Source organism: Malus domestica, chromosome 02 (genome assembly GCF_042453785.1).
Source record: "Malus domestica chromosome 02, GDT2T_hap1".
In the NCBI taxonomy this organism is placed as follows: Eukaryota; Viridiplantae; Streptophyta; class Magnoliopsida; order Rosales; family Rosaceae; genus Malus; species Malus domestica.
In genome coordinates, this window is record NC_091662.1 from 21,754,114 (window position 1) to 21,826,202 (window position 72,089).

The following is a 72,089-nucleotide window of genomic DNA, read 5'->3' on the forward strand; positions in this document are numbered from 1 at the left end:
CTTAATTTTCCAAAACTCGTAGTTCTCACCAGAGAAAATTGGAGTTCTCACTTCCGAGCCTCTAGATCTAGACATCGTCGGTTTGAATGAACTGATTTCTCTTCTCAGATGATAATGGAACTCCGGGAACCTTCACCGAGCGTCGAGTGAGCTTCGATTGAGCTCATTGACTTCACATATTTACGCTCAGGCTCAAATGATTAAACCTGGCTCTGAGGCCAAGTTGGTGTAAATTGATAGATGGGCATGAATTCGAAAGAAGAGATGAATGAACACTGAAAGAAAAATATGATGAGAAAATGGCTGCTATTCTCTCTCTACATATCACAGAGGAATTTTGACCCGGGGATGAGTTAGTCGAGTCCCTTCATGTAAGTATTCTTCAATTTTAATTATTATTTTATGCATTCAAGTTTCATGGTTATTATATGAATGTTATAATTAATATTTGATGTTATATTACATAGGCGACGATGATGGAGAAAAGGCAATTAGTTCTTCAGGAGTTCGCCTTCCAGCTTCCTCCCAAGACTCCACCTGAGTCTGTGGATCCCCCGTAGGATGTGGGGTTTCAGATCCTTATAGAGCCCTTGGATTAGACTCTTGGGCGGAGGCCGAGGACATATTGTAAGGGGATGGGGAGTGCCCAGTGGCCATAAGACTGATCTCGCCTCGTATAGGAGCCAGATGTCATTGCTCAGTCAGTCCGGCATTTGTCTCCTGGATCTTCGTCCCCCATCAACCTCCGAGCCATTCCAACCCAAGCATGGCCATACCTCTGCCCCTTCGACCTTTGCCCCTTCGACATCTGAGCCTGTCAACAACCTCGAGACCTTCCAGCCACCTCTGTAAGATGACCACGTAGATTACGCCACATTATTTTCTTAGTTTTTTACTTCCTTACTTTTTAAACATTTTTCTTGTACATAGTACATACATTTAGATTAATTTAAATATATTAATTTTCTCTTCATTACATTTTTTTAATTGCAATTTAATTTTATTACAAAAAAAAATGCAATTTATTTTTATTACAAAAAAAAAAAACAAAACGTAAAATTAAATTTTAAAAAAATATATTTTTATTTTTGCGCCACGAAAACCTTTGTCTCGCAAAACTTAAGCGACAAACTAGGGTTTGTCGCGCAATAATAAATTGTAGTCACACAAAGTTTATAGAGACAAATAATAGTCATCCCACGTATGTATCCTGGTATTTTGTGCGACGAAAACATTCGTTCCCAAAAATTTTGTGCGACGAAGGGTAAACCATCGCTCGCGCAGTATTTTTGTAACCAATGATGTTTTTCATCGCACAAAGTCTTTCTTCACGGATTCTGCGCGACGAAGTTTCGATCGCACTGAAGTTTGTGCGACGGAAATACACTTTGCGCGACCAACTTTGGTTCATCGTGCAAATAGTAAAATGTAGTAGTGTTTAGGTTAGGTTTTCCTAATCCATATTCTTCTCTTGATATTCAAGTAAGAACGTATATCTAACAGGCAAATTGTCTGTGATATTCAAATCAAATATGAACATGCAATGAAAACTCTTTGAAAAATCATGCAACCCCTAAGAGTGAAATTACAATTATTAACAACAAGAAGCAATACTCAATCCTTTGGTGATATTCCAACCGAATTACATCCAATTACTTATCTAAACATCCTAATGGTCGTGAATCACTAAGACATAGAGACAGTTTAAGTACAGTGATTAATAATCCAAAGTATGCACGCATGATATCACAAGCAATTGAATAAAGACTACATATTCATGCTAAGGCTCATGGCTTCACCCTAACAAAAGATATTAGTTATGCATATTCATAATTAAAATAAAAAAGAATTTTATTGAAACAAAAAAATATCGAAAACACCTTGAATGAAAATTATAAAATCTCGAAACTTGGCCAAATTCCTCTTTCAAATATCACACAGAGAAGAAGAACTAGGCTGGCCACATTGGCTTATTTATACTATTATAATTAAATCCTACATAGAAAATGTCTTGCAATAAAACTAGGAAACCAAATCAATTAAAATAAATTAGGAAACATAATACTAAATTGACTAGTAAAATTCGCCTAGAATTTGTCCAGCCCATTTTGGACCCATATCTCCTCCAAATCCTGCCAATGATAGCTCATTTTGAAGCTTGGAATAATCCGAACACTTCTCTAGAAGGCCACGAACCCAACATAGGTCATCTTGGGGGTCCAAAAATCGCAATTAAGCCCAAAAAATCACTTTCTAGCAACTCGCACTGCTCTTTTATTTAATTGCCAGAAAATAACCACTTGGTTGTCCTTTTGCCTTACTACTCTTTTATTTATTCATCCGTTTGATCACGTTTCGCTCCAGAGAAATTCAAATGTCTTATATTGAAAATATAAAACAAAGTATCAAAATTATACCAAAAAAATTATCAAAACATACTAATTTGCTTATTAAACATATATAATATGAAATCAACTCATCAACATCATCAATTAAAATTAATTTCAGTTATTGTGAGAAATGTATCAAGTTTTACATTTGCTTATTATGAAATTCTTGGAAATGAGATGATTTTCATTTTAGATTTTCATTCATGACAGTTCAATATAGGCCCTCCTTTAAAAATGTTTCTATTGTTGTGTGTGTGTGTGTGTGTGTGTGTATTTTTTCTCTCTTTCATAATATATAGCAATTGTTAAAATACAAAATAAATAAATAAAATTAGAAGCTTACCCAAAAACAATGAATTCAGAATACTTATATTGCATGCCCTGTAATCATGTCAATATGAATTTGATGAGAAATGAATAACACATTGCAAGTGCACTAGTTGCATCTGTCACCTCCACCCTTGCATCCAATGGTGAAGTGTCACAACCCGTCCCGAAATATTCAGTTTCGACGGTGTGAAATGACTTTTTTGCCCTCGGACGTTTTGTGTGATTGTGTGATTTAAGTTTGGAAGTGAAATAATACCTTAAGTCCCTGATATTTGGCACCAATTAGGATTTAAAGTTGTTATGGTTTTGTGGTTGTTTGGAAGTCAAACAATTTTGGACCACACACACACACTCCAACTCTGTCTCTTTCTCTCTCTCTTTCCCGTGCACTCTCTCTCTCCTCCCTCTCGGATTTCCTCCATTGTCCGTACAACTGTACGGACAATCCCTCAAACTACATCAAAACCTCAAGGATCAAACCATCTAAGATCACCACTTTGTTCCTTGTGTTCTCATGAGTCAAGTGATACCTTTGTTTTTAAGAAAGGAAGTCAAGAACCCTGAGTTCCATAAGCTCCGACAAGGTAAATAGTGACTCGATCATGATCGTGGGTAATCTAGTAAGTTTGAGGACTCAAAAAGGTATTGTCCTAACTTCCTTGACATTTTGGAGTAGTTTTAACGACGGGATTATGAAAAACCAGAGAGCCCTGATTTAGAGCACTGTTCACATGGTCATATTTATGGATGTTTTCAGGAGATTTGAAGCTTATAGGAATCTTTAGAACATCCTTATGAAGCTCAGAGAAAAAACTAAGTAATTTGGACGTCGGGAACTGGAGATTGGCGAGTTTTAAGTTTGGCCGATTATCGTGGATTTTCAGACGAGATCTTGTGAGTTTTAGGTCCTAAAACTGGTAAGGTTTTGTTCTACTTGTCTTAAGCTTCATTTTGGTATATAATTTCTGAAAATTGGTCAAAAAATGAAAAAGATATAAGGATTTTAAGTTTTTCCAGTTTCCAACGACGGCGACGGTCGTAGGAGTTTGAAGGTAGGGGATGACGGAATATTCCTAACGGTGTTGGTTAGTTTTAATGGTTTCTGTTACTTTTAACGGAATATTCCTAACGGGGTTAAGGGATTCCGTTAGGGTCCCTGCGCTTGTTGCCGTGCCCTTGTCGGTGCATGGGACGTCGGAAAATTTTTCTAAAAATATGGGGATGTTCGTGAGGTTGTGTAAATCACGTTTGTATATTCAAACATCCCATTTGAGCAATTTATGAGAAGTTATTAGCTAGTATTGGTTATGTGCTTTAAATTAACATTTTTATAGTTGTTTCGCATATATGGGAGACTTATCCCGAGGACGAGCGTAGTCAAGGGCGACTTGGGGGCTACAACCCTTCGACATACAATTGAGTGGGCTTTTGGTTTTCAGTATATATTTATATGCTTGATATTTTCCCAGAAAATGCGTTTAATTGAAAGTATGCTTTGAAATGCCATGCATATAAATTTATATTTAGAATATGAAATAGTATATGATGCATAATATATAATTGTGGTGCTGTGGACGCTCAAGTAAGCCCAGGTGAGTTTATGAATTGTGAATGTGAATAACGGTTGTGATTATTTTAGAAGCATAAAGCTCATAAACCTGCACCTCGAGTGATTGTGATTTAGCCAGAGAGATAGTACAAGCCTGTTTATGATGTCACCTCCCGCACCATATGCTTACATTGGATCCAATTTAGGTGCACAATCTTGTCATACATACCATTATAGGTGGTTCCGACTCGTAAGTGACTAGCGATTTATCGCACAACTATAATGAGAATGTAGTAATGAGCATAATTATATTACACCCAGTCTTGTCGTATAGACCTTTTAGTGGTTCCGACTTGTGCGCAGAGTAGTGCCATATAGGTCAATTGGAGTGACTCCGGCTAGATTGACTAATGAGCTATGAATACAGCCGTACAGACTTCTGTAGGGATTTCGGCTAATGTGTTATTTCCCATGAATTTATTTTCACCTGAGTTACTTATCATGTTTCTATCTTGGCATGGCATACTTATGATTATGATTATGTGTAACATGATTTGAATGGATATATATATATATATATATATATATATATATATATATATATATATATATATATGTATATGTTAATATTCTATTTCTGGAAAAAAGTATACATGTTTTACGGCGAGGGGTTAGAGCTTTTTAAAGTTAAATGTGTTCTCAAAACATTTGTTTTTACCCACTCACATTTTCTGTTTTGTGCCCCTCCAGTTTTTAGGTAGACTTGTTGTCGGTGGCATTGAGGATCTCGGCGGTTCTGACAGAATAAAAATTAGTAGGACATCTTCTGGTACTGTATAACTAGTACTCGTCCTACTGGACTGCACCTAGACTTTCTATGCTCTAATTAGAAGTATTTACTCTTGTATCTCACTCCTAGCACTTTCTAGTTATTAGTATACATTAGTAGCTTTCGGTTTTTATTTATTCGTATATTTCTTATCCTTACCGCACTGTGCACATGGCTATGTCATCCTCACGTGACGGCCAGCATGCCTCGATCTCGGTCGGGGTGTGTCATGAAGTCATAGACAAAATTGAGAAATTTTCGAAGATTGATTACAAATAATTTCATCCACAATTGTCAGATTATCATACTTGTGCATATATGTTTTATATTCAGTTCCCTATATACAATGTGAGGCTAATGCATTCTAAGAAGATGTTGTTGGTACTTCAACTCTCTAAGCAAAATATGCATTTCATATGTTATTGGCTTGCATTCCCTTCTTGGGGATGAACTCAATCTCTCATTGCGAATAACGTATCTTGACCACAAAAATTTCATAATCGGAGATCATGAAATATATTAAACAAATCAACGGTGTAAGTATCAAGTAACATATTCATAATAAACCATCCATTTATTTGATTCGTTTGGATGATTAAACGATCTCCACTTCAAATAATTTTTTGTAGGATTGATCTTCAAATGAAGATCTGATTGTTTGCATCTCAAATTGTAAGTGCACTGGTTGATTTGATGAGAGCTTTTGGTTCCTCAACCAGTGCACAATCAATGTGAGGAATTGATCAGCCCCATAGTTAATGAGTTGCCATAATCATAGAAGTTGATTGGCTTTTGTGAAACATAAATGAAAAATGGATGAGTAATGCGTACATTTATAAAATAATAGCACCCGACCCGAGAGCTTGGACTCCCAACTATGGACAATCCCCTTCCTCAACTACGTAGCCTCCAAACATGGACCAAATCAGCTCTTTCTATGCATAGGTCCATCCAAGTGACCACTCGGGAGTTCGATATGTTTATATAGCTAGTTGGAAAGTGTACAATGTGACAAGAGCTTGTGTATGAAAATTAAAATGTTGATTAGTACTAGGAAAACAAGAAAAATAGTAAATCTAATGATCGAACATGTGCTTGTTACTGCTGAAAGCATAACAAGTATATATGTGCGTAGTTAAAGATGTACAACAGGCGGGTTGGCCCAAATTCAATACCATGAGATTGGTCAATAGCTTTTATTTTTAGACAGGATACGGCTTCGCAATAGACTATTAGAGACCGGGACGACCCGAGCATCAAGTTCTCATTAAAAGGTTGTGCTTCCATCCTCATTAAGTCCATTATATGTGCTCTTATATATTCAAAATGTCCTTGGTTGTTAAAAAAAAGAAAAAGATAATGACTTAAAGGATTTCATTTAACTTTATAATATTTTCACTTGTGATTTCCATCATCATTGTGATTTACATGAGATATTTTGATATATGTATCAAACTGCATTTAACATGTAAAAAAAAAGACTCTTGATAAGTAAGGAGTCAAGTAAACTATATACAAAAAGATTGATGTTATAACTGTTTTATGCAATTATACAGCTGTTGGGGACCTTTTGATCAAGCAAAAGTTGGGCTTTGTGACGCAACTCTCCTAGTTTGTTTCTGGTACTAGGCCCCGAAATACCTTGAAAGCAAAGTGTGTCTTAGGAGATAACCCAGGTAATTCAACAACTTTATTAGCAATGATTGAACAAAAAATTATGACTTACCTAAGTGTGCATGGTGTTGGAGCTAAAAGTCCACTAGTTTGGCACGAGAGAGATATCATTGATGGTTGCTGTTTTTCAAGTGTCTAATTAGGTCTATGATGGGTCGGTAATTTTAAAGGACAGATGAGGCTTATGGTAAATATCAGAATGAAGGAAAGGCTAAGGCTCATGAATTAGGGTTTTTCAACAATGAGAGATCGCTTCCTCTGTTTGGTGCGTTCCCTTTTTTCTAAGCATGTTGATGGCTTGAATTTATAGGCGCATGAGTTCCTCAAAATACCAGCTAGAGAATTCCTGGTTTTCTCTCCATCATGCCTCCTTAGGTTAGTACTGTAGAGAGTTGGTAGCCTCGTGAAGGCTAGGTTGAACATTCTGGCCAGAACCCCTCCATTTATGCACCAAATCCCATAGCAAAGCTACATCTCTGCCTACACTCTACTCCGTTTTCTCCTTTGGTTTCATATGTGAGCTAAAATGGTAAGGTTCTTCCTACACAATAAAATACTATGAACAACTCAAGATTAGACTCTATCAATGCAAGGATCTAGGCAAAGTAGATTTTGAATATGGTTGGATTTGAAGTATTTGAGTCGGTTTTTACGGAAAAAGGTAGGGAATCATCTCTCATTGCCTTCCCACGTGAGATTAAAGCTGCAAGCTCAGATTTTGGTGCTCCCAAGTAGCTCAAAATCTCCGTAAGCTTTAATTCCACGTAAGCCCAATGGACTTTCGTAACCGTCCACACCACAACCCACTCGACAAGCTTTGTTATATGGCTTAGGCCCACTTAAGCATGTCGGGTGAAGAGTAGCTTGGCATGATTCAAATTGAAATGTTAATGTATTAATATTATTACTTTGTTTCACTATAGCCTAACACGATGGATGCGCATGGGTATTACTTGTTGTTTGGAGGTAAAATGTGCAGCATTTTTTATGGTCTTTCATTGAAATGTCTTGTGATTAAAGTAGAAATGAAGAGGAATAGATGCTACCCTTTGGCACTATTACCTAATGATCATGTTGCTCTGAAAACAAGTTTGTCTCACTCTACCTTGACTTGGCACAAAAGCCTAGGCCATTTGCATCTAAAGGGACTAAGACAACTCGAAGACAAGGCGATGGTACATGGACTTCCATATTTAGAAGAGGTTGATGATGTCTGTGAAGGATGTCAGCTTGGAAAGCAACATAGAGAGTGGTTCCCAAAGAATCTGGCATAGAGAGCAAGCAATCCTCTAGAGTTAATTCATTAAGACTTATGTGGGCCTAAGCAAAATGAGTCCATTGCTGGTAACAACTACTTTATGCTTCTTGTAGATGACTGCACAAGAATGATGTGGGTTTATTTTCTCAGATACAAGTCAGATGCATTATATTATTTTAGAAAATTCAAATCTATGGTAAAGCTACATCGCAGTTTTAAATTGAAATGTTTGAGAAGTGATAGAGGCGATGAATTCACATCTTGTGAGTTTAACAAACTCTGTGGGGAGGAAGGAATTCAAAGACAACTATCTATGGCTTATACTCCATAGCAAAATGGAGTGGGGGAAAGAAAGAATAGGATAGTGGTTGAAATGGCAAAAGCCATGTTGCATAACAAGGGTCTTCCATACTATTTGTGGGCTAAGGCTGTGCATACAACAGTCTATATACTAAATAGATGCCCAACAAATGCTCTAGGAAATGTAACTCCATTTGAAGCCTACAGTGGTAGAAAGCCAGGAGTTGCTTACCTTAAAGTCTTTGGTTCTCTGTGTTATGTACATATACCAAGTGAACTAAGGCAAAAGCTTGATGTGAAAAGTACCAAGGGTATATTTGTAGGGTATGCAACCTGTGAAAAGGGGTACAGGGCGTATGATCCTATCACTAAGAGGCTTCTGCTCTCAAGAGATGTTGTATTTGATGAAACTACAGCTTGGGATTGGAAGGAGATTACTGAGACATATGTAACTTTGACTAATCATGAAGAGTTGTCTAAGCAGTCTCAAGTTACATCACCTAGGACAACTCTTGGAAGTCATGACTATACTCAGTCACCAAGATTGTCATCTTCTTATGAATCAACAGATGATACTGGTCTCAAGTTACATCACCTAGGACAACTCTTGGAAGTCATGACTATACTCAGTCATCAAGATTGTCATCTTCTCATAAATCAACAGATGATATTGTTGAGTGCATAAAATTATACTTTTACACCCTCTTTTACTTAGGTTTTTGACTTAAAATCTCTATGCATCACAAAGTATTTTGTTGTTTATTTTATTTCAGGATGAAAGTGAGGGCTTGAAGAAATCATCTTATTTTGAATATTTTAAGAGCCTATAATGGATAGTTTGAAACCCAACTCGCCTAAGACCAGACCATAGCCCACAAATGACCCAATATCCGCCAGAAAAGGCCCTTACAGAACAGCAACTTGCGAGCTTTGCCTAGAAGTGTTCATAACGAATTAGAAAATGGGCCATATATGGTTGGAAAGCCCTCGAAGTCTTCTTTCCGATGGTCTTTACATCTTGTGATTTGGAGATTTCAATAAGAAGTTATGACAGAATAAAGAGAAGTTGTTCAGTTACAAATTCTGATAACAGTTAGTATTCAGTTACTCCAATACTAAAAGCTAGTTGTTATGAGCTATAAATGAGAGTCAAATCAATTTTTAAATGTGTCAGATGTTAGATAAGTCCTAAGCCTTTTAATAGGAGACAAATACTCAACAGAAGGAAGAGAATCTGGAGAGAGAACATGAGTCTTCAACCTTGAGCAGTTTCTAGATTCTAGCTTTCCAGACTTTTTATGTATTTTATTTTATGGATACTTAAGGTTGCTTTGAAGACCTAGACATGATTGAATTAATGTTAGATGCAGTTTTAGTTTATCAATTTCATTTGCAAGCTAGAATCAGTTTTCTGTTTCAATCATTTCAAGCGCATATTTTCAAGCTTAGCTACCTTCTTTATGTTTTCTTTCTGTTGAGAATGATAATGATGACTAACATATCTTCTTTTATTCATTAGTAACATGTGGTTAGGTTCATAACTAATCATGTAAACTAATTCCATAACGTTCTAGGATAAATGCCATGTTCTAGGGTTCATGTGATGTTCATAATCCTCTTCATTCTAGGTGCACCTACAAATATAAGTTTTATGTATATGCCATGCATCTAACATGCAAAGTAAGAGATGATTCATACAATCTAGTTATATGCCATGCTAAATATGTGAACATCTTAGTTGTGCATTTGAAAGGGATAAGTTAAAAGATCATATCACTAATTCAGGAATGTTTAGGGGAAGGCCTTTGTTTATTTGAAGTCAAATTTATGTTCTAAAAATGTTTCTAACCTATTCCATGTCTTAGGCTTGTTTTTAGATAGTTCTAATTTTCACTTTTCTTTCTGTCTTTATTTCTTTTCTAAAATTACTCAAATCCCCCATTTTAAATCATAGGAGTCTTTAACTAATGCTAATTTGTAAGAGTCAAAGGTTTTACTAAGTTATTTCTCAGTCTTTGTGGTTTGACACCTTTACTTGTGTCGTTATACTATCCTTATATTTGCAACTGAAAGGAACTTCAACAAAATGGCGTTGTTGCCGGGGACTGCGCTTAAACAAATTTGTAATTCCTTTTAGTTTGGCTTACTAACTTAATTTATTTTGTTTTCAGTTGTATGTCTTTCAATCCATTCAAGCAGCCCATTGATTTAGAGCAGCTACAAAGTGTGTGGTATTGAATTTTTAGTCTTTTTGAGTCATGATTAGAGATATTTGAAATTAAATAATGGGAATGTATATGTTTAACTTACTCTTGCAATCATAAATTTGGCTATGCTTTGAAAGTTGTTGTATCTACTATATAATACCACTGCTCTCAGTTCTAAGAATTCTTGTGAAAAGTTTCAAGCTTTAGAATAAGGATAGTGGAGACTGCCTTTTGCGAAATTTTGAGCTTATTTGCTTCTTTTAGAGGGATTAAACTGTTTCTACTCTTATTGTTTTCTTTCAAATTCATTTCAAATGAACTCATTATTCATTTTTGATTGAATACTAAGAGTTATTCTCTTTTGTGGATACTTGTGCTTATTATCACCCATGAATGAATTCATTGAGACGATGTTAGGCTGTGCATGTTTTAACTAGTAAATGGCCTAATTCACTACCTTTGTTGTGTGAGACATTTTCCATTTTGAAGCCAGACACAGCCATATCTTTCATCACCCACACTAAAATTTACCCATTTCCCCCATAATAGCCACTCCCTATAACTTGGGGAATACCAAAGTGATGAAGACAAATATAATGCTCGATCTTTAAGCTAAGAAATTGGCGTGTACCGAGGTAACATGGGCTGGAATAGCAAAATAAAAAATAAAAAAAACAACAGAAAACATTTATTAAGAAAAAAGAAGAAGAAGAAGAAGAAGAAGAAGATGCAATTTCTAAATCCATGGGTCCTGGACGCCGAGAACAAGTAAAGAAGATCAATTCAAGAGGAAAACATGTTGGTTTTGCAAGGAAGACACTTTGGTATATCTCAAGTTCTAGTAATCTTTATACATCCTTTCATAGCGCCTGCCCTAAAAACCTTACATTACAACTTTATGAAAGACCTAGCTGATCTTTGAGGATGTATTCATGGATGTTAGTAAGTGTGTGTGTGTTATCCTATTCTTAGTATTTGATTCCTTTCATGAGATCTGTCCAGAAATTTCTTTTGTTTCTAATTGAATTATGTGTGAGAATATCTTGCTTTCCATTACAAAACCTCACTCACATTTACTTGTTCAGAGCAAGCCCTAGGAATCAAGTGAAAAAATGAATCTGTGAGAATAGAGTTGAGACGAATCTTATCTTCCTTGAGCTTGTAACTTAGTAACAGGTTGAGTTTGAGCTAGAGCACCTCACTAACATGCAGATTTGATTGCTGGAAAGGTAAAGTCAAAGTTAGGAATGTAAGGCATAGTTGAGCTTTGATTCTTATTATCTTATTTCAAAAGTGCTCTAATCGTTGTTTTGTAGGTTGTTTAGGAAGTTTATGGGTACCGTCACTGTTAAACCCTTAGGAGACACAACTCCTCCTACTAGGGATGCCTAGAGGTTTAAAAGTTTAATGCATAAGTTGAATGCATTCATCTCACCAATGGAATTGGTCTTAGATTAACTTATATTTATCTTTTGTGTTTGTTTCTATTAGCTTGGGCTTGCTCAAGCACTAGCAAAATCTAAGTTTGGGGTATTTTTTGAGTGCATAAAGTTATACTTTTACACCCGCTTTTACTTAGGTTTTTTATTTAAAATCTCTATGCATCACAAGGTATTTTGTTGTTTATATTGTATTTCAGGATGAAAGTGAGGATTTGAAGAAATCATCTTATTTTTAATATTTTAAGAGCCTAGAATAGATAGTTTGAAGCCCAGCTCGCCCAAGTCCAAACCATAGCCCACAAATGACGCAAGATCCGCCATAAAAGGCCCTTGCAGAATAGCCAACTTGCGAGCTTTGCCCCGAAGTGCTCCAAACGAATTCGAAAATGGCCCATTTATCCAAAGTCCTGGAAGTCTTCTTTCTGATGGTCTTTATAGCTTGTGATTTAGAGGTTTCAACAAGAAGATATGACAGAATAAATAGGAGTTATTTAGTTACAAATTCTGATAACAGCTAGTTTTCAGTTACTCCAATACTAAAAGCTGGTTGTTATAAGCTATAAATGAGAATCAATTCAAGGATATAAATGTGTCATATGTTAGCTAAGTCATAAGCCTTTTAATAGGAGACAAAAACTCAATAGAAGGAAGAGAATCTGAAGAGAGAGCAGGAGTCTTCAACCTTGAGTAGTTTCTAGGTTCTAGTTTTCCTGACTTTTTATGTATTTTGTTTTTATGGATACTTAGGGCTACTTTGAAGCCCTAAACATGATTGAATTAATGTTATGATGCAGTTTTAGTTTATCAATTTCATTTGCAAGCTAGAATCAGTTTTCTGTTTCAATCATTTCAAGCACATATTTTCAAGCTTAGCTACCTTCTTTATGTTTGCTTTATGTTGAGAATGATAAGGATGACTGACATATCTTCTTTCATTCATTAGCAACATGTGGTTAGGTTCAGAACTAATCATGTAAATTGATTCCATGATGTTCTAAGATAAATACCATATTCTAGGGTTCATGTGATGTTCATAATCCTCTTCATTCTTAATGAGTTTCTAGGTGCTCAATCTAAGTATATGCCTTGCTAGGTTGCACCTACAATATATGCCATGCATCTAACAGGCAAAGTAAGAGAGGATTCATACAATCTAGTTATATGCCATGCTAGATATGTGAACATCTTAATTGTGCATTTGAAATGGATAAGTTAAAAGATCATATCATTGATTTAGGAATTTTTAGAGGAAGGCCTTTATTTATTTGAAGTCAGATTTATGTCCTAAAAACGTTTCTAACCTATTTCATGTCTTAGGTTTGTTTTTAGATAGTTCTAATTTTCACTTTTCTTTCTGTCTTTATTTCTTTTCCAAAATTACTCAAACCCCCCATTTTAAGTCATATGAGTCTTTAACTAATGCTAATTTGTAAGAGTCAAAGGTTTTACTAAGTTATTTCTCAGTCCCTGTGGTTCGACACCCTTACTTGTGCCGTTGTTATATTATCCTTATATTTTCACTCGAAAAAAACTTCAACAGATATAAGTAGCAGCATGAGAAAGTCTTGGGCCTTTGATCACACTCCACTGAAATGGAGAAACTTGGATGATGTTCTAGCACAATGCAATCTCTACATTATTGAACCTGAGAAGTTTGAAGAAGCAGCTCAAGATGAATTGTGGATGAAGGCTATGAAAGATGAATTGTCAATGATTGAAAAGAATACAACATGGGAATTGGTAGATAGACCAACTAACAAGCCTATAATTGGTGTGAAGTGGGTGTTTAAGACCAAACTCAACCTTGATGGAACTGTGCAAAAGAACAAGGCAAGGCTTGTTGTAAAGGGATATGCTCATAAACCAGGAATAAACTACAGGGTAAACAGCAAAAATGGTCCCTAAGATTTGCATAACTCATCACTTTGGTCCCTAACATTTCAAATCAATCAAAGTGGTCCCTAAGATTGTCCACCATCCATCATTTTGATCCTTCCATTAAAAACTCCGTTAAGTGTCCAAGAGCTCTTGGCCGGAAGTTTGGGCAATTTTCAAAGCTTTATAACTCAATCGTTTCTTAACCAAATTCGACCCATAATATATCAAAATGAAGATAGGAAAGTGTAGAATAAGATTATACCTATTAGGAAGCCCAATAGTTTCCGAAGATATCCGGAAAATAGCCTCAAAGTTGACTGGTCCGAGGGAAAACTGGAAAACTCGCCGGAAACTAGGTAAACTTTAAACGTTCATAACTTCTTCAATACTAAATGAAATCAAGTGATTCAAATAATAAAATCATACTTCTTGATGAGATGAAGAGAATGGTACCTTTTTCAATGGCTAAATCACCGTAGTTTGGCCGAAAAATGGCTCGAAAGTGGCCATGGACAGCCACTTCCGAGCCGTTTTCCGGCCAAACCACTGCGAGTTAGCCATCGAAAAAGATATCATTCTCTTTGTCTCATTGAGAAGTATGATTTTTTTTTTTGAATCACTTGATTTCGTTGAGTATTGAAAAAGTTATGAACGTTTAAAGTTTACCCAGTTTTCAGCGAGTTTTCCAGTTTTCTCTCGGACCATTGAACTTTGAGGCTATGTTCCGGCCATTTCTGGCAACCATTGGGCTTCCAAATAGGTATAACATTATTCTACACATTCCTATCTTCATTTTGATATATTATGGGTCGAATTTGATTAAGAAACAATTGAGTTATGAAACTTTGAAAATTGCCCAAACTTCCGGGACACTTAACAGAGTTTTTAACGGAATGACCAAAATGATGGATGGTAGACAATCTCAGGGACCACTTTGATTGATTTGAAATGTTAGAGACCAAAGTGATGAGTTATGCAAATCTCAGGGACCATTTTGGCTATTTACCCATAAACTATAATGAGACATTTGCCCCGGTTGCTAGATTGGATACAATTAGAACTCTTATTGCTTTGGCTGCACAAAAAAGTTGGAAACTCTATCAATTAGATGTCAAGTCTGCTTTTCTAAATGTAGTACTAGAAGAGAAGGTCTATGTAGAGCAGCCAGATAGTTTTGTGATCAAGGGGAGTGAAGACAAGGTGTACAAGCTTCATAAAGCTTTGTATGGCCTAAAACAAGCACCAAGGGCCTGGTATAGTGAAATTGATTCTTACTTTGCTCAATGTGGATTTGTGAAAAGCCAAAGTGAGGCTACTCATTAGATCAAAGCAAGAGGAGAAGAAATTCTAATTGTTTCAATCTATGTGGATGACATAGTGTATACTGGAAATAGCAATGAGTTGTTGAAGGAATTCAAGGAGGGCATGATGATCAAATATGAAATGACAGAATTGGGACTCTTGCATTAGTTTCTAGGAATGGGAGTCATTCAAACTCATTCAAGTATTTTTATTCATCAAAGAAAGTATGATGCATCTTTGTTGAGTAAATTTGGCTTGAGTGAGTGCAAATCTGTGTTCACACCTTTTGTTTCATCAGATAAACTATGCAAGGATGATGTTAGTGGTTCAGCAAGTGAGGAACAATATAGAAGGATTGTGGGAAGCTTGTTATACCTCACTGCTACTCAACCAAATATAATGTATGATGCAAGTCTCCTAACTAGATTTATGCACTGTCCTACAAACAAACATCTTGGAATAGCCAAAAGGGTGCTCAAATACATCAAAGGCACTTTGGATTATGGTTTGGAGTATGTGAAGGGAAAGAATGCAATGTTAATCGGATTCTGTGACAGTGATTGGGGAGGATCATTGATGACAGCAAAAGCACTTTTGGTTATGCGTTTTCCTTTGGCAGTGGAGTATTCTCATGGGCCTCTATGAAGCAAAATTGTGTAGCCCTTTCCACTGCAGAAGCAGAATACATCAGTGCTTCTAAGGCAACTGCAAAAGCCATTTGGCTTAGATTCGTACTTGAAGACTTTGGTGAGTTACAAACTGAAGCAACTCCAATGCACTGTGACAATACAGCTGCAATTGCAATTACTAAAAATCCAATGTTTCACCAGAAAACCAAGCACATGAACAGAAGGTACCATTTCATCAAGGATGCACTAGAAGAAGGGATCATTGACTTAGTGTATTGTCCAACAAACGAGCAGGTGGCAGACATATTCACTAAGGCTCTAACCAAGGATCGATTCAACTATCTCAGCGACATGCTTGGTGTAAAATCAGCTCAAACCTTAAAAGGGAGTGTTGAATTATAAGCCATGAGCTAATTAGTATTAATGAATAATCTTGTACTTAATTGTGTATCCACTTGCCAAGTGTAAGACTAAAATATGTGAGGCCATGAGTGCCATGTGTAATGATCCTAGCTATTAGCTAGACGAGTGGCTGAGATCAGTTTCTAGAAGGAATGATCCAGCTAAGCTTTGTTAACGGTATTATACCTCTTGCACGCTTTGTGTGAAGAGAGAGAGAAATGCAATCAATGAAAAACAATGAAATTCCTCTGTGATTTGCAGAGAGAGAATAGCAGCCATTTTCTCTTCATAGTTTTCTGTCAGTGTTCATTCATCTCTTCTTTCGAATTCATACCCAGCTATCGATTTACACTAACATTAGCTTCACGAGCTTATTCAAATCCTTGTACGACAAGAACTTGTCGCACCAACCCGGCAACGTCCCAAGCATTTGCTGCTTCAATCTGTTCCCAAACTTCATTAGCTAGGCTTACAAACCTGGTGTTGGGTTACAAAGATTTCGTGGGATGGGATTGTCAGGAGGAGAGAATAGGGGGAGGTTTTTATTTGGAGGAAGGAAGAGCGGTAGAATACTACGGAGCATATGCTTGGCGTGATGAAGTAGCTGTTGGAAAAGGTATAAATTGAGTCGTCCAAGTAAAAGAAATGCTTTGGCATATTCAGTTACCATGTTTGGTCATAGTTATAGAGTTAGTATTATGACCACTGGACATTGACCGACTCTATTATATATAAAGGCAATGCGCATGCATATGCCTTGATTAATGGCACAACCAGCAAACCTTTTTCAATGTCGTTGTCGTCAAATGGTTTTCTAATTAATGCGTTTTTGTAATAGTATGGATCAACTTCATGAATTTAGAGTGTAATATTAATAAATGAATACTCATTATAATATAGGAGTAAATTAGAAAGGCAGCACGATGGTGTCATGATCCCATAATAAACGTGTCTAGTTACTGAGTCCTCAAATTAAGAGGTTGCACTACAGTGCATGTGGTTGGCGCCATAGATTTGTGAAATGGGTCTAGTTTCATAAATCATAATCATGAAGTTCTGATTGAAACACATGATATTATCTACACTAAGGGGAGGTGGGCGTAGCCTCACAATGGATTAGCAATAATATAGTTCAAATTCGCCGTGAATCGAACTTAAGATTACTCAATTATAAATGAAGATGAATACCACTGGACCGTAGTACTAAGAGACGTTTAGACCTTTTACGTTAAACGAAAAAAAAACAAAAAGAGGGGAGATTTGTATTTAGTGGGGAAGGGGGGAAGGGAACTGAGAGGAATGAGGATGATTCCAGGGAATCTCCCAATGGTCAAAGTGTGATAAAGGAAATGGGGAGTTTTCTAGTGAATGTGTCCTTCCAGAAAGTAGGACGAGAACAAAGAATGGAATAATATTTCATTGTTAATGATGTTTACCAGGGCCGAGAAAATCATGTTTGACATCCTCGTAAAAATTTACAAAAATGTTACTTTTACCATCTATTTGTACCATCTTTTTAATAGGAGTCAAACTCCTACATTAGGCGAGAAAAATTGAGTTTTATTGGAGAGATTCCAAGACCCTAAACTATAAGAAATAGTCAAGTCAGACAACCTTCTCAGAGAAAAATGAACAGAAAAAAAGGAAGACATGGGCAAATCTTCAACATCCCACATCAGAAAGTAAATAACCATTGAGTTCAATGTAACAACAAAACTTTACTATGGCTTAAACTGGTGTATCTTATTCCGTCATACAAAAATATCAAACTGTATCTAATCCGTCGGCTCTTTACTTCTCGACTCTGGCTGACTCCTACATTTGGTCTTCGGGTTGTGGCTGAACAAACGGATCTGAGGCGGCAACTTCGCATTCCTCGCCCAATGCTATTCCAGAACCTTCCTCACCTGCGCCTGGATTCTCTATTGCCACCGCACCTGAAGTATCTATGGGACCGCTTGCCTCCTTCCCATTAAACTCTGAAGTTCCATTCCCAATGTTCTTGTCTGCATTCCCGGCTGCTGGGGATTCACAGTATGTCTGGACCGACTGCAGCAGATTCTTGATTTGCTCTATAACTGCATTTTGGCTTCCGTCTTGACACACCACTTGTGCTCCTTGAATCAGTGAATCCAGTTGATTCCGGATTCCGTTGTTTGTTCCTTGAACTGGTGCCACAGCAGATGCTGGTTCTGGAGGTGCTGCACTCCCTTGTGCTTGGGTTTGAGAGAGCACGTAGTTCACCAACAGTTGCGCCAAGGGGGCCTGAGGATCATTCACAGCTTGCTGGACCGGGCGGGCAGCTGAAGTTGATGCAACATTTAAGTTAGGTGGGTAAAGTGCTTGAAGACCCACATCTCCATACAAAGCACGGTGGCCTTGAAACCGCTTGAGAGTGGCTAAATGTTTTTTACCGCTCACATGACTATCAAAAACCACCTGTGACTCACATTTGACATTGCACAATTCACATATAAAAGGAACTTGTTTTGGTTTGGGAGGCTCAACTGGTCTTCTGGATCCATCATTAGTCCTTATATACTTACCTCCTCGACCCCCTCGCATCCTACGCTTAGAACCACGTCCTCGGCCTGCAAATTGACTGCTGGAGTTGTTCCCAGGTTCTGCAAAAGCTTCAGAAGTTGCGCCCATATCTTGCTGATCTGTTTCATTTCTATTATCATCAGTAACTACTCCAGATGTTATTTTTTCTTGTAAGGGTTGTTTTTCCTCAAATCCCTCAACTCTCACAGGGTTACCAACTTCTGGTTTTAATTCAGTGTTGGGCATTTGAGCATTCTGCTGTTCAGTATTGACTTTGTTGCGTTTCTGCAACTCCTCATGTACCAGCATATTTTTTTTGTGTCGCTTTCCATTTTTATGCTGCTCAAGGATTTCAGGAGTGTTGCAGTCAACCCTACAAAGTTCACACCAAGCCAAACGAGGAGGTCGCCAGAATGAAGCAGAAGACACTTGTGTTGGTAATGGTGCCTGCCCAGTAACCAATGCTGAAGGTGGCTGCATTAAAGCAGCTACACCTTCAGCAGGTACAGATGCTGAATTTGGATTGGTTGATGCAGCACCATACTGTTGAAAGTGCCTACCACCACCCTGGCCACGTCCCCTACCACGGAAAGGGGCTGCTGAACCATCTGGTCTAGAACCATTGTAACCAAAATGGCCTCGACCACCCCCCCGGAAGGGCCTATTACCCCTCCTACCTCCACCTCTATATGGAGTTTGCCCAATCTGCATAATAGCATTTAAGGATAAAACGGTCCATGTAATGGTTTTATTACTAATGCGGCACAGAAAAAGAAAATGAAACAATAAGAACTTTGAAATAAAATGCACAAAACAAGCACAAAGATAGATAAAAAATCACAATTGAAAATTCAGAATTCTTATATATATACATTGGAAAACATACATATGAAAGAAATGCTAAAATCAATCTGATTGAATGTTTAGGTAATTTCTTATAAGAGGTATGCATGGGACATGAATAAGGATTCAATTCAAAAAAGCAAACCACGTTAACCAATGGCACCTAAATAGAGAATCTACGAACCAGATGCCTCAGATTCATTAAAGAATTATGATCGTTGCATCAGTTACTAAATTAAAAAGAAAGTGAGTTATACTGAATTATAATCAGAACAGGTAAGTGTTACATACTTCTCACAAATTGGGAAAAGAGTGGAAACAAGTCTTCATCAGGCCAAATGATAACAGCAGAAGCTTCAAAAATATTACATCACGTGCACACTGGATACAAGTTATATCCATCATAATGTATGATGTGCTAATATCCTGTAAACAGTTTATCAAAGGGAGTCCCATAACAAACGACAATAATCTAAAGTTTATACTAATTGAGGTAAATGTATCCTAGATCGACTTAATATTCACCAATTACGATAAAACCATTGTGTGATAATCTGAAAGCCTAAAATCACTTGTAATTAGAGAGAAATCCAATTGCAGATCCTTTTCTTAAAAGCAAAATATCAAAGAAAGACCACCAAGGCTACAATAGTTTTCTGAAAAGCAACCTGAGATGCAATTTCACAGCAGAAAAGAAAACTACTATAGTCAAGAGAGATCTTGATACAAATACACTGTCTATATATTGCTTTGGCATGGAGAACACGCACACGCCATTAATGTCTTTGAGAATCTTGATGATGAAAACATTAATGTCTTTGAGGAAATGACGTGCGATCAATTGATGAAGAAATGCATTTTTTCAATCGGATTCTGTGACTCAAGTTCGACTCCTTTTGCTTATCTAGTTAACGGTTAAAACTAAATAGTACTAATTTCCCAAGATACCAACTCCATATCAAAAGCCAAAAAATTCCATAAATTCACTCCCACCCACTCAACTATCCACTTACAAGAATTTCACAAAATCAAAGAAGGCATTCAAGATAGAAAACACATAACATGTTCTAAAACAATGTTCACATTCTACAAATAAATTAAAATGCAAAAACATGTCCAAATTCCAAGTAGATTATAAGCATCAAATTCATAAGATTGATCCAGATAAACAGAAAAGACATCACATTTATGATAAGAACATGAATTCCCAATGCCTAAAATAAATTAAAAATGTTAAATTGAACCAAAACCACGAAAGCGAACCACTTACAGGCGGTTGTGCAGCCCGCTGCGCCGCCTCGATGTTCCCAGTAAGCTGCGAAAGCGCTGCTACGGCCGCCGGATTCAACCCACCATAGCCCGAACCAGAACCCGAATCCACCTGCTGCTTCTGATCCTCCGCAACCCCATGTGGGTAATACGCATTCCGCAAATGGGTGGGGTCAGGATCTGCCGTTTGTGGCTGTTCGGCTGGAATTGGGACCCCGGGAGGATGAATGGATGTGGGTTCGTGATGGTATTGATGGTGGTGGGCGGTGGCGTCGTAGGAGGTGGCGTAATCCTGGGAGGTGGTAGTGGTGGGGGTGGGATTGTAGTATGGTTGGTATTGTTGTTGGTGGTCGTATTGTTGGGGGTGGTTGTAGGGATAATAGGATTGGTAGGATTGGTCGTAACATTGGATTCTTGAGGGATCGTAGGGTTGCTGCTGCTGGTGGTGGTATTGGGATTGATCTTCTTGGCGGGTCTGTGGGTAGGAGTAATCCATGGCGATGGTGTTTCTGTATTTCCTTCTGCTGAGACAGATCTTTGTGCTCCTACATACGAGATGAATCTTTGTCTTCTCTTAGGGACGGGATTTGTGTCTTTATTTTTGGGAAGCCTTATTTTACATCCTTTTTCTTTTCTTTTTTCTATTTTATGTCGTTGTTCATCCAATCGTAGTTCAACTTTATATCTATAAGATTGACAAGTAAATAAAATAATACTTTCTAAATTCAATTTTTTTAAGTAAAAGTTTTTCAATTCAATATTGACTCTTAATTTTTGTACTACTAAGTAGTCCACATTATTAAAGAAAAATTACAATGAATATAGCCAAATTTGAACTTAAATGCTTTCGCTTATAAATAAAAAAGAATAATAATATCAAGAAGGGAATTCAGGCCATCCACATAATAGAATCTCGTAAACAGATACCAAATTCTTTGTCTATGATAGCCGAATATGAGACCTCACAACTACAGGTTAAGAGAAATATTGAAATATCAATATATTTTAGTACTAATGGATTTTTTTGTGGATCAACTACTTTCACATTCCTTAGGTTTTGAGTGACAAAATGGGCCGTGATGTATTCAAATTCTTATATTGCACCAAGAAATTTTGAAATTGTATTAATTTATGTCTTCTAATTTGACTATTTAGTTTTCGTCCAATTGAGGACTTGAGAATCGTAGGACTCATTTTTGAGTTGATATGGAAGGCACACTTTCACCATGTGGACCAAAATTAGTTATCATGGAGATTCGACTCCCCTCAATGATTAATTTGAAATCCAAAATAACAACTAATGACAAAGTTTGGTCCTAATTGTGGGAAAGGGATCCTTTGTGGATCCTTTCCACCAAATCCACAAATTTGGGCCCTTGAAATTTGATATAACGGCTAAAAACAGGGATCTCATTTAAAAGTTATAATAACTTTAAACGTTGAATCAAATTTCAAGAGTCCGAATTGGTGGAAGGGATCCAAAGAGGATCCATTTCCCTAATCGTGTTAGTGTGGCTTCTATACAACTAGGAAATGTCTCACATTTGCCAAATTAGCAATGTAACAAAGTATAATACAACGATAGATGGAAGCCGTAAATGATATGTCACATCCCGGCCCGGGCCCCCACCACATCCCGGGCTCGACTCTACCGTAGCACGATATTGTCCGCTTTTGGCTCCGGTCACACCCTCACGGTTTTGTTTCTAGGAGAAACAAAAGAACTTCTCGGTGGGTCACCCATCATGGGATTGCTCTCATGCGAATTTGCTTAACTTCAGAGTTCCGACGGAACCCGAAGCTAGTAAGCTCCCAAAAAGCCTAGTGCTAATTAGAGATGAGAATATACATATAAGGTATAAAGGATCCACTCCCCTGGGCGATGTGGGATGTTACAATCCACCCCCTTTAAGGGCCCGACGTCCTCGTCGACACACATCCGGCCAGGGATTGGCTTGATCTAGGTCAGGGTGTGTCATGATATGATTTTAAAATCTCGTGGTACAATGTGAGAAAATTAAAACTCCAAGACCTATTTTAAAATTACCCAAAATGGATGGAAGCATATCTTGCCACTTAGTATCACAGTCTAGTGATATATCTCCACTTGTGAGTGTGAGTTCTTAGGTTTAATCTCATACTTTAATGGCTTATGTTAATGCATGTAGCCTATATAGCCTACTCAATTTCAATATAGGTTATTATTTCATATATATTAAGTTGAGGATACGTAATAAATAATAATTTTTAATAATAAATTAGTTATATCTCTCTTCCCCCATTTTATCCTAGTCATTAAAGAAAAAGACCATTTACTCCATGCGATTTAGGCTCTGTGCTTCTTACCCAAGAAAGAAAAAGAATTTTTTTAGTCCACAAATAAATCCCTATCTCTGCAATTCCTTACTTTCCATTGCGATTTTTTAATGAATGTAACCTTTGGTACATTCTTAATCTCTTTATTTACTTTTATTTATTTAGTAGGTAATATTATTTATACGGTCCTTGAATTTGTCGGTTAGGATTATGATTTTGAGAATAGTTTATATTCTATCATTATTCTTTTATATTCATTATTATATAGTTTTTATAAGCAAAAGAAAAAATAAGCATATGATTTTGTGGTATTAATTTCAGCTAGCCCACCCAAAAAAAAATTCATGGCTCCGCTCTTGTTTTTTTACTTAAACTATTGATTTTGACAACATGCTCGACAAATACAACTAGCAAACTCTCCAAGAAATATTTCAATGTTTAAAATTATAAAGTCGGATAAGAGATTTGTAGCTTAGTTAATTACAAATATTTACTTTTGCACCTAAAATCTAATGTTCGTGTCCTCCCTCTCCTGCTATCAATCACTTGAAAATAAATTATTGTCATAAAAAAAAGGGTTTAAAAATCATGAACAAGATTTAGGTATTTTTCAAAATTTCCCTTTCTATATTGTGTGATGGAAATCCATCGTTCTGAAAAAATATATATATTTACCTAAATGTTTAAAACACGGCTTGGCTTTTTATAGTTTTTCTTAATTACATGTTGATGTGTGTAAGGTGGTAAATCAACCAATTGGGTTGTTAATGGGTACCTGTTAAGACTTGTTTGATTTGATATCACCATAATATAGAGATGATATTGATAGTGGTGATGATGGTGTAAAGTGAAATCAAACTAAATGAGTTTTAATGGGTACTCATTAGCAATCCAATGAGTTGATTTGTCACCTCTATGTGTAAGTGGTATAATTGTAACAATCATATCTATTTACACGATAATGTGCCATAAGCCATCCATAAGAATCAAACAAATTGACGTTTAATCATGAGGATATTAATCCAATTAAGCCTAGTTTTATCTTCCAACCATCCTATCACCACGGGGACTATTAATTCAATTAAATCTAATTTTGGCCTAATTAGATTATTAGTCCTCGTGATGATAGGATAGTTGGAAGATAGCCCTGGTGGTGAAGTTTGCCAAGACTTATGCCCAAAATTAAAAATTTCGTCAATTTTCTGTTAATTATTAGCACGTGAGCTATACATATTAGGCTAAAACGAAACTATCCATACACATATTAGGCAAAAATGAAACTCTCCACTGATTGTTAGCAGTTGGGACTGGCTCATGAACTAATAATTAATATAAAGTTGACGGAATTTTCAATTTTGGGCATAAATTATAAAAAACTTCACCATAGGAACTTAAATCCTATTATCTAACTATTCTATATAGATAGCTAATATGACGTTTGTACAATTAATGATGTCATGTCGTCATGTAAGTAGGTTCTCACAGCAAGGATTAGTGAGGCATGTATTTTCCAAATGGCTACCACTAAGCTCTAAAGCCAACAAGTGCAAATTTGGTTTTCAAAATCAGAGCTACTTGGGTATTCAGTTCTCAATTAGTGAGATGCCATCTCAGTTTGGGAGAAAATAAGCTTGGAAAGTGGACACTGCAGATGTGTTTTTTTTAAATTTTTTTTTAATTTTTTGAACAAACAATATTATCAACACTGAAAGGAGGTGAATGTATTCAGCTTCACAATGAGCTAGCAATAATATTGTTCAAATTTGCATTTGAAAAGAATCAGATTTAAGACCTTACTTACAGATGAAAAGGAATATCACTACACTGTAATACTAAATGGTTGCAGATGCGGTGGTTTTAAAGAACAAGAAATGAATAAAAAAAAATTTATACAAGAAGAAATTTCAGACTTTCCTTTTCAGTACCCTTTATTGATTTGGCAAAATTCTGAATAACATCTTGAAAGGTAGAAATGGTATATCTTGTATATGCAATTACGATACGCGATTTTCCCTTCGAAAATTGGCTGCCCACATTGTGTTTTCATCAGGGCATTCAAACTAACCGTTGGCTTCAGGTAGACATATGTAACTCTCCTCTAATGGGGGTGGTAAAGGGACTTCCAACAAAAACCTCAACTCCCATATGTGCCATCACCAATCTTGCACAAGGATCCCGTTGTAACACCCCCGTTTAATGCAACTCTATAGATTTACAACTATTCCATATACCTCAGAGTTCAACTTCTTGAAGGTCGTCTCCTAAACTGCCGCCACTACTTGGAAGCTGCATCGATGATGGCGGACTATTGTGCATTTGTGACAATGGAGACATACCAAGCGGTCTTCCTAGAGGTTTGATTTCACTCCTTATAGATGGATTGCTAGCATGATTAAGGCTTCCACTCCACGATGCTGCACGGCGGGATTCAGGGGGTGCAAAGCTATTGCCATTTCCCATGTCTCCTGCTCTCTTTTGTACAATGTTATCCATGCTAGGAAACCGCTGCATAGTCATTGAAGACGAAGTTGATGTTTGTGGAGTAGAGAATTCACCCTCAAATGATTTTGGGGGATTGATGTTGGTCACCAATGGCTCTTGTATGCTTTCTCCAGGTGTTTGAACCGTCTCCTCATAGGAAGTTACTGGAGCCGGGAAAAAAATGTTGGGTTTGGGACCACCCCCAGGTTTAGCAGATGGAAGAGATGGTGACCGAAATAAGTTTGTTGGCACCCTGCCGCCTTTGTTGAATGTATCAACATACCTAAGGAAAATTTGAACACAACTTACATTAAGCGACCCTGACTGCACTTCTTGAAAATAAATACAATGAAAAGCAACGGGGAAAGACAGAGAGAATCCAGTAGTCTACCTTGAGCGAACACCCGTACGTCCATGTGCGGAGAACTGGTTGGAACTCGGTGGAATGGGTGGTATTCCAGAACTCGGTTCAGGGGACACCAGGCTTGGGATTTGTGGCCCATTAACTGCAGGGAAACTTTTGGTTTCCAGTGCATCATTTATATTGTAATCTTGCATTCTATTCGGGAAGGCTGCAGTTGGTGGTGGAGGTGGTAAGGCTGCTTCTCCGGCAGGAGGTTCAACACCTTCTTCAACCCATCGCTTAAGTTTCTCATCATAGTAAAATTTATTCTTTTCACCCAATTTAGCCTTCAAAACAACAAAAACAGGACAACTTGTGAGGCTAAACTGAGAAAATATCTCTAAGAGAATCCCGTCATTCAAACTTAGTAAAAGGAACGTTTAAGTACCTGCCGGGATCTTTTCACAAATCCCAGAGTCTTTTGAAATATGCCAAAACCAAAACGAGATGACCCGCTAGATGTTGATTCATTTTCTCGTGGTTTAGAAGATTCCACTTTCTTGGACGAATCAACCTGATTGAACACAAAATGACGGCTGTAAATTTTATTTCCACCAGTACAATACAGGTCAACTACCGAAATCAATTCTTTGGTAGTATTAAGGTGAATGTTACCAAATGTGGAAAAATGGAACTTGCTAGGGACATAAACTGTAAAGAATATGAACAATTTGCACTATCTGCAAACTATAATGTAGTTCACCCACCCAAACAAACAATATCACCTTGTATCAGATGTGAATTTTACAATGAACAATATTTTCAAAAGACGGAATACAATAATAGTCACCTTTACTGTCCTTTGTTTTTCGTATCACCTATTATATTCTTATGGGTGAACAGTAAATTTAGACCCTGGATTATCATCCGAGTGAAAATTAGGTCCCTGAACTATTTTTTTCAGAAAAATCAGCCCTTGAATTACAAAAATCTGCCAATTACTTTCCTAATATTATATTTGAAGCCACTATATTCAATTTTCCATCGATTTAAGTCATGTTACTTGCATGTGATACACATTGGAGGGTAGGTTGGTAATTTTACATATTAAAAAAAAAATGTATGGAGCTAACTTTGGAAGGTAAATTAGAGATTAGAGTTGCAGCCTATATGAAATGTTAAGGACTTATAGGCAAGAAAAGAACGGTATTTCACTCTAAAATGCGTCAAGTGACTTAAGTTGACGAAAAATTAGATAAAATAGCTTTGAATATAATAGTAATGATGAAATTACCAATTTTTAATGTAGGGACTTATTTTATCAAAAAATTATTCAGGGGACCTAATTTTCACTGAGGTAAATCGGCACTTCACCCTATTTTTTTTTATCTTCACGAATGAAATAGTAATGTGCTTTTATAAATTAAATTGGGGGAAGAAAACCTAAGCTTCAACTCAGATTAAAAAAAAAAAAAAAAGAAAAAAAAAGAAAAAAAAAAGGAAAATAGAACCGAGACTCTTGACAGCCTTTACCCCCATGTCATCAGATGATTGATTCGGCTAAACTGCCTTCGGTATAGGATATCATCCATATAACAGCGATTCCCATCCTTTATCACTTGTCCTTACTGTAATGCACATTGCACAATGTGTCTGAGTTCAGTGGATTAATTTTCTTTTTATTTAAATGAACCAGAAGGGCTCTGCCCTGGCCCCTGTTCATTAAGTTTGGTTGCACATCGAAAACCACCTTTCTGATTGTGAATTCTTGACAAATTCAAATGCTATATTATAATTAGAAACAAGGTCTAATAAAAAAAGATTACCGGTGGAAAAAATACATACCTTATTTGGGCACCCCCCAAAGTTTGGTTCCGATATGCTTCTATTGGGTATATTCAGTTGATTGCCCTCAGCAGTCCATTCGCTTATTGGCTCCATCGATGCTGAAGGCATCAACGGAGACATAGTCATTGTTGACTGACTATTGGATACGCTTGGCCCTGGTATAAACGAAGACACGGCCATTGTTGATTGACTATAGGGCACACTTGGGCCTGGCATAAACGAAGACACAGCCATTGTTGACTGACTATTGGGTAAACTTGGGCCTGGCATAAACGAAGGCATAGCCATAGTTGATTGATTACTGGATACACTTGGGCCTCCTGGTTGCTGAGCATGCTCATTACGTTGGGCAAGGACTTGTGATATTGAAGGTGCAGGTGGGGGCGGGCCTCCAACAACACGATGAGCGGTATTATCAAATAATGTAAGCAATTTACCCATCAGTTTGGTTGGAGCTGAATTCGTACTGTAACCACCCTGTACAAAATGTTTTGTGTAAGAAAACACAGAGAGACACAGAGAGAAAAAAAAAAGAAAAAGAGAGAAAAAGAACTGCATCTTAAAGAAAAACCTGCTGATGGGCTCTTATCCGCTCCTCCAGAGATGACACTAACTGTCTCCATGTGTCCACTTCAGGTGCTCGACCATATTTCAAAGACTTTAAAATTGCTTGACAGTATCTGACCAAACATATTGTCTAAAATAAGCTAGAGGCAAATAAAAAAATTTGAAAAAGCGACCATTTTCAAACTTCACTCTAAGAATAAAAAGGGTCTCAATGAACAACAGTTACACTTACTTCAAGGCATCTGCAACTTTGCCAACTTCTGCCAGCATGTGGGCATAAATAAGCTTATAGGGCTGAAAAGGTAGTAGGAGAAACTGAGAATTTCCGAGAACCCTTGAGTGTTCGTATAATTCTGTCCTCTGTCAACACAAAGTTTGGATTAGTTAAAAATTGGCTAAAGTAGTAAAACAAAAATTAATGATGATAATAATAATAATAACAGCAGCAACAACATAAACAATAATAATAACAACAATGACGTAATACAGTTAAAACATTTTCTTCTTTCCACAGTGACGGTACATGCTCCATACACCATAAAAGGCAAAAATTTTAGGGGATCCAGAAATCAGTAGAAAATAAACTCGTGCATATAATGACAATTGGTTTCTACATCATTAAATTTTAAAAGCTCCTAATTTAATTCAAACTTCAATACAAAATCATATAATAGAAAACAACATATACTGTCAATCACCTGGATAGCCTCAGGACTGGCGTATGTTCGTGGATATTTCAAGTGATCTGCACCAATAAGACAGAGTCTTGCACTGTCTGAATATGCCTCAAAATTGGCTTCTGCAACCAGATAACATATGTGTGCAGGAGTGTTCTGCACAAATGCTTTTTGTCAGGATAAAACCAGATGAGATAATAAGTTTCTAACATATAAATATAAGATGGAACTGAATCCAAGAAACACACAACATATACATGTCCCCTTTCCTTCCATAGGCAATCTCCAAGATGGATGATAACAAGCTCATCATCTTTTGTTCGGTTCGCAGTTAAGATGGCTAAATTCTCTTCCCATTCATCTAACATGGAATTGGCCCCAACCTGTGTTAAGAAAATAATCAAAATTAAGGCAAAAGAATCCAAGGAACTTCAAAAACATAGGATCATGACCATTACACACATAAGCAATGTTTTCACTTCAGTATTCTATCCAGTTGAAATACAAAGAATAAAATCAAATGAAGATAGAAAACACAAACGTCAAACTTTCCAACAAAAAACCCAGGTCGCACCCTTTTTTCATCTGAACCAAATAACCATAAATCACCTGTGTCTGCTGTTGTGATACATTCATAGAATTAGGTATACTGCTATCTGTAGTGGCACTTGAAAACACATCTGCAGGCTGCCTGGCAATTAACAAGCACAAAGTCCGCAATGGTGATCCTGCTGCTAACTGGTTTAGTGCCATAAGCTTTACAGTATCACCATAAAACTGCATGCAATATCAAAACAGACCAGAAAACATTCATCAAAAACAAATTATGATAATAGATCAAAGAGCTTTCTTACTATGTTATATATATATATATATATATATATATATATAAAGGATTAACCAAGTTGATGAATAATACTGAGAGAAATAATTGGAAGAACCTGTTCACCAAGCTGTGATGCAATCACGAGTGCTGGACCCCACAACTGACCATTCTGTGCACATTGTAAAGCCTCTTTCTTCCTACCAGAGACAAGAAGCTTTTGTACCTCAAGAGCAGTAGCCTAAAGAAAAACATATATTCATTATGGATGGCAGTGGAAATTTATGAGTCAGTGAGAGAGGGAGAGAGAGAGAGAGAGAGAGAGAGAGAGAGAGTTAGACTATGACATACTTGACTCTGTGCTTCAGAAGGCAAGTTCTGTGACATAAGAGCACTGTACTCGTTGCTTCTCTTAGCAGAGGCAAAAAGCTTGGCAACGGCTGACTCCGGACTATCAGATTCCTAATTATATTTTAGGTTTTTAACATAAGTGGTTAATAATCATATCACATGAGAACTGTTGAACGCTCTTGAACAAATAAAGAAAAGTTCATAATGTTAGGATTGAGAGGGTAATTTGGCAAGGTAAAAACCCAATATACAAGCACCATCCCTATACTTCTAAAGTTATAATGATGACAACACCAGATTTCTGGGATTTTAAATTTTAAATCTATGCACTAATTATATTGCCACTATGATTATTTAACTATAACTAGCACAGTAAGTGCAATTTTGTTGTCGCATGAAACTTAAGTGACAACTATCACTAAATACAACACTTTTAATGGAGAATCCATCTACTGAGCATGCCCCATCAAGGAAGATGTACAACCAGCATAATTAATATGGTAGAATAAAATATAGAAATTCATGAAATGCCAAAGTTCAAATATTTATGAATCAAATTGAGAATGATAATCAAGCAATCAAAATGTGATCAAACATCCAATCAAAATGTGATGGAACATCCTATCAAAATGTGATAGAACATCCAATCAAAATGTGATAGAACATCCAAACAGGTCATAAATAGTCATTTAAGATCCACAAATTAAAGTACCTTCAATGCTACATCAGTGCCAAAGGGAGATCGAAGTTTTCCATAATACTGGCATGCTATTTTTAGTAAAGAGAAAAGCAACCTCGAATGGTCCCCTTTTCTGATGTCCATATAAGGAGTTTCACAGTTTGCAATCTTTTCATCAATCCATTTGTTAACTTCCCTACTTCCAACACTCCCCCCAACCAAAGGGCCAGGGTAAGATTGCTGGCACAAAGCATGGAAATAAGCACGACCATCATTTCCAAAGCTTGCAACATCAGTTTTGTCCATGACAACGTCCATCAGATTGAGAACATTAATCGAACCTCCTACAGAGTCCTTTAAATTACAAACAGAAAAGAAAACGAAATTAAGGCCTATGCCAACACCAGACATATGAGTAGAAACATGAATACACACACACACACACACACACACACACATCAGTAGGTATGTGCCTCAGGAAATTGAAATCAGAAGGTAAGGCTTGACCTGGCTTCCATACATATTGCTGTAATCTTTCATGACTATAAGTTTCCCACCAAATCCAAAGGTAACTAGAGCATGTGGAGGACGTCCTGCAGATGACCTCCCTGCTCTGGCCTCATGAGAAAACTGAGTTCCACTGTGGAGTGGTTGCTGTAAAAATTGTACTGGCTTCTGACTATCAAAGTTAGCAGGTGAGAAGTATGTCACTTGGTTTGGCTCCTTAGCCTGATGCTGATGATGAGATAAGTTTCCAGAAGGATTAAAGCCTTCAAACCCTCCAACCCCGCTACTAAAGTTGTAGCCATGACTTGCCTGTTGACTAAGAGCAACTGATCCAGAAGGATTGAACCCTGGTTGTTGATTCACAGAACTGGTTAGATGCCCGGTTGAAAAATACTGGGTCGTATACTGCTGTGTCTCAGTAACACTAATAGTGTCACTTGCAGAAACTGTTTGATTATGCCACATACTCGCATTTTGCTGATTGTAGGTGCTCATAGATCCATCCCAATTTGCAACATCTGAACCATGATTCTCCACATTTGAATTGTGAAATTGCTGATTATACTCCACAGTTGTTGACTGGTCAAAAGCTGGAGTGGAAGACTCCAACTGCTTCCATTCTTGGGTAATTGTGTCATAGTACCACCCAGGGTATTGGGGATCAAAAACCATATGGGCAGGGTAGTCCGTGCTCCCATTAGAATGCTGATTCCAGTCAGTAACAGCACTAGTTTCAGATCCCTGGGCCACACTTTGAGGAACAGATTGTGCTGGTTGCTGTAAATAATAAGCATCTGCTTTCTGGTCTGAAAAAACCACATTATCTGCAGTTTGAGAATGCACATTAACACTCTCCTGAGCATTTTCATTAGTGTTCAAATCTGTACTTGCATTTGCATTCACATCATAGCCCTCCAACTGATACCATTGCCCAGTATTTGGATCGTACCTCCATCCCGGATAAAGGTTATCCCAATTCTGACTACTATTCAACTCCTGGCCATCTGTATTTTGTTCCTCAACAGCCCCATAGTGCTGACCTTCTTGTTGCTGCCCATAACTAGAAATGCCTACATCAGCAACTGAGTTCTCCAAGGCACCATCAGTGACATTAGACATGGCCCAGGATTCGTCTGTATTACCCAAATTTGCAAATGGGTCTGCGGAGAAATCTCCAAAGTCACCAGAAGGATTCCAATCTGAGTTAAACGAAGTCCATTGAACTTCTTTCAAACGTGATCCAACTGATGCCAAACTCGTATTCAAGTCCTGCCCATCTAAAATTTGTCCCTCAACAACCCCATAGTGCTGACCTTCTTGGTGCTGGCCATAACTAGAAACACCTAAATCAGGAACTGAGTTCTCCGAAGCAATATCAGTGACATTAGACTCAGCCCACAATTTGTCTGTATTGCCCAAAATTGCAAATGGGTCCACTGAGACATCTCCAAATTCACCAGAAAACGAGCTCCACTGAGCTACTTTCACACCAGATCCCACTGATGCCAAACTCGTATTCACCATCCCATTTACTGAACCTTCCTCCCCTTTATCCTCCAATTCATTAGCCTCATTTTCATTACCTGCTTTATCCTCCAATGACTTAGCCTCATTTCCATTACCTGCTTTATCCTCTAACTCAGTTGGCTCATTTCTATTATCGTCTATATCATCTGGAGCACTAGCCCCATTTCTATTATCAACTATATCATCTGATGCACTAGCCTTATTTCTAGAATCCACTATCAGTGACTCACTCTCTTTAACAACTACAGGGTCCCGTACGGGATCAGACTGTTCCACTACAACCCCATCTTCATGACCCAATTCACCATTAACCCCAAGACTAGCATTGCCGCTGGTGTCTACTCCCACCGGATCTACTTCCGAAATACTCAATTTCGAAAAAGCTTTGACATCGACAAACTCTTTCTTCTGTACCGGTTTATGCACAAATTCAATAAAGTCAATGTCATCATTAACCAATCTGTCAAAGAAATCCTCATCTGTATCCTCCACCTCAAACGGAGAACTCGCCATCTAAATCACACGCCCTAAAAAACTCCAAATAAACCTCACTATATGTAATAAAAAACCCACTTCCCCAAATTTTCTTCAGCAGACAAAAGTCAGTAGAATAGAAGTACCACAGCATTCAGTCACATAAAAACTTCAAAATTCTGAAACTTACTACCATTTACCATCTGAAACAAAATGAATCACAACCAATAAAATCAACAAAAACAGAATCAGGGTTCTATGAGCAATGACCAATCCAATTGAAATCTGAAATTAACAAATTCAGAGAGGACTGAATCAATATTTAATAATATGTAAATTATGGGTTTTAAGAGAGATAAACTTACAGGTTAAACCCTAATGGTTTCTGGGGAGGGAGATAATCGGAGTCTCCAATTGAGACAAATCATGGATCTTGCAGCAAAGCAGCAAAAAGATGAAAGCAGCGCACTCGCCTAAAAAGTTTTGCATGTTTTAATGGGTGTGTCAAAGTTTGGTAATATAAATCTTGACCAGAAGAGAAACAATTGCCACACGTGCCAATCGAGACAAAAGTTAGACAAGAGTTTATAGGTGTACGTGATGGGCTCTACTCTCCTATTGATAACACAACATTGTTGTTTTTCGGAGTAGGGTTTTCTCTCATTCTATTCCCATTTTCTTTCCTTTCACATTAGTTTTTGTCTTATTGTTTTTATAAAAAAAATTAATATAAAATGTTGTCGGAAGGAAAAGAATTCTCCTCCGGGTTTTTCGACTATCAAAATGTATTCTTCTTGTTCATTAATAAGTGATAGATTTTAAATGTGATCCTAGTAAATAACGAATTCGAGATGATGATATAGTGAATGTACTGCGTTGTTTAGACTTGATCCATCTGAATAATGTAAAATAACGTATGTATTTTTGGGTGTGTGGGGTAGGTTGTCTATTTATTTTGAAATTTTGGAGAGAGGGATTTGGTTGACTTTTACGTATTCCTTGCGTTTGTTTAGTTTGGTTTCTCAAAAGGTAAAAAGAGTGAAAATGGTCTTTTTCTTGCTTTTATGGTTGGTGTCCATTGTCCATACCTGATTTTTAGACACTGAAATAAGAATTGATTTGTGGCATTTCAATCAATCTATTGAGGAGAACATGAATCTCTGCTATTGGTAGATCCGGCAGTTTCTGACACAACACGGTGACACGACACGAAAACGATACGAAAATAACGGGTTTCGGGTCAACACGATAACTTATCAGGTCATTATCACATGACCTGTAATAACGGGTTCTTAATGGGTATACACGTGGGTAACCCGTTTCGACCCGTTAAGAAAAAATTTATTTTAATAATTTTAAAGTTTAATTGCTAAAATATTTATTATAAAATACAATAGCCATATTAATATATACAATATATTCTATATTAAATATATAGTTTTGTATTGTTATTCTATATAAGTTTAAAAAAAAAGTTTTAGTCATTATTTAATTTTATTATGAGAGTACCTTATTATCATTACTAGGATAAATTTTACTTAACATATTGTTGTCCAAAATTAAAATAAACTAATATAGTATTTGTATAGGCAAGAACTAGAAAGACATACATACAAGTATGAAAAATGTGAAAGAATATATAAACACTCGTGATTCATCATTATTCCTCCACGAGTAGATAATGGTTACACTTACATTATCTTTTAGATTTTTAAAATCCTCCAAACCTTCATGAATAATGTTTTTTATTCGAGGGAAAAATTAATAAAATTAATAATAATTATTGTAGAAGTGTAAAAAATGTAAAAAAAATATACAATCACTCATAGTGACAAACTTTACAACTTTGATGAAGCGGTAAGCTTCGAAATCCAAACACTATAGTTCATAAACCTTAAATTTATATTTAACCGTCGATTACTATTTACGCTTTATTATTCTTACTGAATTTCATTTTAAAAATTTTCTTTTTTGAAAACATGATCATCTGGTGGATGTAAGAAGATGAATGGTTCAGATCTTTGATATCACATTTCTATATTTACGATTAACTGAAATATGAGTCGATGCCATATAGTTTGCAGAAATTTTATAAACATCAAACAATATTTTCACTAATCGTCAAACTCTGAATATAATATCAACGATCCAAACCGTTCATCTTCTTGCATCCTCTAATAGATCAAGCTTTCAAAAAAAACAAAATTTGATGAGAATAATGAAGCGTAAATGTAAACAACAATCAACAGTTAAATTTTGATCTATGATTTATATGATTATAGTGGCGAATTTCGAAACTAAGCTCTTCATGAAAGTTGTAAAGCTTATCATTACAAGCGTTTATATATATTTTTTATATTTTTTTACACTTCTACATTAATTAAAAAAACTATTAAAGACTTTAGGTAAGTGAAAATATACTTAAAAGAAAATTGCGTTTTTACGTTTTGGATGTGACAATACGGTATGTATATACTTATTTAGTATTATGTTTTTCATTTGATTATTTATTGGTTTAAAATATATTTTCCTTAACGGGTAATGGGTTGGGTCATATTACCTGTTAATATTATCGGGTCGATTTCGGGTCGTGTCATTTTACCCGTTTATTTTAACGGGTGTTACACGACACGACCCGTTAAAATATCGGGTATGACACGAAAATGACATGAACACGAAAAACACGACACGAATGTCAGGTCTAGCTATTGGTAGTACCTATAGCCCACTCAATTTTAATACAAGTTAATATTTAATGTATACTTAGTGTATGATAAGTAATAGGTAATATTTTTATGCTAAAAACAATGGTGGAGAGGAGTGTTGCCCTTGCACCACGACTTGGGTTCGAACCTCGTCGGCTCCTTAATCTAACATCTAATCTAACAAAAATAAAAAGACTTTTTACCCTATGCAATCTACCATTGTGCTTCTTACTCAATAAAAGAAAAAGATTTTTCTAATGGCGTTAGGTGATGCGAAATATATAAGCACACAAATTAAACCCTCTTTTTATCAATTGTAGTAAAGTATGTAAATAGGGATCGTTCTAGGCCGGGGATTAGGAGGGATTGCTAAATCACTTGGAAACTGACTTGAAAACGTAAAAACAAAGTTTAAAATACTAACTAGACTCAAAGAATGCAAAACTATACTTTAAAACACTAAAACAAACCAAGAGACTCAAAACAGCCCCTAAACACTCAAAACTACCTTAAACACACAATCTGGGCAGTTTTGGGACTCTAACACAAACTTGGACGAATTTTGGTTTTCTAATGAACTAAAACACTTAAAAACATAATCTAAGACAAGTTCTAATTAATATGACTCAAAGAAATAAGATGGGGTTGATTTTAGACGAAAATAATTAAATTAAGACAAGAACAAAGTAAACAAATTCTTAGACAAATTTAAGTGAATCAAAACAGATTGTAAAATGAATTTGAATGAAACTTATGGATGGAAGGCTAGCTAGGAGGTTCTTCTCCACACATGTCACACTTGCATACAAAACGATTTCCAGTTGTTTTCGATAAGCTATGAATACTCAACGCCCCAAATTAACCGTGAATTGCACTAATTAACCCTCAGTTTTTTCACAAGTTATTGGATTGGATGATTGCATACGACAACCCAAAACATTCCCTACAAGTTCCCTACATGAATTGCATAATAGAGATACAAGCAAGAATCATTAAGTTCTATGAAAAACATAAGCATTGACGAGGCACTCGTTACTATGATTTGCATGAAACTTATGCCAAGAATTTACTTAACGTGATTGTGACTAGCAACCTTCACTACTTGTGAATATAAGTTCATAACGATTAGGTGAAACTCCCTTATATTCTAGCGTTAAATTCATGCATGAAAATTAAGCGTGCACTCTCAACCAACATACACAAATCATTTTTTATACGATCGGATAAGTAAATTGAATTCACAACTTATGAATCACAACTGGATGTAATCAAATCATATTGCAAGTATGAACATGGTTTCGAATCACCCTCTAACTAAGAGGGGTTTAGTTCCTCATACTCACAAAGCAAAGATACATAAAATTAGACATTAAAATCAAAGGAAAGAAAACACCTAAAATGCTCTAACTTGGGTAGCAAGTGCATCCAAGAATTCTCCTTTGCTTGCTTGCGGCAGATTGCTTTGTGGACGGATTTTTGGGTAGTTTTATGATGTAGAATGGATGGGGAATGGTATGGAAAGGTTTAGGGTAAGTGTGGAGGAGTGTTTGAGGGTTGGAGGGTGGTGGAGAACTAGGCAAAGAGGGTGGAAGAAGGTGGAGTGGCTGTTATGTTTTCTAGGCACTAGAATGGTGTTTTTGGGGTGTTTTGCTACCTAGAGGTTGTATGGACGAATTTTCTGTGATGAATGATGAATATGAGAGTGTGAACCCTTTGCCAAGGGGTGTAAACATGTATATATAGGCCCCAAAAACCTTAGAGAATCATGTTAGGCTAGGGAGAATGCACGGCAAAGAGTGTATGTGGTGTGCAATGGTCCAAGGGTGAAAATGAAGTGATGATGCAAAGTGTGAAGGGTAAAATGGAGTGGTCTTGTAGCTAGGGGGCATGAATGATTGTGTACATTGCATAGAGATGGAAAGGGAGGTGAAAATGTGTCAATAAATGGGTCAAAGGTGCAGCAACATGTGGTACACAAGGCATGGGATTCCAAATGTGAATGATGGAGCATCAATTGGTGCATGTTATGGTTGTGAAAGTTGTATAAAATTTTGTGGGTGAAGGGAACAAGAGGTATCAAGCAATTAAGTGTAATAATTAAATGAATTGAAGCATGAAATCAGAAATTATGTAGGGGACAAGAGTGATCAAGCATGGCATGGGAATCCAAAGGGAATTCTATGTTGTTTTGCATGGCAATGAAGGCAAGTTGGGGTGACAAATTTTTGGGCTGAGTTCTTCATCTTTTGGACCATAATTCTTCACATTCTTGGCCTCTTTAGTTCTCAAATTCGTCCATCCACTTTGGCCCAAATATGTGACATGCATTCCAAGCTCCATTTTGCTCCAAAATGCTCCAAAATGCAACTTCTTGCCTACTTTGTCCATAAAATCTGAAAACACACGAAAATGACTTTAAACATTGAAATAACTAAGGAAACACGACATAAATGCACAAGAACAAGCCAACTAAGTCGCATAAATATGCTCCTATCAAATTCCCCCACACTTAGCTTTTGCTAGTCCTCGAGCAAAACAAAGAGATAAAACGAAACAAAGTAAATAAAACACAACCTAAACCTTCCAACATTTGCCTCAGGGATTTCCAATGCACATGACATGTTAAAAATCATTATCCCCACAGATTTGAGTCATCTTCACACTTAAGCACGTACTTAATCATAGTCACTACTTACTTGTTCACAATTAATCGATTAAAATAATGTTTTTGATGTAGTAACATGCCTTAGAGAAATCACTCAATTCCTTATAAGATATGCACTCAATTTTCACTCAGATTTTCTAACTACACACCCTATACTAGTTATATGTGAGAAGATTGATGTAGATATGAAAACGAACGCTCACATATATGTATCACAAAGAAAGCAATTTCTGGAGTTAATAAGCATGTTTAGATATGATCTCATGAATGGAATGCTACTACTTAGATGCGAGAACCAGTGACACCATATGCTTATATCAATTTCAAACTCCACATATTGAAACGCATGACACTCAAGATGAAGTTAAGGGTTGTAACGGGGCTTGGGGTGATGGCTAACAAATGAAGGATAAGGATAACAATCGTTCTTAAAGCAATAGCAAGTAAAGTAATGAAATTGAAACTTAGAATTCACTTAGATTGCAGAAATTAGCTTTTAGACACGAAGGGAAAATTCAAGCAATATTTAGGGCCGAATTCTATGTTTTGGACCCTTTCTTCAACAAGCAGCACTTTAAAACTCTTTTTCGCATATTTTTCAACTCTTTTTTTTTTTTTTCAACTCTTCTTTTCTTTTCAACAAGCATAATAACTCACACTTCCCCCACACTTGTTTTCTGCCATACATTAATCAAAAGAAATTCAATTTGAATCATGCTTTACTATGCTTCAAGAATAAGGGTATGGATGGTCCTAAACTAGGCTAGGTAAGGATAATGTGGTTTAACAAAGAATGTAGGCATCAAGGCTCAATGGGGTTAACTTAAACATATAACGATATGGGATACATGGCAGTTTGGCTTTGGTGGTGGTAACTACACAACTTCATCTTGAATATGTTTTATGCAAATCAATAGCATGCTTTGAATGAAATAGGCATGAGTTCTAGCATTTGGAACTAAATGATGAAACGCCTTCTAAGTAATAACCAAGCAAAGAATAATGAGATCATGCAACGACTTTAGAAAACAAGAATGCACAGATTTTAACTCTCCAAATAAACGTTTAAGCTCAAGTCTCACAAGGTTGTAGCGTTAGTTTGAGTTCTTTCCTTCAAGCATGTTACAAAAACTAATTTTTTCTTTTATGATTACATGTGATTTCATAAGTTATAACCACAACCACGCATAAATAAAGAGTAAATCAAACTTTCATCCATATTTATAACTCTCTTTAACAGTCATGCAATTACAAACCGAATCCTCATCATTGTGTTGGAAGGTACCCTAAGACACAAATAAGCGCACAAAAACAACTCTTTTTTGGATTTTCAAAAACAATTTTTCAAATTTTTATGAATTTTCGGATTTTTATGTCAAAACACATTGAAACACTCCAAAACAGCTTAAAAATACTTAAAACAACAAGGAACAACACTAGAAGTAATGGGTGATAATTTTCTACGAATTTTATGCAAAACAATGGTTACCCCCCCACACTTAAATCAAACATTGTCCTCAATGTTTCGAGCATATACTCACACCAAAAACAAGCAAATAACAAACGACAAATAAACATGACAAATATGGCAAAGTAAAAACCAGACAGAGTAGAGTTTAAGAACGTAAATCTGGTTTTGGAGATAGTTGATCTTGTTGACTTTCCACAGCTTTGATCTTGAACTGGTTTGGAATTCTGAGCGGGGAATATCAGAGTGCAGTCTGCATTCTTCTCTACTTGTTTCTTCTGCACGGCGGGCAGGCACGAGGTAAAGGTGTTGGTCTGTTTCTTTCTTCAATCTTTCCAAGTGCCCACCTCTTGCTCTCTTTCTCCTTGTCCTTAGTTGAGGATGAATCAGCACATTGTCTCCACATGCTTCGAGGTATCATCTTCACTTCCCTTATAAGTGAGAGACAAAGCGAAAGCATAAGATGATGAGTACTCGAGAGCAAGAGCTGGCTGGAGAAAGGACAGGGAGAAAGCATGATATGAGATACTCTTGCTCTCAACCCTTATGATATGAAATACTTGTGCTCTGGATGGGTTGTTTGCAGGGGTATCCAGGGGATGAAAAATACAGAGTGACTTGAGAGGGTTTGTTGGAAAGCCATTTCAGAGAGGATGAAGGGTTAAGTGAGGCTGAAAGTTGGGTGAGACTGCTTCACTTTGAAGTTCAACATTTATAGAATTTTCTTAATGGCTGGGAAGGCATTGTTCCATTACTCGTGTCGGCAAGCCTGGGATAATTTAACAGTAGTTTTCACGTGCATTCCGCTTCTCCAAAAATTTTCGACAGATTGCGCGTGATTTACGCAACGCAGATGTGCAAATTGACAGATGCTGACACGTCTCGATAAAGCAGAGGCCTCTTTAATATCCGGAATTTACGCTTCGAGTTCTGAGCTTCGTTGAGGGCAGAGATTGCATGTGACAAGTGCTGACGAGGCTGAGAGAGACAGATGGTTGGAATCGGTGCTTCGACAGACTGCCCGTAATTTTCGCAAAGCTGAGTTGCGTATGATGGGTGCTGAAGAGGCTGAGACAGTTGACACTCTTCGGTATCTGGAATTGGTGGTTTGTGAGCAAGCCCAACTTTTGAGAAAGCTGGCGCCTCTTCGATCTCCGAATGGCTTCTTCGATTTCTGAGCTCACCTCTTCGATCTCTGAAATCCCATCGCGTGCTGATTTTTATAGAGGTATGCAGGACGTTCAAAGCACTCTTGAATTTCTGCCTGTAAAAACTCCCGTTTTGCAGTTCTACGATCTTGACTTGTCCGATCTCCTCTTTCTTTAACACATCTGAAAAATGTCTGGCCCTTCCGACCGTCGTTTTGATTTGAACCTTGGTGAAGGAGCATCCCCTCCTTCTCCAGACAACATATGGCGCCCATCCCTCATATCCCCTACTGGTCCTCTTACCGTTGGGGATTCGGTGATGAAAAATGACATGACCGCTGCGGTGGTGGCCCGGAACCTTGTCACCCCAGAGATAACAGACTGCTCGCTAGACGGTCTGATGAATTGGCGGTTAAGGAGTCTCTGGCTCTTAGCGTGCAGTGTGCGGGTTCTGTGTCCAACATGGCCCAACGCCTATTTGCTCGAACCCATCACGTTGAATCGTTGGCGGCTGAAATATAGAGTCTCAAAGAGGAGATTAGAGGACTCAAGCATGAAAATAAACAATTGCACAAGCTTGCACACAATTATGCCACAAACATGAAGAGGAAAATTGACCAGCTGCAGGAAACTGATGGTCAGATTTTACTTGATCACCGGAGGTTTGTGGGTTTGTTCCAATAGCATCTGCCTTCGTCTTCTGGGGCGGCACCGCGTAGTGAAGCTCCAACTGAGCAACCTCCGATACCTCCTCATTCCGTGGCCCCACCGACTGCTGAGACTCCGCCGACTACTGCAACTCCGCCGACTACTGCGACCTCTCCCAAGTAGCCTTTGTGAAGGCTCCCTCTTGTATTATGCTATGTTTCTTTATTTCCCAGTTTCATGTTCATTTCCATGAAGTTTAATGTTAAAATCCTTTGCATATTTGTTAATGTTTCAAAATAGAAAGTCATAACCAAAAATAATTAAACAAGTAATAAAATTGACAATCAAGCAGAGTAAATGGGTTGCCTCCCTTAAAGCGCTTGCTTTAACGTCTTCCAGTCGGACGATGAACACCTTGATCAACCTTCATGGGAACCCACGGCATAGTGGGTTGTCTCCTCCACATCTTGTTCTACAAAGCTCTCGTACATTGCATCCTTGAACGGAAATGGATAGTGATGTTTGTTGATGGGTGCGTTGTGTTGCCTAAGGTTCACGTTCATGTGCCCACCGTCGGGGATCTGCTTGGGTATCTGCACCAAAGAAGGGAACCACCTATCAACTTTAATGGGAATTGGATTTGGATTAGGTGGCTTACCTATGTGATGTGATGAAGTGGCAGCAATGTGAACATTTTCCCCCATGGTGCTTTCGGCCAAATTGAGCATTGTGAGGGCAGTGGCCGTATGGTCCTTGTACTCCACTCCAATTCCCTCGTCTTGCATGGTTGTTGATGCATCCTTTGTGCTTGGTGCTGAACGGTCCAGTCCTATCTTTTCAATTTTATCAATGGCACAACAAGAATGAACAACATTAGGAGTCTCAATGGATTCAGAAATTTTAAAACTAATCATGTCACCATCAAATGCCATAGTGACTAATCCTTTGGCCACATCAATCTTCGTTTGAGCCGTTTTCATGAATGGCCTTCCAAGGAGGATGAGCAATGAAGGGGCATGGTCCGATTCATCCATTTCGAGGACATAGAAATCTGCCGGGAAGATTAAATGATCAACCTGCACTAAAACGTCTTCCAAAACTCCCTTTGGATAAGCGTTAGATCTATCGGCCAATTGTATGATTACACCATCATTTTTCAATGCTCCTAAGTTCATAGATGCATAAATGGAATATGGCATAACATTTATAGAAGCACCTAAATCAAGCATGGCAGATTTGAAACGGGTATTACCAATGACACACAGAATTGTAAAACTCCCCGGATCTTTGCATTTGGGGGGTAGTTTATGTTGCAAGATGGCGGAGACATTCTCACTTACATGTACCACCTCTTTCTCCCGGACACGTTTCTTTGTTGTACAAAGCTTCTTTAAACACTTGGCATACTTCGGGATTTGCTTTATGGCATCAAGGAGGGGAATGTTGACATGCACCTTTCTAAATGTCTCTAGAACATCTTTTTCCTCCTCTTCGTTCTTTGATTGCAAAAATCTGCTAGGAAAGAGGACATTCAAAGGAAAAACATTAGTCGGAATTGAATTTAACACATTCTTACCCTTATTGGATGAATTGGACAGATTTGGAGCCATGGGGGCTTGCGGCATAGGTGTGTCCACCTTTGCCGTGGGTGGGCATGCTTCCTCCTCCTCAAATTGAAGTTTTTCATCCTCTTTGTGACCTGTTTTTGATGAAGAACCTGCCCCAATCTCTTTTCCACTTCTCAAGAGTATGGCCTTTGCACTTTCAAAGCCTCCCTTCGGATTTGGAATGGTAGAACTAGGAAGCCTTCCTTGGTCTCTAATCTGCCCAACAATGTCGGCAATCTGCCCCATTTGTTTCTCTAGTTAGTCCACTCTCTTGTTTTGATTTTCCTGCCCATTAGTCAAAGTGGTTAGTAACTTAACAAGTGTATCATTATCCAAAGCATTACCTAAATTATTTGGGGCAGATTGTGGTTGGACTTGAGGGGGTGCGTATGGTTTGTTGTAGAAGCCCGGGGGTTGTTGCCTAAAGCCTCCTTGTGGTTGGGCTTGTTGTGGCTCTCTCTATTTGAAGTTTGGATGGTCTCTCCACCCCGGATTATACGTGTTGGAATATGGATCATGTCTTGGCTGATTTTGGCTTTGAAACCCAATGGCATTAGCGCTCTCCCATCCACCATTCTAAATGAGTTGAGGACACTTTTCGGATGCATGTCCTTGGATAGAACATACGCCACACACCATGGGTCCTTGAATCTTCATTCTCTCGGCCATCTGTGAAACAAGAGAAGTAAGATTAGCTAACTGAGATTGAATATTGGAAGTGGAACTTACCTCATGCACTTGTTGCCGTGGGGGTCCTCTTTGGCCTACACCCTTGTATTGTTGAGCGTTCAATGCTCGATTAGCAATCAAGATTTTTGCAGCCATGGGCGTTTTGTCTACCAATGCTCCACCCGCCGAGGCATCGAGCATTTGACGTTCTAGTGGTAGGAGCCCTTCGTAGAAGTATTGCAAAAGCAATTCCTCCTTCATCTGATGCTGTGGACAAGAAGCAACAAGTGATTTAAATCGTTCATAATATGTAGGAAAAGACTCACCTTCATCTTGTTGAATTCCACTTATTTTTTTACGAAGAAGAATGATGCGAGAAGTTGGGAAAAACTTCTCCAGAAACGCCCTCTTCATACTCTCCCAAGATGTAACTGTACCGGGAGCCAACTCGTATAACCAATCCTTGGCTTTGTCCATTAAAGAGAATGGAAAAGCCTTCATCTTTAAAATACTTCCGTCAACGGTAACCGGAGTCATACTTGAGCACACCACTTCAAATTCTTTCAAATGTTTGTTCGGATCCTCCATGGATAACCCATGGAACTTTGGAATGTGGTGGAGCAAACTTGACTTTAACTCGAACTCTTCGGTTTTACCTTGAGCAGCCATGGGATATTGGATACACAATGGTGCGGCATTATCCAAACCCGAGGCGGCAAGCTCCTTGAGCGTACGGTTGTCCATGGCTATACCTTGCTCTTCTCCACCTACTTGTGCCGTGGCCTTCTCTTCAACCTCAACTTCTTGCTCTTCTAATTCAGGCTCGGGACTAGGAGGATTAGACTCTTGCAATTTCTTTTTCCTTCTCAAAGTCCTCTCAAAATCACCGTCAAAGTCGGAGATATGCTCACGAACAGGTTGTGAGCTACGGGTCATAAACTAGTACCTAAAAACAAAGAAAACAAAACAAATCAGCAACTTAAACAGAAACTTAAACAAAATACAATAATTCGAAAGAAAACAATCCAAGAGATTAGCAAAGTTGCTAATCCCCGGCAACGGCGCCAAAAATTTGATGCGAAATATATGAGCACACAAATTAAACCCTCTTTTTATCAATTGTAGTAAAGTATGTAAATAGGGATCGTTCTAGGCCGGGGATTAGGAGGGATTGCTAAATCACTTGGAAACTGACTTGAAAACGTAAAAACAAAGTTTAAAACACTAACTAGACTCAAAGAATGCAAAACTATACTTTAAAACACTAAAACAAACCAAGAGACTCAAAACAGCCCCTAAACACTCAAAACTACCTTAAACACACAATCTGGGCAGTTTTGGGACTCTAACACAAACTTGGACGAATTTTGGTTTTCTAATGAACTAAAACACTTAAAAACATAATCTAAGACAAGTTCTAATTAATATGACTCAAAGAAATAAGATGGGGTTGATTTTGGACGAAAATAATTAAATTAAGACAAGAACAAAGTAAACAAATTCTTAGACAAATTTAAGTGAATCAAAACAGATTGTAAAATGAATTTGAATGAAACTTATGGATGGAAGGCTAGCTAGGAGGTTCTTCTCCACACATGTCACACTTGCATACAAAACGATTTCCAGTTGTTTTCGATAAGCTATGAATACTCAACGCCCCAAATTAACCGTGAATTGCACTAATTAACCCTCAGTTTTTCCACAAGTTATTGGATTGGATGATTGCATACGACAACCCAAAACATTCCCTACAAGTTCCCTACATGAATTGCATAATAGAGATACAAGCAAGAATCATTAAGTTCTATGAAAAACATAAGCATTGACGAGGCACTCGTTACTATGATTTGCATGAAACTTATGCCAAGAATTTACTTAACGTGATTGTGACTAGCAACCTTCACTACTTGTGAATATAAGTTCATAACGATTAGGTGAAACTCCCTTATATTCTAGCGTTAAATTCATGCATGAAAATTAAGCGTGCACTCTCAACCAACATACACAAATCATTTTTTATACGATCGGATAAGTAAATTGAATTCACAACTTATGAATCACAACTGGATGTAATCAAATCATATTGCAAGTATGAACATGGTTTCGAATCACCCCCTAACTAAGAGGGGTTTAGTTCCTCATACTCACAAAGCAAAGATACATAAAATTAGACATTAAAATCAAAGGAAAGAAAACACCTAAAATGCTCTAACTTGGGTAGCAAGTGCATCCAAGAATTCTCCTTTGCTTGCTTGCGGCAGATTGCTTTGTGGACGGATTTTTGGGTAGTTTTATGATGTAGAATCGATGGGGAATGGTATGGAAAGGTTTAGGGTAAGTGTGGAGGAGTGTTTGAGGGTTGGAGGGTGGTGGAGAACTAGGCAAAGAGGGTGGAAGAAGGTGGAGTGGCTGTTATGTTTTCTAGGCACTAGAATGGTGTTTTTGGGGTGTTTTGCTACCTAGAGGTTGTATGGACGAATTTTCTGTGATGAATGATGAATATGAGAGTGTGAACCCTTTGCCAAAGGGTGTAAACATGTATATATAGGCCCCAAAAACCTTAGAGAATCAGGTTAGGCTAGGGAGAATGCACGGAAAAGAGTGTATGTGGTGTGCAATGGTCCAAGGGTGAAAATGAAGTGATGATGCAAAGTGTGAAGGGTAAAATGGAGTGGTCTTGTAGCTAGGGGGCATGAATGATTGTGTACATTGCATAGAGATGGAAAGGGAGGTGAAAATGTGTCAATAAATGGGTCAAAGGTGCAGCAACATGTGGTACACAAGGCATGGGATTCCAAATGTGAATGATGGAGCATCAATTGGTGCATGTTATGGTTGTGAAAGTTGTATAAAATTTTGTGGGTGAAGGGAACAAGAGGTATCAAGCAATTAAGTGTAATAATTAAATGAATTGAAGCATGAAATCAGAAATTATGTAGGGGACAAGAGTGATCAAGCATGGCATAGGAATCCAAAGGGAATTCTATGTTGTTTTGCATGGCAATGAAGGCAAGTTGGGGTGACAAATTTTTGGGCTGAGTTCTTCATCTTTTGGACCATAATTCTTCACATTCTTGGCCTCTTTAGTTCTCAAATTCGTCCATCCACTTTGGCCCAAATATGTGACATGCATTCCAAGCTCCATTTTGCTCCAAAATGCTCCAAAATGCATCTTCTTGCCTACTTTGTCCATAAAATCTGAAAACACACGAAAATGACTTTAAACATTAAAATAACTAAGGAAACACGACATAAATGCACAAGAACAAGCGAACTAAGTCGCATAAATATGCTCCTATCATTAGGGAATATTCCATTAAATATAAGTATATGCCGTTAAAGTTACCTGACAGTGTTAGAATATTCTGTTAACGTTGACGGAATATTCTCCTCCTATTTCCTTGGTTCGCCGGAGTCCGACGCCGGTCACCACTGTGATCGCCGGAAACTGGAAAAATTTTAAAACTTCATATCTTCTTCATTTCTCAACCAAAAGTCATGAATTTGCACCAAAATGAAGCTTACAACGAGAAGAACAAAACCTTACCAATTTTAAGCCCTAAAATCCACGGGATCTTGTTGGAAAAAGGCGCGATAATCCAGCCACCTCTGTAACTCGTCGAACCCAAGCCTCCCGACGTCCAAATCACTCCAAGGTTACTCCCTGAGCTTCGTGAAGGTGTTTTAAGGCTCCCTATAACCTTAAAATTCCTTGAAAACTTCACGATTACGTTTGTATGAACAGTACATTAACTCGGGTTTTGGTTCTCGGGTTTTCGAAGGTTTCACGTCCAACCAAAGGTATAGAACAACTCCTGAGCTTACTAAGAGTTCAAAGATGCCAACTACAACCTCGATCTGCGACTAGAAGTGTTGGTTTGGAAGTTGTCCGTACGTTGTACAGAAAATAGATGAAATCCGAGAGGGAAGAAAGAGAGAGAGAGAGTCAACGGGAGGGTGATAGTGAATGTGTGTTTGTGTGGTCCAGGTTTGGCCAACCAAACCAAAAACAAATAAAACCTTAAGTTCTAATTGGGTCCAAGTACTCAGGAAATAAAATAATTGGTCCACAACCACAACTTAAACCACACAACACCACAAACGTTCAAGGGTACTATAGACATTTCACATTATCGAGGAAATGTTTCGGGATAGGTTGTGACAATTTTAGGAAATTGTTATTGACACTCCAAAAATCTCATTTTGCACTCTAAATTTCTATAATTAGTAAGAAAATTACACTTATGAGGAGTGCATAATGAGATTTTTAGAGTGATAATACCAGTTCCTTAATTTTATATAGGCAAAAAAAAAAAAATGAACATATAATTTTGCGGTACTAATTTCAGCTAATCCACCCAAGAAAAAATTTCCTAGGTCCACCATTGTTTGAAACAATCAACAACTCTCATTCATTTCAAGAACGCAATAAAAATACCAATAGAACAAAACAACAAGACAGACAATGCTCTCTTTCTCTCTCTCTCTCTCTCTCTCTCTCTCTCTCTCTGAACAGTAGAATTAGGGTGAACATCGAATTTAGTCCCTGATTTATCACCTGAGTGAAAATTAGGTCCCTAAACAGTTTTTAAAAAAAAATCAAGGTTCTAAAAGACGCTAGGCGCTAGTCGGGCGGTGGACTTGGAGGATTTAAGTAAATTTATTATATTTCATGTAACGAAGTGTCTACTTGTCACAACCCGTCCCGAATATTTAATTTTCGACGATGTGAACCCTTGGACGTGAGTATTGTGGTGTGTGTTATACATGTTGAGAGGGTTCAAACTTGCATTATTCCCCTATTATTGGACCCAATTAGAACTAAGTGTTTCTTTTGTTTTGGTTGGTTGGACAAGTTTGGGTCACACACACACACCCCCACATCACCTGTGTACCTTTTCTCTCTCTGTTCCCTCTCGGATTTTCTGCCATTGTCCGTACAACCGTACGGACAACTCTCAAACACCATCTACCATTCATAGATCGAGAGATTTAAGGCCACTATCGTCTTCTTAGTGACTCCACGAGTCGAGTGGTACCTGTAGTTCGAGGAGAAGTTCACAGAAACTCGAGGAACCAGAAGCTTCGGTGTGAGGTACAATACCTTGATTTTGATTGTGGTTGTTTTAACGTGTTTTAATGCTTAAGAAAAGTTCTGAACAACTTTATTTAAGTTTTTGAGAAGTTTTGAGGTGATTTAGACGTAGAGAACCCGAGAAACCATAACCCCGATCTTAAGTACTGTTCATGCACTAATTGATGCGTGATTTATAGGAGTTTTTAAGCTCATAGAGAGCTTTAGGAAGTCCTAAGGAGGCTCAGAATGGTTCGTTGGATGAATTTGGATGTCAGAAAGCCGTAATTCGAAGAGTTGTAGAGGTGGTTAGAAATTCGAGCTTTCTCCGATGAGATCTCGTGGGTTTTAGGACTCAACTTAGGTATAACGTTGTTCTACTCATCGAGAGTTTTCATTTGGTTCAAATTTCATGCATTTTAGGTTAAAAATGGCCGAGATATCAAGGTTTCAAATTTTCCCAGTTTTCTGGCGCCGGCGATGGTCGCCGGAGTTCTGAGGTAGGAGACGACAGAATATTCCGTCAAGTCTGACAGAATATTCCAATGCCGTCAGTTAGTTTGGATGGATTCCGTTAGGACTTAATGGAATATTCTCGATATATACCTGACGACGTTGATTGACCCCATCAGTATGCATGTCACGTGGCCGCGTGTGGGGGCGCGTAGGGTCGTGCCCTTGCTGGCATGTGGCGGCGCGTGAGGGGTCCAAAAATTATTCTAAAAATTTGGGGATAATTCTGAGGTTGTGTAGGTCACTGTGGTATATTCATATACCCAATTTGAGCTATGTATGAGAAGTTATTAGCTAGTTTTGTCTATGTGCTCTAAAATAACGTTTTTATAGTTAATTCGCATATAGGTGAGACTTATCCTGAGGACGAGCGCATCCAAGGGCGACTCGGGGGCTACGACCCTTCGACATACCAGTGAGTGGGCTTTTGGTTTTCAGTATATATTAATATACTTGATATTTTCCTAGAAATATGTGTTTAAATGATAGTATGCCATAAATGCCATGCATATAAGTTTATAATTCATATATGAATTGGTATGTGATGCTTTATATATAATTGTGGTGCTATGGACGCTCAGGTAAGCTAAGGTAAGTTATGTTTTGTTATGTGAATCATCGATGATGTGATATATGATTGAATAATGTTGAGCTCATAAGACTGCACTTAGGGTGATTGTGATTTAGCCAGAGTTATGGCATAGGCCTGTTTATTATGTCACCTCCCACACCATATGCTCATATTGGATCCAATTTAGGTGCACAGTCTTGTTGTACATACCTTATTTATGGTTCCGACTCGTAGGTGACTAGCGAATTATCGCCCAGCTATTATGTGAGGGTAGTATTGAGCATGATTATATTACACCCATTATTGTCGTATAGACCTTTTCATTTGGTTCCGACTGTTATGCAGTATGTTGCCGTATAGGTCATTGTAATGACTCCTGCTAGAGTGACTTTTGAGTTATGAATTCAGCCGTACAGACTACCACAGGGGTTCCGGCTAACATGTTATATTTCTATGAAATTATTCTTACCCGAATTGCTTTCTCTATTATATCTTGGCATGGCATACATATGAATATGATTATGTGAAGTATGAATTGAGTTGATATATTTCATATCTGATTATGTATATGCTTATATCTTGATTTTGGGAAAAATTACATGTTTTACAGCGAGGGGTTAGATATGTTGATAAATGAAATGGTTTTGTAAAACATTTGTTTTTGCCCACTCACGTTTTCTATTTTGCGCCCCTCCAGGTTTTAGGTAAGTTTGCAGTTGCTGAGTGCGAGGACTTCGGCGGTTCAGACACATCTAAATAATTGTAGGACATCTTATGGTACTGTATAACTAGTACTTGTCCTATCAGACTGCACATAGACTTTCTATACTCTGATTAGGAGTGTTTACTTCTGTATATTACTCCTAACACTTCCTGTTTAGTAGTGTACTCTAGTAGTTCGGTTTTTAATTATTCATATATTTCTTATCATTATTGCTTCCGCACTGTGCACATGGCTACGTCACTCTCACGTGATGGCCAGCATGCCTTGAACTCGGTCGGGGTGTGTCACTACTTATACTTAGTGTATATGCTTGTTCCCCATGTTGTCATTATGTTTAAATACTTCCTAAACTACCAAAAAAGAATGACATCTATATTAGGAAGTATTTAAACATAATGACAACATGGGGAACAAGCATATAATGTGTATTCATTTAAGCATTCAACAAGTCTCTTACAATTTATTGCAAAAAATAAAATGCAAAATGAAAGTTATCTATTTTATGTCTAAGTGTGTTGCGACCTAGGCAGGTCTAGACAGGCTAGGTGGGTGCTTAGGCGGCCTAGGCGGTCCAGGCGAGCGCCTCAACAGGTTTAGGTGCCATTTCTCAAATTTTAAACGCCTAGGCATTAATCGGGGTGGTGACTAGGCGCTAGGCGGTAATTTTTAGAAAAATGAGAAAAATCAGTCATTGAATTATAAAAATATGCCAATTACATACCTAATATTATGTTTGAAGCTACTATATTCAATTTTCCGTCAATTTAAGTCACGTCACTTGCATGTGATACACATTGAGGGTAAATTGGTAATTTTACAAATAAAGAAATAGTGTATGGAGTTAACTTTGGATTGTAAATTAGATGTTAGATTCGCAACCTATATGAAATAATAAGGACTTTGGGTGAGAAAAAAGGGTATTACACTCTAAAGTAGGTCAAGTGACTTGAGTTGACGAAAAATTGGATAAAATAGTTTTGAATATAATGGTATGGATGAAATTAGCAATTTTTAATGAATTTAAGGACTTATTTTACTAAAAAATAATTCAGGAACCTAATTTTCCCTGAAGTGATAGTTCAGAGACTAAATCAGCACTTCACCCATCAAATTATTACAAAAGGTATTTGTAGTATGGATTGCGATCATGCGACGTTGATAAGATGGGTAGAGGATAAGTACTGCATCGAATAAGGGCACATTAGGACTTGCACTTGAACTTAAAACTTAAATGTAAATTTGCTTTTATCTCCTCTAGTGTATGTTGGTTTTCAAATTGAATAACTAATAAGAAAACATTGGCGGAGCTAGAAATGTTTATAGGGGTGGGCTAGTTTCAAATTTTTTTTATTTGTAAACAAACGATATTATCTATATCAAGGTGAGAAAGTGGGCTAAACCTCACAATGAGTTAGTAATAATGTGCTTCAAATTCGTCTTTAACGAGAATTAAACCTAAGACCTCTCATTTACATGTGGAGAGTAATACCTACTAAACCGTAGTACTAAGTGGCTGGTAGCTTCAAATTAGACAACTTTGACTTATAAACTACTTGCTATTTTTTAAAATTCCAAACTTTAAGGCCACACCTTAGCCATACTCTACCTCTGCCTCTGCCCATTAATCAACATAAACAATATATAAGTCTACAAAAATAAAAAAAATAAAAAAATGTTTTCCTGAAAATAGATGTCTTAAATCAATGTGGTCATTCTATTACAATTTTGTTAAAAATTTCGTTAAGTGTTGATGTGGCACATAAATGGGCCCTACAATATTTACGGATTTTTATCACAAATGGTCCATGAAATTGACCCCCACGATCAAGATGATCCCTAGAATTGACCTTCACCATCAATATGGTCCCTAAAATTGAAAATCAATCAATATGATCATTTTGCCACAATTCCTGTAAAAACATTTGTGATGTGCTGATGTGAGTTTAATAATTAATTAAAAAAGTTTAAATACCTTTTTGCACAATGGAACTACTACCCATTTGTGTAATATGGTCTATCCCTTAGTATAATATGTTGTATAGAAAAGTACTACCCATTTGTTAGATCTATCATTAGCAAGGTTCTAAAAGATGCTAGGCGCTAGTCGGGCGGCATGCTGGGCCCTAGCGCCCATGCGGCAAGGCAGGCGCCTAGGTGAACTAGACGGATTTAACTAAATCTATTATATTTCATGTATATAAGTGTCTGTTTATACTTAAAATATATATAATTTCATCATCATCTACAAAGTAGAATGATATATAATATGAAGTATTAGAACATAATGAAAACATGGAGAACAAACATATAATGTGTGTTCATTTAAGTATACAACAAGTCCCTAATAATTTATTGTAAAAAATAAAATGTAAAATGTAATTCTCCATGTAATTCTTTGGGAACTTACATGTAAATCTCTGTATCTATATCCCCATGGAGAAACACTAACCACATTTTATAATGTTGCTATCAATCACAAGATGTTTTGAGAGAAACCTTGCGCCGTAAGACGTGCATCATATCACACTATTTCATTCATCTCAATACGCTTCTTTTCCCACTTGTAACACAACAAGTTTATCTTGGGCAGTGTAGGGACAACAGGTCCAATACACACTTTGGTAAGGAATTTGACCTGGATTGTAACTTTAGTTGTCCAATTAGTTCTACGTTGTCACTTAATCAACAAAACATGGTTCGATATCGCCGCTTTTCATTTATGTCGGTAGCTACCATATAAGTGAAAACATAATCGATGATAATCTCATTTCAATTCCATTTTCTCATCCAAACTAGTATACTGGACCAAGAACTTTTAAGTCTCTGGAGAAATTTGGATTAATCTCATGAGATGGAAATGATTTGAGACAACAATCAAGTTTAGATTCATTGTTGTGCTGTATCTTCCTCTTCTAGAGAAGTGAATCATACGAACCAAATGATCTGTCGTGCTTCAGGCCAAGACAGATTGATTGGCTATCCGTCAGTGTACCGGACCATCCAACAAGGGTGTCTAAACCGTCCAACAGGGGCGGCACACCTTCTAGGGATGTTGACTCGATGTCCGTTAAGTACGTCTATCTTTGCAGGCATGTTTGCAGCTGGTATATGATCTCGTCACTTTAGCTAGATCAGAGGAATGCGTCTGGAGCAACATTCTGAAAACTAGAATTCATCGTACTTGCTTATCACACTTGTGCGGTATGGGGATCGAGATGAGACATAGTGGGCAATGTCCATGCAAATTCGCGTCATTCTTCAGGAACGTTGACGTTCTTATCTCCCCCTAATGGCGGGAACACTGTCTCATTAAAGTGACAACCCGCAAATGAGCGATAAAGAGATCGCATGGAAGGGCTCAAAGAGAGCTAGTGTGAAGAAGAATCATGATCGACAAAAGATACACATCCTTCTTTGAGGACCCATGGTGGTACGTTGCGGTGGCGTAACTTGGCACATGGAATGCACACCCAAATGCGTAAATATGAAAATCGTCAGGTTCGTACCCAGTAACCAACTGTAACGTCATATAGGTTGGGTGGTAATGGGCCTCAATGCAGACCAACATAGCTGCGTACAAGATTGCATAGCCCTAGGCAGAAACTGAAAACTTGGTACGTTTACCAAAATTCGGGCGATCATTTAAATTGCGCTTTATGATCATTAGGCGAGGCTATTAGGGGTGAACATGGGAATTCGATGTTCAATTATAAACCCAAAATACATGCAATACTTTATTGAAAATTGTCGATGCAAACTCTCTGCATTATCCAGTCTCCCGGACTTTAAAGGATAAGTAGGGTGGTGAACCCTTAATCGGCCAAGAGGTTTAGCAGTAATGTGTGTGGACAAACATATAACCAGTTTGTTGATTCATCAACCAAAACCATAAGTATTTATATGGTCCGCATTTTGGTTGGATTAGTCCACATATATTCCCTTGAATCCATTGTGAAAAAGTGGTGATTTCGTATCTTTGCAAGGGATGATATAGAAAATCGATTTCCCTAATAAGCAGGCTTGGCAAAGTGTGCTTGTAGGCACAAGATCCTTACTTCGGGTAAGGGGATGCGTCGTAGCATCATTGTTCGACCTAAGTGTCCCAAATAGTTATACCAAAACAAGTAAACTGCTCAATCACCCAGCTCCAGGTTGGCCACATGTGGTGTGTTCCCAGTTGGGAGACAACCCATTGGCCCCAAATCAAAGCTTCGGGCTCATTTTTAGAGGTGGTGCAAAGATATTTCACTTTATTTTCTTCAGTGGTTTCATTTATGATCATTGTCATCTCGAATATCTTTAAAAACTCAACGTTAGGGAAAATTTAAGGTCCCTTAAATGGTGATGCAGTACCATTCATACAATGAGGAGCGTGCCAATGCTCTTAATCAGGTTGGATAGACCTGAAGTCGTTGTTAGAGATGGGATCTAGGTGTAAAGTTAGTGTGCGTAGTACGCATTCATCCAGACAACTAACTTTTCCACATTCCTACCAAATCACATATTTAATTAAATCGGTCACATGTATTAAGAAACATGATTCAATTAACTTATATTCGAGGACAATATCAATAAGATTATCCATAAGTAAAACATACACCAAACAGGAATCTAAGAACATGGAAAAAAGTTCACAAAGTAAATGGTTTACTCAGGGGATTCGGCCAACAAGGCCTTCCATGCCAAAATTCTGCTCTTCTAACGGTGTTTGGTGGAGCAAAATTAGTCTCACATATTGACTACTAGAATGGTATTCCTTAACAACATTGGTAGGGGGACAAACATGTGCATAACCAATGATCTATTCCATCAAGACAGAAGTAGATTTTGCAGGGTTAAGGTTTAGGAATATTTTCCTTTATTCTTGAAGTTTTAGGTCTTAGGTACCAAGGATCACGCTTCGGGCATGATGCCACACCTTGGTAGGCCTTGATTCTACCATATGTTGTAAAAACAAACTCAAAATTGGATTGTGAGAGAATATGCCATTCGGTGTATTCCTGCTGAAGCAGTGCATCACCATTCTGTAGGCCTTTACCGAACTGGGTCGAGCGATTCGGTAGACTCTAGCCAGGTCCATACCTTTCTCTCATATTTATGGTAGTAATCAGATCCGAGAATTTGGTAAACTTCCGCTTTCTACACTACTGTTTCACGGGCGAGTTAGAAACAAGGAAGGACGAGAAAAATATTCTCCAGTTAAAATTTGATCAGATTAATAAACTTCAGAATTGTACTTATTCATAGACGTAATCATGGTGTGCTTCAGGAAATGTCTTTCATGATTAGACAATCCGTAGGAGTGAGCCAAAGAGCTATGGAATCCTCGATCCGGAGGTATTTCCATTTGTAATGCTTTGAACATAAGTCTTCGAATGAAGATCATGGCGGAGGCTTATTCAGCTTTTCCATGCCATTGTTGGCTTAAATGGTTTCTCAACTTTTTGATAGTCAAGAAGAGATTCACGTCTTGTACCCCACATAAAGTGGTTTCTATTAGAAACGTCCAAATCAGGAAAATTGAACTTGTGACGATTCGACAATCCACTGAATTGGAGGGAAGAAGATTATGATTGTTGCTATGGGAATGAATCAACCATAAGCATCAAAGTTAGAACATTCGTGTTCTGAGACATGGTTTTCTTGAAAAAACGTCAGGTTTTCATGGGTGTAATGTTTTATGAAAACTTCAGGTTTCAAAGGCACTAAATTTGAAACTACAGGTTCAATTTAATTTATGAACGTTTAGTTCATAAAAGAGAGGTTCGTACAAGAACACTGTTTGGACCCGATTTTACACCATCAGCCCGTGCTATCATGGTCATTGAGTGAGCATGGCTCCCAACCGTCAGATAGAAAGATAAAAATCGTTTTGTTATTATTAAAAGATAATGTTATGATTTTTATCATAATCTTTTAATAATAATGTATTATGAGAGACCTCAAAGCTGGGAATATGGTGGCATAATTCAAGTCGATCTGGATGTTTGGCGTATGAATATGTGGATGGGATCAGTGTGGATGATTAGTATGCTGTAAATTGATTATTATATATTTAAATATGGATAAACATTTTGGTGTAGGTGCTAGGAATTAGCATCCTGAGGTGGTGGTTTAAATGAGGTTTGAAAAGTCATGGTGAATGGAGCGGATAAATATGGATGCAGATGGGATATGCCTTTTTGATGTTGTGGTTTTGGTCACGTGGTGTGCTTTTTGGGATTATTGTTATCCATGCATGGCTACACATGGATCAATGTGATGGAAATTGAGTTCTTGTTGGACTAGGAGTCTCTGAAGCAGAGTCAGAGGATGATGGTATCTGAAGGATAGGCTTTCATTTACTTTGAGAGAAGTTGTTGACTAAAGTTCTAGCTAGTGAGTTTGAGTTGAAATCAATTACTAGCGTGAAGTAGCGCCACATAACATTTTCTCCTATAAATACGAGACACCGTGCAACTATTTGGGGACCTCCAATTCAACACACAAAACTACCCTATGCAAACTCTCTTAACAACTTTGAGATTTTTTTTATTTTCTTTTTCGCCGACATATCTTCAGTTGGCATAAACAGCACTGTGGAGGTAACCGGTGACATCTTCAGTTGGCATAAACAGCACTGTCGCCGTAGAATTAGTCGATATCGCAGCATCTTTAGTTGGCATAAACAACACTGCATCGAGGCCGACTAGTTACCTACCCAAGTCTCGATCGAGAAGGATTTCCAAATCCTTGTTGGTCGAGGTCATCTCATCAGCCTTCTCGATGAAGTGAGGTGTTACGAGTTACTACATTCGGCACATTAGAAGCCGAATTTGATATTGAACTTGCTAAGTTAGCAGCCTTGTCCTCGGGAACTTAAGTGTAGTGGATTTGGGTTGCTTCAGGAACTTAAGTGTGAGTGCTTCGGGACTACGAAAGTATGTCAATGGTTCAAAGTATAAAAATAAATTATTAAATCGTTAATGTCCAAAAGTGATATTCAGGTCAATAATTTTGGATTCATTATCAGATTAATGGACTGCAGGTCACTTTTAATTAATTAAATAAATCGGGCCATATAGGGTTGATTGTAGAAGCAAAATAATATTAAAATAATATTATTGGATCGAAAGTATAGCCCTAAAATAATTTGGGCTAGGTGCCGTGGGTAAGGGGCACATGTTGAGTGCCTTAAATAGAAAAGGTAGGGCCCCAAAAAGGGCCTCGGGTGTGAACTTCAGGTCACGAGGGTGTGGTGAAATCCCAGCCGTAGCTGGGTTTCAAATCTAAGTCGAAGGGGGGGGCACGGGTGAGGTCCAGTGTAAGCTGGTCGTGGGTTCTAGGCGCACAGGAGCTAATCCCAGCCGCATGGGCTGGCTTGGTTCTAGAAAAAGCAGCAGGCCATAGGTCAAGGTACAAATAGGTTGAGGGCTTCATGCCCATCAAATTGACCCTAGGTCGAAGCCTGGTTTCTGTTTGCACAGTGATGGTGCGGTGGGTATGCCGCAACATGCCCAATTCCCTTTTTTTTGAAAATCCCTTAGGGTTTAGGAAACCCATATTTGCTTCTAATTTAATTTGATACTTTGACTCACATATTCCACATAACAATTTAATTGTGCGATGCAAGAAACAAATATATATATTGACAAATGTATGAACATATACAATATATATCGGAAGGAAAATATAAACATAGGGGGGTTCATGCATCATGGAGAATGTTTTCATGCTTCAAGGTCGTGTCAAATATCTTACTTTATTTTAAGCGTACCTGATTGGCAGAAAACAATAAAAGCCTTTGAACTTGTAGAAGATCCTTCTCATAAAGCCGGAATTGCATCTCCAATGAGAAAAAATTAAATTGAATTAATAGCACGTACATCAATTCAATAAAATAAGAACTAATCATAAAAAGTGTTTATACCATACTTGACCAATCCCGAAACTACTGAGCACCGGTCAACGTTATACCGTCAAGGACCCAGAAGAGTTTCCCTCCAATTAGGAGGCCAATCATAGCATGACACGTGTTGACATCAGAAGCCAATCATAGCACGACACGTGTCAACATCAGAAGCCAATCACAACACGACACGTGTCAATGTCAGAATGAAACTAGAAACTCTCTTCTATAAATAGAGATCATTCTCTCACAATATTTCCTAATATCATTTGTACTAAATCATTCACTAGTACTCATAAAAGGAGAGCTTGAACCTATGTACTTGTGTAAACCCTTCACAATTAATGAGAACTTCTTTACTTCGTGGACGTAGCCAATCTGGGTGAATCATGTACATCTTGTGTTTGCTTCCCTGTCTCTATCCATTTATATACTTATCCACGCTAGTGATCGGAGCAATTTAGCAAGGGTCATAAACTTAACATTTTCTGTTGTACTAAAGTCCTCACTGATTTTGTGCATCAACATTTGGCGCCGTCTATGGGAACGACACTTATTCCCACTCTCTTCAGCTTTGCCAAGCTGGTTTCCACCATTCGTACTCTTTCTTTTGACCAGGCATCCCTCTCCAACATGGGGAGAGAAGGAAGCCACAACACATAGAATGACACCCCTCTTACACCTAGTGCGAAGCAACGAAAGAATCAAGGAAAAAGGGTTGCTCTTCAAGCTAAAGTCGATGAGCTAGAAGCTCAGAACAACAAGATAGCAATAAAGAATGAGGTTCTCCAGGAGCAGTATGAAAATCTCTTTGAGACGTTCCATGAAACTAGGCGTACTTAAACACACGAGCTCGTTGCCCCTATGGACATCAACCATCATCTGGGTACCCCCTAACACGGAGGGTCACCTCCATTTGACATGGGTATCCCTGATGAGGAGCGAGCTAATCATCAAAACATTGATCAACATGAGGCTTCTCTTAACCCAGATGCTTTGACCCGAAGCAGGAGAAATGGAAGAAGACATCTTCTTGCAGAAGGGTTGGAAGGATCGAAAGCCGTTTATCGTGACTACCGAGACTTTCTAAAGCAACGTCGAGAGAATCCCCTACACATATGCTCAAAGATTAATAACCCAAGGGCTTCTAAAAGACTCGGTCCCCTCCCACGACCCAGGCCTGCTGCTAATCTAGGGAAGGAACAACCGGTCCCAGAGGAACATGAAGGTGTAGGAGACTCTGAGGTATTCCGATAGACTCACCCTAGAAGTCAGTACGGCGAGTCCAAAAAAAAGCCACACGCTCTTGCTCAAACTTTCTTACTTCCAAGAGGCGATGGAGACTTACGAAAGAAAATTCCAATGGTGCATGGCTCCACTCAGGACCCCCTTGTCCTACAGCTCCTTGAAGAAGTAAACAAGTTAAAGGCCGAACGTCAGGTCGAGATACCTAACTGGAACCAACCCAGGCCTGGCCTTCTCACAAGGAGGATCCTCGACACCCCCTTCAAGCGAAGACAAAACAAAACCTTGGTTTACAACTATATACTGGAAGGGAGGACCCAATTGAACACCTTAACCTCTTTTAGTCCACCATGGCATATCGGATGCACACCGACGAAAAGCGATGTCTTCTCTTCCCCTCCACCCTCTCTGGCGGAGCTCTAAACTGATATTACCGTCTTCCACTTGAGACAGTAGACTCATTTGGGGAACTGAGGAAACTGTTTGTTTCTCAACACATCTTTCAGACCAATCGCTTGCATTTTATAGATGACTTGTACACTATTCGCCAGAAGCAGGACGAGTCACTACGAGAGTATGCTGGTCGCTTCAGCCATAAGTATTCTCGCTGTGCTGAGGTAGATGACAAGATCACCCTCAAGGCCTTCACGACAGGCCCACATGATTGTTTCTTCAAGTACATGATTAATGCTAACACTTGGAAGACTTACTCTGAAGTGATGGCACAGACTTACAACCACACCCCCGCCGAAGCAAGGACATACCAAGGGAACCCCCATATGGTTAACCCCTATCAACAAGTGGGAAGTGGAAGTCAAGTTTTACCAAGTTAGGAGATCTTGGCTATTCAGACACCCATTGCATCATCTCCTACCTCATTTAGCAACTCGCTAAGCCACCAAACGTATCTGTCTCTTGGTAAGAGGAAGGATTTTTACTCTCAGCAAGCCTATTACAACAAGAGGGATAAAAGTTCGTATTAAGATAACTAGGGGTGAACGTACCGTCGACTATTATGACTATGAGGCCAAGCCTCACCCTTTCAAAGTGGAGGACTAGGTACTGAAGGAAATACTATTATAAGAAGGCATACACATCACAAATGTTTTGACTCTCAACCGCTTAAGATCTTTTGTCACACAAGCCATTCGGCAAATATTTAAAGAAGAAGGAATTCAGACAACTTCTTCTGAGTCTTTTACGTTCCTAGCACTGGAACACTTGATCTACGCTGACCTACCCTTATACCCCAACTCAAAGCTTCAACATGCATACTTTGACACAAAGTATGTGATACTAAGTGTTACAACCAACATGGTTCACATATCAAAAGCATGGATACCTTCATGCATAGCAAAACATTCATAAACATCATTTATATCAATCAACATAAACATCATACATTCCAACACATTCATACATAAACATTATACATTCCAACACATTCATACATAAACATCATACATTCCAACACATCCATACATAAGCCAACTATGCTTCGAAAAGGTTCAACATAATTTGTGTCTTTGACACTTGCTACAATGTGCCTCGACACCTTGCCCTTATTCTCACCAACTAGGTGATGAAATGTGAAGAAGGAACTCATATTCATGCCACCAACCAGGTGATGAAATGTACAACCCGTACTCTAATATCATTTGGCAACTTGTCACTCATGCCACAAACTAGGTGAAGAAAGAACTCATCTTTATGCTACTAACCAGGTGATGAAATGTACAACCCGTACTCTTCTTCATGCCACCAACTAGGTGATGAAATGTACAACCCGTACTCTAATATCATTTGGCAACTTGCCACTCATGCCACCACCCAGGTGAAAAAGGAACTCATTTTCGTGCCACCAACCAGGTGATGAAATGTACAACCCGTACTCTAATATCATTTGACAACTTGCTGTTAGAAATGTGCCCTAAAACCAATCATGTGATGATACTTTACGGACATTTCACATGTTAAACTAATCTGGTTTAATATAAAGGGCAAAGATTATTGTTTGAGCCGTCTCATATAAATGTTATATGCTTAAAGGATAAAGTCCAAGGAATATGTGATTGGGAGAATGCAATCTAATGAAGTTAGATTCATGAGACCATTCTTTCGTAGACACATCCTAAATGTTCCTGATCATAGGATTGCCAATTGGGCATTGACAGTCCGTCAAGATCGGTACGTGCTATGTCTTCTCTCAGGGAGAGTGACTAGTCTCGAGTCATTGGTGTGTGTGACATCAAGACAAGTACGTAGGTGCTCAGTAGAGAATGAGTTCACTGAACGCGATCAACGAAGAGTTCTCATACTCATGTCACATGAGAACTCATGTTTGGGATAATGCAAATTAGTCCTTTGACCTGAGGCATCACATTTGTCTTATGGTTAAGTCCTTGATCTTTGATTATGTCAAAGTCACCCCATCGGGGTGTCCACGGCATCGTTGGGGTTAAGCCACTTAGTCATGGAGGCAAGTGAATGCGCAACAAGGGATCTCTAACCTTCAAACCGTTTGAGGGAGAATACTCTATGATATGATTTAGAATCTCTAGCCAGAGTATGAATGAGATTTAGGAATGCGTTCCAAATCACATTCAAAGTAATCATATATGCACAAGATTCACATTGGATAGTAGACATGAATAAACTATCAAACCAAACAATGTGGTCAAGAGTATTGTATTAGAGAAGGACCGTATTGCATTTGTAATCCTAAACTGAATAGGTTCTTAACCTCTTCTGATTAGCTTGGGTAACCATGACATACGGCTAGGTGTCACTCATGGTTTGTGGAAGCCCTAAAAGTGTATTATCACTAAAGGGAGAATTGAAAGTAAGTTTCAATTCATAATCGATTTGAAAGAGTTTTGATCGCCCACTGCCTCGCTAAAAGGAACCTAATGGATCGTACACCGTATAAGGTGTAGATGGATGAAACAAACTAAATGAGTAAGAATAATTGAATAGTTTAATTATTTATGGCAAGGATTAATTAATATGTTAATTAGTCAAACGAATAAGTTCGTTAAAGACCTCGGGATAGGTTTTGGACCTTAAGGCCCAATGGGCTTCGAACGTCAAGCCCATTGGCTTAAGTTGTATGACAACTTAATGAATAATGATTCACTAAGACCCAAAAGCCCAAACAACCCCCCATGGCCGGCCATATAGAGAAAGGGTAGTGAACTTGCTTTAATTACAAGTTTGCCACTCAAATGAATAAAGGTATAAATATGACTTTATAGCCTTTTATTCATTAAGGGTTTGTTTTGGGGAAAATTGGTGAGAATTGTCTCTCCATTTCTCTCTAGAAAGGCCCGGCCACCATGGAAGTTGTAGCTAGCCATCTATTCTTCCATGGTCACTCATTTATCATCCATGCTCTCCTTGGTGTAGATCCATCCAAATCCATGGATCTAAGATGCAAGGAATGAAGGCCCTATCTCTTGGGTGATTAGCCTTTGTTTAAATACAAAGAGGAATCTACAAAGGTATATATTTCAACTCACTTTGTTTTGAGTTGTTTATTGGTTCACCAATCTACTAGGCTTTGAATTTCTTGGTTATTGTTTTGTTTTTAAGTGCATGCTAGCATGATTCCGCCTTTAATTGTTAATTGCATGCTTATAGATGTTGCTTAAATGAACATGTTTTCACAAAATTTTCCTTCAAGTGGTATCAGAGCCTAGGTCTAGTAGTTGGTGAATCCTTTTGGGTTTTGTAGTTCATAGTTTGTGATTTAAAAGTTGTAATATGTTACAAGCTTTATTCTTGTTTTTTTGAAAGTAAATTTTGCTAGAAAATTTGCCATCTCAAATGTTGTAGATGTAGTTCATATGAGCATGAATATTGGAGCTAAAATTTGGTGCCATGACTTTGGGAATTTTCGGCCAAATACAAAGGGTGGATTTTTGGGTTCTTGTTTGACTTGTTAAAAGTGTTTTCAAGTGACTTTTGTAACCCTTATGTACCCTAGTTTGGTTAGATGTTATTTCCCTAAAGTTTGAATGGTTTTGGAATGTTTTTGGGTGGAAAAAGTTCATGGAAAAATTTTGGGTTTTTCATGAATGTTCTTCATTGTTCTTGACATTTTTGCCAAGAACAAAAAGGTTTGTGTTTTGATTCAAAGTTTTGATTTATTTCATAAAGTTTATGTTTTATGTTTTTCAAATGATTTATTGCATTAGATATTTATTTGAATGGTGATGGAAATGGTGATGGAAATGGTGATGGGTGTGTAAGGATTAATTTCCTTTCACACACACCACTTGCACCACTTGTTGCTTTATGTCTAAAACTCACAAATCAACACACACATCACTCTATCCTCTTCCAAAACCGGCCACCCCCTAGTGGGGGTACTTTTGGGGCCTTTTATGCAATTACATAAAGTTTTGATACTTTTGTGTATTTGCACTTTGGCCCAAAAGTTTGCATTTTTACGTTTAGGTCCAAAAACGCTAAAGGACAAATTGTTTTGCTCCTTTAATGAAGTTTTTGCATTGATTAAATTTTGGGTTCTAGTGTAATTACATGAAGTAGTGGACTTTTGTGTCTTTACAAAGTGACCCCAAAAGTTTTGCAATATAGCCCAAAAGTTGAGGTTAATTGCTTTATGGCCCAAAAGTTGTGGTTATTGCATATTGGCCCAAATTAAGTAGAGAACAAAATTGTTTTGTCTCTTTAAATGAGAATTGGATTTTCATTTTGTTTAGCTCCACTTAAATCAATTTTATGGATACAAAAACCAAATGAAAATGTTGCATTCAATTTAATTAGTTAAAGTGTTAATTAATTAAAGGGTGATTATGAACCTAAGCCTAATATAATTGAGCTATGTGATAGGCCGTTTCAAATTTGTTTGAACCATGGGAATGTGTAGATTAGATTTTGGTTGTAATTTGATTTGATCAAATGTTGTAAAAGGGCTTAAGCTCTTCTTTACTTTAAAGTAATTTGTTTTATGCAAATGTTGTAATGAGCATAAGCTCACCTTTACTTTGAAGTACTTCTTTCTTGCTTTATTTGATATGCATGAAAATGAAGTAGTTGGGTCCAACGCCCCTAAGACAACACGCCTTAATGTGATTAAACGCGTAACTAAAATCAATCACCATTCCTAGACCGAGATTCAACACAAGGCTCGTGTTGAATCTAAACAAAGGTTCATAGTCATCCTAAGGCCCTAAGGCAACTATATAGTCCATCAAATGAATGCAAAGGTTATGTTAGTAGTATCATATACTCTTGCTTTAAAAACCGTTTTATAAGCATAGTGGGAGTATTATATACAACTAATAACAATCATATGGACCAATAGTTGTAATAGGACCAAAATAGTTTTAATAGAGATTAAAATGTATGTTTATATGTGATGAGACCTAAAACCCTCAACCAAACGATTATTAAGTTGATAAGCGTGAGAGTGCTTGGAACACTCTTTCGTAGGCCTTCCACCGTGGTGGATCCAATTGTTTATGACTTGTACACCGGCTTCACCCTATCATGGGGGAGTACAAAGTGCATGCTTATACTCAGGAGGAATCCATAAACATATGATGAGGTTAGTGTAGGCAACGAGGATGGCCGACATCGTATCATCGTGAGGCCATTCTTGAACCCCTTCACGAACTAAGCATGGTGGGAATGACTTAACTAAGTGCAATGGAGCCAACATCATATCATTGTGAGGTGACATTCTCTAGAGGCCAAATAAGATGGGTACTTGCATTAGTTGCAAATGAGTAAGTGTACTCTCTCATTATTATTAATGCTAGCCAACATCATATCATTGTGAGGTGGGCTTGGTAATAGTGAGTCTCCCATAACCTACTAAGAGTTTCATCCAAAACTCTCGAATTCCAATGAGGGATATGGAATTTGCCAAAAATAGTGGGTGGTGCTATTTGATTTAAAGACCTGAATCAAATGGCTTAAAATCAATCAATTTATATTCGTTATGTATTTGTTTACCAATATATTTGCAAACGCTATCCAACACTTGACAAATAAAAACCGAATGTTTTAGTTTCCGGACTTGGTACCACAATCCCAAAGAATGTCTTAAAAAGGATTGCATATGTACCTAAGTAGTCTCATCCTCACAATCTTCCTAATGATAATGTATCATTGGAAGAACATGTTAGAAAAGTCTATCATGAAGAGAACAACACAAACAACCAATGCTTATTCCTTCGTTATATGAACAAAGGAACTTACGAAGATTAGCATAAAGAAAAGGACACTTTTAGTGTTATTAGTTCTTCACTTACAAATCGTTGTATGAAGAAATAATGAGTTGTTTTGAACAACCCTTAGTCAATGCAAACACTTAGTGCTTGTTTCTTTGTTAAATGAACAAAGAACTTGAGAAGAAAGCACAAAGGCATGGACACTTTATGTGCCATGATTCTTCACTTACAAATTGTTGTATGAAGAAATGAGAGTTGCCTTGTACAACTCTTGAAGGTTTGTGATTATGTTTAGAACATAATGGTTGGTTGACAAAAATAGTCCATTAACATGGACTTATAATGATTTTGAATCATTAAGTGTTGAAGTGATAAACCACTTAATGAGACGGAAACTAGGCAAGGACTTCACCTTTGTGTCCCTATCCTTATGGTTCACTAAGTTTATTGTAAACTATATAATGAACAATAACCACATGCTCTCCAAAATGTTTGATGTGTATAACACAATTGAAATAAGTTTCAAGAGAGATAGTGGGAGTTTAGGGACCTTGACTATGGTAGTCAAAGGAGAAGTCAAATGAAGAAAGCGAAATAACTCCAAGGGAACAAACTTTCTTTATGAAAGGATGGACATTGGAAGGGGTATTTGCAAGAAATGTCTTGCAAGTGTCAAGAACACACCTTTCGAAGGTGTTGTAAATTGTTCTTGAATAGTTCAAAACAGTTGGTTCTTCTACTTAAATGTTTGATTCCGTATTAGTAACTATGTTTTACAATCGTTGTAAAAGTGTGGCTAATAAGAAGTAGAAGATTAATGAGAGAAGAGAAGGTGCTTCACATTCGGAAAGTGAATCAAATATAGATCTCTGCGAAAGCAGATGGTACTTACTTCCTCATATGAACTACCAAAGAAATTGGAAAAACCAAAGATTGTCTTTATATTCCAATTTTAAGGAATTTAATTCCGTCACTATAGTAGAGATGGATGAATGTTTTGTTTGACAAAACATTGTTCTTTATTAATCAATGATTGGATTATAGTAATCTAATTGATTGTCTCTATAGTAGAGATGATATGGTAGTGTTAACTGTTTAGAATACAACGATGCTTAAAACCTAAAAGGTTGCAAGGTAGTGACTAATCCCAACTAAGTTGTGATTCCTCTAAAAACATAAATTACGAGTTGGTAATAAATGGATGCTTTGGATTGTTAGATCCGGATCCAATACCTTCTTGTTAAAATTGTATAGAGGCAAAATGTTTGAATCTTCATTCTTTTGGAAAGAATAAAGAATCACAAAGTTGTTGAGGTTAATTCACTTAGATGTTAGTGGCACTTGTCCACAACATAATGCTACTCATGTTGTATGACATTCACCGAAGATCACCCTCGGTTGGACTATAGTTTATTTTAAATAAACACAAGTCCGAATACTTTGCAAAAGGTTTCAAAGAATTCAAGAAATGTAAGTTGATGAGTAAGACGTCTAAAGTATTTACATCCTTAGATTTGATCCAAGGAATGGTAACACTTTAGAATAGTTTTCTTGAAAGATATCAAGGAAAGAAGCATCATAAGATAATAGATTTCTCCATTAGGAGAAGAACGAACTTGAATAAGATTTAGTTCGTTAGATGTTATCTATTACCCATATATAGGATATATACTTCTAAAACAATATGATTGTCAATGAGAAGATCTTCCAATATTTTCATGACTCCATAAGATGTAGTTGGAAAGAAAAACAAATCTTAAAACATGTTAAGATTTGGGGTTGTGTGTTAATAAACAATATTTGTTTGATAACAATCTTGTAGGATATCCTTAAATTAACTTTTGGATATCGCTTCTATAAACCAATTAACAAATGTTGTTTTGTTGGATAGTTCATTGTAATCCTACAATGTGATTTGCCTAAGAGCAAATGAACGAGAGATAGAACTCAAAGAATGGGTTCTTTGAGAGACAAGATAATAATCAACAAATATAACAACCTAGTTCCTATATCAAAAGCTCCAAGGTAGTCGAGAAGGATTTATAAACCGTCTCAGTTGAATGGTTTGAACTTTATGACTATGTCATAGAGTTACACCTCTTAATTCGAAAGAAATAAGAATGAAAATCCTTATGACTACATTGAGTGTATATATATGATATATACTCAAGGAAATGGTAAAGTACCATTTGACTCGAAATAATGAAACCTTCATAGCTAATTGGTAGCTTAAGGTGACTACAATCAAAGAGAATGGTTGACTTTGAAGGAACCATTTTTGACGTAGTCTTAGTTTCAATTAATTCGAAGATAGCTAGCTACAACTAAATGGTGATTCAATATTTGGACATAATATAGGTTTCCGAAACCATTATTAAGATAGTCTTGATAATATATGTCTAAAAATATGAATCACAAGACATGTAAGTTGTAGAGATCCATCCATCATGGATCTTAGCAAGCTAGTGGGAGCTATAAGCGTCTTATGAGAAAAAGGGTCAAATCGTTTGCTTTCTCATAAAGATGTAAATGAATCTTTTGTTTACTAGGTTTACAAAAGATTAGTGGGAGTTAATCATATTCCTAAATTTGTATATATATATATATATATAAATATATATGTGATATATATGAATGTATATATGATATATTAATTTTGGAAATGAAAAGAATATTTCTTCGTTAAAGTTATGACTTTAAACATTCTATAAAGATAGAATGTATATGGAAGACATAGTCTATATACATGGGATGGAAATCTATATTGATAGATTTTAGGATATAATTTGATTATATCTATCCCTAATAATAGACAAAAGATGCTAGGAAGTTTCTCATATGATGATAAACTTTAATCAGAAGAACAACTCTAGTGAGACTAGGAGGTAGCTCTTCTCAAAGGGAACGTACCCTTTGACTCCCAAAGAAATAATGCATAAATAGAATCCTTTATGCATACGCAGAAAGGTGATTTACGTATTTCATATTGTATGAAAAACGTTGATATGAATTATACCTAGAACGGTACAAGACGATATCAATGCAAGCCCAGGATCAGAACCATGGCAACTGTCAAGTAAGTCCTTAAGTGTTTAAGAAATACTAAAGGATAAATCCCTCAAAGATCGAGGAAGAATTAGAGTAACGTAATGGAAGCGTAAATGTATTAGATTATGAATCTAATCCATCATTGGATGTTTCTTCATTATGAATGAAGAGATAAACAGATATCTCTTTATTATGACTAAAGAGATATTTGGATGGAAACATTAAAGTAATGACTTTAGTGTGTTCCATTATGAATGCAAAATATATTGCCATATAGAAGTTTGCAACAATGTTGTTTGGATGGGAAAGTTCATTTAGTGAACTCTCTATTCGGTTCCAACCAGAAAGTGTATCTAGTGTACTGACACTATGACACTAATGGGGCGATAGCTCAAGCCAGGGAATCAAGGTCTCATCAAGATCCGAACTCAAATGAGAGACTGAACCACATGATTGAGAATCATGTATAATGGTGACGTCGTTATTCTCAAGGTTGCTTCTATGGATAACATATAGATATCCATTGTCTAGGCCTACTATTCAGCCATTTATGAGATGACTACAGAAGAGGTATCATCACTGATGACCAAGCTGATTGGCTCTAGTGCAAGTGGGAGATTGTTGGAAATGTGCCCTAAAACCAATCATGTGATGATACTTTACGGACATTTCACATGTTAAACTAATCTGGTTTAATATAAAGGGCAAAGATTATTGTTTGAGCCGTCTCATATAAATGTTATATGCTTAAAGGATAAAGTCCAAGGAATATGTGATTGGGAGAATGCAATCTAATGAAGTTAGATTCATGAGACCATTCTTTCGTAGACACATCCTAAATGTTCCTGATCATAGGATTGCCAATTAGGCATTGACAGTCCGTCAAGATCGGTACGTGCTATGTCTTCTCTCAGGGAGAGTGACTAGTCTCGAGTCATTGGTGTGTGTGACATCAAGACAAGTACGTAGGTGCTCAGTAGAGAATGAGTTCACTGAACGCGATCAACGAAGATGGTTCACATATCAAAAGCTTCAACATGCATACTTTGACACAAAGTATGTGATACTAAGTGTTACAACCAACATGGTTCACATATCAAAAGCATGGATACCTTCATGCATAGCAAAACATTCATAAACATCATTTATATCAATCAACATAAACATCATACATTCCAACACATTCATACATAAACATTATACATTCCAACACATTCATACATAAACATCATACATTCCAACACATCCATACATAAGCCAACTATGCTTCGAAAAGGTTCAACAAAATTTGTGTCTTTGACACTTGCTACAATGTGCCTCGACACCTTGCCCTTATTCTCACCAACTAGGTGATGAAATGTGAAGAAGGAACTCATATTCATGCCACCAACCAGGTGATGAAATGTACAACCCGTACTCTAATATCATTTAGCAACTTGTCACTCATGCCACAAACTAGGTGAAGAAAGAACTCATCTTTATGCTACTAACCAGGTGATGAAATGTACAACCCGTACTCTAATATCATTTGGCAACTTGCCACTCATGCCACCAACCAGGTGAAAAAGGAACTCATTTTCGTGCCACCAACCAGGTGATGAAATGTACAACCCGTACTCTAATATCATTTGACAACTTGCTGTTGGAAATGTGCCCTAAAACCAATCATGTGATGATACTTTACGGACATTTCACATGTTAAACTAATCTGGTTTAATATAAAGGGCAAAGATTATTGTTTGAGCCGTCTCATATAAATGTTATATGCTTAAAGGATAAAGTCCAAGGAATATGTGATTGGGAGAATGCAATCTAATGAAGTTAGATTCATGAGACCATTCTTTCGTAGACACATCCTAAATGTTCCTGATCATAGGATTGCCAATTGGGCATTGACAGTCCGTCAAGATCGGTACGTGCTATGTCTTCTCTCAGGGAGAGTGACTAGTCTCGAGTCATTGGTGTGTGTGACATCAAGACAAGTACGTAGGTGCTCAGTAGAGAATGAGTTCACTGAACGCGATCAACGAAGAGTTCTCATACTCATGTCACATGAGAACTCATGTTTGGGATAATGCAAATTAGTCCTTTGACATGAGGCATCACATTTGTCTTGTAGTTAAGTCCTTGATCTTTGATTATGTCAAAGTCACCCCATCGGGGTGTCCACGGCATCGTTGGGGTTAAGCCACTTAGTCATGGAGGCAAGTGAATGCGCAACAAGGGATCTCTAACCTTCAAACCGTTTGAGGGAGAATACTCTATGATATGATTTAGAATCTCTGGCCAGAGTATGAATGAGATTTAGGAATGCGTTCCAAATCACATTCAAAGTAATCATATATGCACAAGATTCACATTGGATAGTAGACATGAATAAACTATCAAACCAAACAATGTGGTCAAGAGTATTGTATTAGAGAAGGACCGTATTGCATTTGTAATCCTAAACTGAATAGGTTCTTAACCTCTTCTGA

At 37.5% G+C, this 72,089-nt stretch overlaps 2 protein-coding genes across 3 annotated transcripts; both read right to left on the minus strand.

Annotated features, from left to right (window-relative positions):
* Nucleotides 1-17,888: 17,888 nt before the first annotated feature.
* Nucleotides 17,889-21,506, minus strand: LOC114821220 (uncharacterized). The gene is made up of 2 exons (XM_029093215.2): nucleotides 20,848-21,506; nucleotides 17,889-19,439 (listed from the first exon to the last, which is right to left on the minus strand). The coding sequence occupies exons 1-2, from the start codon at nucleotides 21,340-21,342 to the stop codon at nucleotides 18,006-18,008; spliced, it is 1,929 nt and encodes a 642-aa protein (XP_028949048.1). The 5' UTR covers nucleotides 21,343-21,506; the 3' UTR covers nucleotides 17,889-18,005.
* A 3,558-nt stretch (nucleotides 21,507-25,064) lies between these two features.
* LOC114819167 (protein transport protein SEC16B homolog) lies at nucleotides 25,065-33,937 on the minus strand. 2 transcript variants are annotated; one of them, XM_029093219.2, is made up of 14 exons: nucleotides 33,805-33,937; nucleotides 31,439-33,642; nucleotides 30,965-31,285; nucleotides 30,253-30,363; nucleotides 30,020-30,142; nucleotides 29,688-29,855; nucleotides 29,336-29,461; nucleotides 29,100-29,234; nucleotides 28,634-28,761; nucleotides 28,406-28,514; nucleotides 27,832-28,311; nucleotides 26,435-26,560; nucleotides 26,035-26,333; nucleotides 25,065-25,926 (listed from the first exon to the last, which is right to left on the minus strand). In XM_029093219.2, exons 2-14 carry the CDS (start codon nucleotides 33,476-33,478, stop codon nucleotides 25,395-25,397), a joined length of 4,698 nt encoding a protein of 1,565 aa, XP_028949052.1. In that variant the 5' UTR covers nucleotides 33,479-33,642; nucleotides 33,805-33,937; the 3' UTR covers nucleotides 25,065-25,394. The 2 variants fall into 2 exon arrangements, with proteins under 2 accessions (XP_028949052.1, XP_028949051.1); XM_029093218.2 differs by having other exon boundaries at nucleotides 29,327-29,461.
* Between the last annotated feature and the right edge of the window lie 38,152 nt (nucleotides 33,938-72,089).

Coding starts and splice junctions, on each gene's coding strand:
- LOC114819167 (XM_029093218.2), bottom strand. CDS start 33,478: ATGGCGAGTTCTCCGTTTGAGGTGGAGGATACAGATGAGGATTTCTTT. Junction 29,462..29,687: donor TATCACAACAGCAGACACAG/GTGATTTATGGT, acceptor TTCTTAACACAG/GTTGGGGCCAATTCCATGTT. Junction 26,561..27,831: donor TTGGGGGGTGCCCAAATAAG/GTATGTATTTTT, acceptor GTGTTCAATCAG/GTTGATTCGTCCAAGAAAGT.
- LOC114821220 (XM_029093215.2), bottom strand. CDS start 21,342: ATGGATTACTCCTACCCACAGACCCGCCAAGAAGATCAATCCCAATAC. Junction 19,440..20,847: donor AGCGGGCTGCACAACCGCCT/GTAAGTGGTTCG, acceptor GCTATTATGCAG/ATTGGGCAAACTCCATATAG.